Below are 72089 nucleotides of genomic sequence, written 5' to 3'. Positions count from 1 at the left end.
ATGCCAATTACTCTTGATATCATTATGTAAACTTTCCCAGCCACTTAAGTGAATTACAGTGGACAAAATAATCTATTATCAGGTCACCTGAAAATCAGTTTAGCTGTTCCAAAGAAAGTCAGAATCTTACTCCAGTGGACAGTTATAGGGTGATAATGGGCTCTCAGAATCAGGTTTGAGGAATGCTTCCTGAAATTGGCTTTCTTCCATACTCAAGATTAATGCTTGTTCCATAGGCATTCTATCAATAAAATCTTTTCTCCGTGTAGAAAAGGGAATATGAACATGCATTTACAATGGTAAAAGACATAGTTAACAATTAATGTGTCATAATTTTAATTAGTCAAAATTAATTATAATTGTTTTATACTGCTACATTGTAATTCCTTCAAAATCATTGTATACCCTTGCTTTCTGGATGCTCCTGGGATTTGAAATCAAGTTTAGCAGGTTTGTTTCTTGGACTTATTTCTATACTGATTTCATCCATTTTAGTATTGGTATATAACCTCAAGTAAATTTGCATCCTCTTACTTTTTATCATTTCTCAAAGAAATATTCTTACTTAAGCTCTTACAAAGTATGCATTTGCAGATCCTCCTCTCTTACAGAAAGAGCTCTATATTTAAATTTAAAAATATTTGCCTTTAAATACTAGATTGGCTATTTAGTTCTATAAGGACTTTATTTAATTCAAGTATGGTTGAGGGTGATATTTGTAGAATAGAAACATCTTTCTCAGAAATCTACTTAACAATGTAGTGGAAGAGTACTGGTTTCTGGCATAATATTTCAAAAAGTAAAGCACATAAAATTGATGAAATTCTACATTCAAAGTTAACTAGCAGAGTTATTCTTATGAATATGTACTAATCTTACTAAAAATAAAAAGGGTACATTTAAAATATTTATTTTATGTCTATGAGTGTTTTGCTTGAATGAGTGTATGTTAAACACTTGAGTGCCTGGTGCCTGCAGAGGTCAGAAGGAGGTAGTAGATTTCCCTGGAACTGGAGTTATGAATTTTTGCGAGTTACCATATGTTTACCGAAAACCAAAACCTTGTCAGTTCTCTGTAAGAACAAGTATTTATAACCTCTGAATCATAGCTCCAGCCCAAACTGGACCATTTTAAATAAAGTTTACCCAGAGATTTTTTTTCAAATCAAAATAAGAACATTCATTGCCAAGAATTTGACAACTAGAGCTAAGGGGCACAAGTGTTAAAGTACTTGCACAGGATAACATTTTACAGGAAAGAGAAGGCATATGGATGGACTAGGCAAGTGTGATAGAGAACCAGAGTACATTAGCTCACAGTTGGCACATGTTTATTCTTTGAAAGAAAACTACCTAAGAGAACAGATATGAATGATTGTATCAGGATAGAGAAGAGAAAAGATCAGAACTGGAATGGGGATACCCAAGGCAAAGGACTTATTTTGAGTATGAGGAAGAAGGTTCACTTATGGATGAGGAGAGATGGAAGAGCTAACAATTATGCCTTAGACCCCCCCTTTCCTCTCATCTCTATGTTATCCTATACCTTAGTTTGGGAAAACAAGAAGAGGAAGTCCTTGTGACCCATGTCTTAGGTTCTATTTTTCTGTTGCTGAAATAACTTTGCTGACAAAATAAAATAAAAGATCAAAAACTTTTGTTCTACCTCACAGTTCAAAAGCTCAAAGGCATCATGGTTGCAAAGACGATGTGGCCATAAATTGACTCTGTTGGTGATATTACAGAACAATGAGAGAATGCTGCTGCTCTGTTTATCCAATTTTCCATATACTCAGTCCATGGTCCTAGCCAGAGAATGGCTTCAGACACACACACACACACACACACACACACACACACACACACACACACACACACACACACACACACACAGCCACACACATGCTGAGTAGTTCTTCTTATTTCAATTTATGCAGTCACCATAATCCACTAAAGGCCCTGACAGAGGCCAATCCTCCATATGTTTCTTGATTCTAATAAGTTGACACTTAACACTAATCTTCACACCTTGTATTCCTGCTTGGGGCAATTGTCAAAAGAAGCTAATTTTTCTCCTGTGTATTGTTTATTCTTGTCTTTTTTGTATTTTATTTATTTATTTTCTTTATTTCTTTATATATGTTTTAAAAGAGAACAACCTATCTTTTTTCATTATACATACTAATCCAAGTTCTCACTCTCTCCTCTCTTCCCATTCCCTCTACATACCCTCCCAATCCACCCTCATCCAATCCTCAGAGAGGGTAAGGCACATTGCTTCGGGGAAGTCCAAGTCCCTACCTATTATATCTAGGCTGAGCAAGGTAAATAGGTTACCAAAAAGCCAGAATATGTAGTAGGGATAAATCCTGGTAGTACTGCCCCAGCCATGCAACTGTCTACTACATTCAGAGGGAATAGTTTGGTGCTATGCTTATACCTTTCCAGTCTTGCTGGAGTTGGTGAGTTCTCATTAGCTCAGGTAGACTGTTTCAGTGGGTGTACCCATCATGGTCTTGACCTGTTTGCTTATATTCTCATTCTTCTCACTCTTCAGCTATACTTTGGGAGCTAAGTCCAGTGCTCTGATGAGGATCTCTGGCTCTGTTTCCATCAGTTGCTGGACAAAGGTTCTATGGTGATATTTAAGATACTCTTCAGTCTTATTACCGGGCAAGTCATGATCAGGTACCATATCCTCTGTTGCTTAGGGTCATCCTTTTGGATTCTGGGAATTTCTCCAGAGTCAGGTTTCTTGCTAACCCTATAATGGCTTCCTCAATAAAGATATCTCTTTCCTTGCTCTCATCTCTGTCCTTCCTCCATCTTGACTATCTTATCACCTCCAGTTCTCCTCATCGCTTCCTTTCATCCTCCCATCTCCCTCACCCTCATGCTTCCAATTTTGTCAGGCGATCTTGTCTATTTTGACTCTCCAAGTGGATCTCTCTATATTTTTCTTAGGAGTCACCTTATTACTTAGCTTCTCTAGAATCATGAGATGCAGGTTGAATATCCCTTGTTTATAGCTATCCACTTATGAGTGAATACATACCATATTCATCTTTTTGGGTCTAGGTTAACACACTCAGGATAGTGTTTTCTAATTCATCCATTTGTTTGCAAAATTCAAGATGCCATTGTTTTTATCAATGAGTAGTACTCTAATGTGTAAATGTGCCACATCTTCTTTATCCATTCTTCATTTGAAGGGCATTTAGGCTGTTTCCAGGTTCTGACTATTACAAATAATACTGTTATCAACATAGTTGAACAAATGCCTTTGTAGTATAGTTGAACATTTTTGGGTATATGCCCAAGAGTGGTATTGCTAGATTCTGAGTTAGGTTGATTCCCAAGTTTCTGAGAAACCATCATACTGATTTCCAAAGTGGTTGTACAAGTTTGCATCCCCTCCAGCAATGGATAAGTGTTCCCTGTACTACATATCATCTCCAGCATAAACTATCATTGGTAGTTTTGATCTTGGCCATTTTGATAGTTGTAAAATGGTAGCTCAGAGCTGTTTTGATTTGCATTTCCCTAATGGCTAAGGATGTGAAACATTTTCTTAAGTATCTTTTGGCCATTTGAGATTCTTCTGTTGACAATTCTCTGATTAGTTCTGTACCAATTCTCTAATTGGGTTATTTGGAATTTTGATGTCTAATTTCCTGAGTTCTTTATATATTTTGGAGATCAGTATTTTGTCTGATGTGTGGTTGTTGAAGATCTTTTTCCGTTCATGGAGCTGTGTTTTTGTCTTATTGACTGCATTCTTTATGCTTCTCAGTTTCAAGAGGTCTTTAATTCATTTGGTGTTGAGATTTGTGCTTGTGGATAGATATGGATCTATTTTCATCCTTCTACATGTTGACATGCAGTTATGACAGAATCATTTATTAAAGATGCTTTTTTTCCATTGTATAATTTTAGCTTCTTTATCAAAAATCAATTTTTCATAAGTGTGTGTACTAATATCCAGGTCTTTGATTTGATTCGATTGGTTAACCTCTCTGTTTTTAGGCCAATGCCAAGCTGTTTTCACTACTGTAGTTTTGTGATAGAACTTGATGTCAGGGATGGTGACACCTCCAGAAATTCCTTTATTGTACACGATTGTTTTGGGTACTCTGCATTTTTTTTCCATACGAAGTTGAGTATTGTTCTTTCAAGGTTCGTAAAGAAATTGATGGTGATTGCATTGAATTGATAGATTGTTTTGGGTAGGATTTCCATTTTCACTATCCAAGAATATGGGAGATCTTTTCATTTTCTGGTAACTTCCTCAGTTTCTTTCTTCAAAGTCTTAAAGTTTTTGATGAATAGGTCTTTCACTTCTGTGGTTAGTGTTACCCCAAGATATTTTATGTTGTTTATGGCTATTGTGAAACAGGATGTTTCTATGATTTTCCACTCAGCTTCTTTATCATTATTCTTCCACATGTCTCAGTACCTTTTTCAGTGAGGCAGTCACATCTTGTTTCTTTTGTGGCTGGGCCAGGACTGCATCCTATTCCCAGAGTTCTCCTGTTCTCCTTGACCCACCTCTACTTCCTTCCTGGCTACTGGCCAATCAGTATTTATTTAAAATATAATTGACAGAATATAGACCATGGTCCCACACCATATGTTGAAGAGATATGGAAAGAGAGGACAATCTTGTCTTGTTCCTGATTTTAGTGGAATCACTTAGAGGTTATCTCAATTTAATTTTATATTGACTGTTAGCTTGCTGTATATTGCTTTTTATTAATTTTAGATATGTTTCCTGTATCCCTGATCTCTCCAAGATCTTTATTATGAAGAGCTGTTGGATTTTGTCAAATGCTTTTTCAGCAGCTAATGAAATGATCCTATAAATTTTTTCTTTCAGTTTATTTCTACGATGAATTGCATTGATAGATTTTTTTTTTTTTTGGTTTTTCGAGACAGGGTTTCTCTGAAGCTTTTTTAGAGCCTGTCCTGGAACTAGGTCTTGTAGACCAGGCTGGCCTCAAACTCACAGAGATCCGCCTGCCTCTGCCTCACGAGTGCTGGGATTAAAGGCGTGCGCCACCACCGCCCGGCTGCATTGATAGATTTTTATATGTTGAACCAGCCCTGCATCTCTGGTTTGAAGCCAATTTGATCATAATGGATTTTTTTTTATTATTTTATTCTTAATGTGCTCTTGGATTTGGTTTTCTAGTATTTTATTGAGTATTTTTCATCCATGTTCATGAGTGATAATGGTCTATATTCTCTTTCTTGGATGAGTCTTTTTGTGGTTTTAGTATCAGGGTATCTGTAACCTCATCAAAAAAGTTTGGCAATGTCTCTTCTGTTTATTATGTGGAACACTTTGAGGAGTATAGGTATTAGCTCCTCTTGGAAGTTCTGGTAGCATTCTGCAGTAAAACCATCTGGTCTTGGGCTTTCTTGGTTGGGAGGTTTTTGATGACAGCTTCCATTTCCTTGAAGCTTATAGGTCTATTTCAATTGCTCACTTTGTCTTAATTTTGGTATATGGCATCTTTCTAAAATGTTGTCCATTTCATTTACATTTTCCAATTCTGTGAAGTACAGTTTTTAAAGTATGACCTAAGAATTCTCTGAATTCCCTCAGTGTCTATTGTTATGTCCTTCTTTTCATTTTTGATTTTGTTAATTTGGATGTTCTCTCTCTGCCTTTTGGTTAGCTTGGATAAGAGTTTGTCTATCTTGTTGATTTTCTCAAAGAACCATCTCTTTGTTTCATTGATTCTTTGTATTATTTTTTGTTTCTATTTTATTGATTTCAGTCCTCAATTTGATTATTTCCCATCTTCTACTTTGGCTGGGTGAGTATCTCTATATGTTTTCATCCTATGTTTATCATCATAGTAATGGACAAAGCCAACCAAAAATTTATGTGCCCATGATTACTCTATAGCATGGACAGATAGCAAGCTGAACAAATGACAAAATTCTTAATTTAGCTCTCACAAATACATATACAACTACCTTCTATCAAAAAGGATCAAACATCTAGGAGTAATGACCCTTTGAAGATTTTAACTTGCTTAGAATGAAGTTGAAGAATTTAATTCATTTTTTTGGCTATCTGCTTTTGTATTTGTCTATGTGGATTCTCATAATTTTCCAAGAGAAGAGAGAAATGAAATAAGGTCCAATTTTATCTAAAGAAACAAGTGTGTGCTCAAAGAATATTGAGACACTGCTTAATCTCAAGAAGATAAAAATGATACTTATAGAAGTGTATAATCAATATACTTTATGTTGATTTATAGTTATGAACAAATAACCAAATAATACTTTGACCAAAATTAATCAAATCTTTTCTGCTATGTTGTAAATTATCCCCAACTACATTCTAATAAATGAACCATGAATTGATTCTCTTTTCAAACAAAATATTTAAGGAATGACAAGATGGAAACTCTTCTATTTCTCAGCTTGTCAGTAACATCAACAAGCAGACAGTACAGGTGATACAATCACAGCCTATTATAAATGTCACAGACATTTTCCTTTATATTTCATTATTATTTAAAAATTTCTCAGAGATCAATTATATATGTAACAGAAAACAGAAAGAACTTATTCTTTATGTTGAGTGGAAAGACCTCATAATCTTCATGTCTGTAACAATCAGTAACAAATACTATCTTCTTTTTAATTCACTGATAAGAATATTTCCATCTTTCTCAGTAATGGGTAAAAAATAAGAATGACAAATGTAAGGTATAGAGTGCTTTTATTCATACTTCCAGAACACTCATAAAAATGGCAACAATATAGTTAACATGGAAAACGTTTGGTGTGGTTCTCATAATCACTAAAATAAAGCATACATATTTATCCAAAAAAGCAATGTTGAAAAATTCTCATAAGATATTAGCATTTGATCTTCCTCACTTGCTTGATAAATCACTGTAATAGCTAACTTATGGTAATAGATTACCTGGGGATATTCTAAATTTCTCATCCATTGTTTATATGCTACCTTATAAACTATATTCAAAAGTATTCTATTGAATACAGACAAAAATAAAAGAATTACAATATTCAATATTTGAGTTTCTTTTAAAGGTGATGTATGTTCCTATGAACAATGTCAAGCATTAAATGTGTTAGCAGTAATAAATACATGAACACAGTGCCAATCGATCTTCTTGCATAAAAATATTATACAAATGGAACTATTCTGTTAAATAAATTATGTAAAGCCCATATATACAATGAAATTTTGTGATGTTTATGCCATTAATCTTTCTGAATATACAATAGTACATTCTAAGTGATTATTAATCCAGATGACCTAGTATTTATAAAGTAACATGTGTCAAGGTATTGCAAAGAGAAAACAAATACTAAGATTTAAGGTTGGAGTGGTGGTTCAGCACCTAAGGGCAAATGTTGCTGTAGCATAGGACAAAGGCTTTATCCCCAGAACTCACATCAGATATCTCACAATTACTTATTACTTAATTTTCAGGATTCTGAGGCCCTCCATCAGCCTATGTAAGCATCTGCACACTTATGGTCCACATAAAGGCAAACAAGGAAATACAGGCACATAAAAAATAGATAAGTTTTAAAAGCATTAATTTGAAAATTTAAAGACTTAGGTATGCATTCCAGTAATTATATAAACCTAAAGGATATTAGATCATATGATCAAAAATGATCATCTTCCTTCCTCAACATGGAAGTTTTCTTACATGCAAATTGGAGATATTAAATTAAGCACTCTAGATGCCTTCTGATTTATCTTTCTATATCTCTGATTTTCTTCTATATTGAGACTTCAAGGACATGTTGTAAAAGCTATCATGGATATAATACAGTGAAATTTTAATATCATAATTATAAACAAATGCATAGAAACACTTGCAAAATCATGGTTATTGGAGAAAAATATACATACATTGATTTACTAAACCAGCATAATACATTTCTCATGATAGGCACAAGTAATTTTAGTCTCTATCCAGCATTGGTGAAACTTCTCTCTGCAACAAACAAACAAGCATAATCCTTAATGAAAACCTATAAACACCTGGCTTATACTCATAGATGAATGTAGTTTTCATACCTCATCAAGGGAACATGTCTTTTCAACAAATGAAGACTACTTCAGAAAAACATAACAATCAAAATGAAGAGTTGTATAGCCTTATGCAGTGGATACATCACACAAACACATTCATGCCTAAGGCTCAGAAAACATTGCTACAGAAAAAGGGAGAGAAAGATTGTAAGAGGCAGAGGGTCAGAGAATGTGATGTGATATTGTGTCTCATACTAACACCAGAAGCTATACCTGCAATATCTCACAAATATTATTGTCATACTACAACTGAACAAGGATGATGGAAGAAGCATGGCAATTAATAACCGGCCAAAATGGACAGGAAAAGCTCATGATACTTCAGCTATAAATAATTTATTGACGAGATGGTCCTCCCCAGAAAAGAGCATACCAATTGGTTGTCCAATGTCAAAATATCGGTCATACTTGTGTGTGTGTGTGTGTGTGTGTGTGTGTGTGTAAAAGTAACATTATATGGAGCTGTTTATAACTCTTTCATCCTCTTGAAATAAGAAATTTTGTAACTTATTTTGATTTTTTCAGGGTATACAATTAAAATAAGTTGGACTTTTAAAGAGATATTGAACTTTTAAATAAGCATAGTTTTTAAAGACTTTGAGGTATTTAAAGATAAAAGTAAGTGTCTTCAGGAAATGAGTGTAGGATGCTGACCCTGAATGCATTCTCATTCTCTCTACTACCTGCTTGCTATTTGATAATTCCAAGATGATTCAGTACATGAATAATTTGTGCCACAGAGAAGTGCTGTGGATTTTCTCTATTTTTCTAGTCTATTGGTATTCCATCTGCTATTTATTTCATTTACATGAGGCAAAACAGACACTTTTCTCCAGAAAAAAATGACCCAATGGAACTATCCACATAAAGACATTCTACTTCATGCTTACTTTCAGTCTCTTTGTGTATTGATTTGTTTCTCTCTAGCCTCTCATCTCCCCTATAGCATCTATATTCTAGAGAGAAATAGAAATAGACTCCATCAACAAAGAAGCTGCTTAACTTTGGATTAGAAACCCCGGTGTTCCCAACAATTTGAGTTTTTCCCATACCTTCCAAAGAATTTCTGGCCTCATTGAGTTGGATGAAAATCTGTATCTGAAGTAGTAGTTCTTTACAAGTAACTCAATTGCCATTCCTATCATATTGTATATTTGAGCAATCGAACTTATTATTAACCCTCAAGGAACAGTTACTATATTTTATAATTAATCCTTTTGGTATCAACCTTATACTTCTATAAGATAAAAACATCATTGTGATTGCCATAAGTTTTAACCATTATTGGAAAATGAATATTCCATAGCATCTACCTACAGTATTGATTCCATGAGCAACTTGGATGTCTCACTGAGGAGAGCTAGACAACTGTTTCCTGTGATCTTTTGCTATGAGTATGTTAGCTCTTCCTCTGACAAAACTTAAACATAACACTCCGTTAACATAGTTGACTCAAAAGAATTTTCTAAACTGAAATTTACTTCTCATTATAAAACTCAGTAATTGTATAATTATGACAGATTTTTTTCAGCACTTAAAGAAAAGCTCATCTTAGGGGTTGGGAAACATATACAGCAATCACACAGGAATGAAGACTTTCTACAAGCAGAAGAACCCAAGAAGTCAACATTCAGTTTCTTTTGAGAAGTGTTTAAAGTTTTTAAGGATTCTTCCTTCTATGACCTAAAGTTGGTCAATGTAAAAAAAAGGATGGCTGATTAGCCCAGAAATGTTGTATAAGTGTGTCTTTATTGGGCTTTGAACTTGTTGAGCCATTTCATCAGTAGAAAAACCATTGTCAGTAGTAAATAGCCCATAAGAAATGTCGGTTTTAACTGCCTGGTTTTTTTCTTAGGTCAGGAAAGTGAGGAAAAAGTCATATATCTTGGAAGTTTACTATCTTAGTTCCCTAGTCATTGCCCCTCCCTATCCTATCTTTGAGTCCATATAACTCCTACCTCCTTCCCTACTATTAGAGGTCACCCTAACTTATGTTAAGTGTTTGGGGGTGCAGACCATTCTAATTGCTTCACACTGATAGAAATGGTGAAGCAAGGCAGCATGAAAAGTGTCTCAAAGGAGGGTTGATTTAAAGGAACAACATAGCATTTAACTCATAAACTTTAAGGCAAAGACCAAGAATATGTAAGACAGCACAGTGATGACATTATTCTTACAGCATTATAGGTGAGTGAGGCAGCATCATGACAGATTTTTAAATATATGATGTACCTCTTCAAATGTTTGTTCTAAAAACACATAATTGAAAGATCGGTTGAAGAACCGAGTTCTTTGTCACCATACAAAGTGATGTATAAGAGTTTTATATATTTTAATGTCTTCTGAATAGTTTGTTGGAAACCCAATTTTGTTCATCTGGCAGCACAGTGGAACTATCTCTTGGATCATCTCCTTGTCATAGTCAGTATCATTCTAACATGCTGGTGGAAATACAAGGCCCGACTCACAGCAGGAATTCAGAGAAACAATAAGGTGCTGCCTTAAGCCTTCAAATTGGATTCAGTTGGGGAAAAGGACAACACACACACACACACAGAGAGAGAGAGAGAGAGAGAGAGAGAGAGAGAGAGAGAGAGAGAGAGAGAGAGAGAGAGAGAGAGAGAGAGAGAGGGAGAGAGAGGGAGAGAGAGGGAGAGAGAGGGAGAGAGAGAGAGAACAGAGACATGGAGAGAGGTAGACACACAGAGAGTCAGGGCAGATATTTATGTAAAAAGAATATTATCATACTTTAATCTGATTCCTGGTAAGAATGTAAATTCTTGGAGTGTTTGGTACTATATCTAAATTTGTTCTAATCAGGTGATTTCTGGTATGTCACTAGTTAAAGGAATAGGATGACTATGATGATTTTACCAACTAGGTGACAAGAAATTTCTCACCTTTAGGTAGATAAGGGCTTGTAAATTGTCTTTCAGTTAGTCAGTCATATTTAGATGCTAACTAAAAGTAAACCAAGAAAAGCACTGGGTTTTCTCTGCCCCCATATTGCAAAAGGCTTATTCGATTTGTTTTGGGTAGAATTAACTCTGTAGAATGTAAACAGAAAACCAGGACTAGATAGCATTATGAGGAATTTCTTCCAATCTTTAGAAAATTCCCTGTCTAGAATTTCCTAAGGCTTGCATATGTTCATTTGTTAAAATTGAATTCAAAGCTTATAGTAGGGCCTTGATTGAGATCATTTCTATGTCTGCTCATTATCTTAATCTACATGAAGTTCAGAAGTAATCACATACCTGAGAGTTGCTGTTTCGCATGTGACAGCAAGCACAGGGCCTACTCGGGTCTAAGTCATACTGTGTCCCAGCATCGAGATGGGAAGTAGACACAGATTTCCACCCTTAATCCATAAGTATTCACGAATTTGCAACCAATCACACAGAAAGAATAAATTTCTGTAAAGGAGTCTCACTGGGTATAAAAGCCACAATTAAGGTCAAACTCTAAGCTTAGCAGTAGATACCAACATAAAATTAACTCAGTATCTTTTGAGGTATTTTGATTCATAATTTTTTGTCTGGGCTTTTGCTAACCTTATAGATTCTTTGTTTATATATTAATATTTATATTTCATGGTTTATGGAATTTTTATTTTAGCAAATGTGTTTGTCTTTGTGATTGTCTGTATTTCTTGTGTTTTCCCCTCAGGGTCATTTTTTTCTGTTCGTATTGTCTTGCTCTATTTTTTCATTTTATTTTGCTTTGTTCACACATTTGTTTTGTTTCTTTCTATCAAGAGTAGGAAAGAAACGGTGAAGCTGGTAAGTTGGTAGAGATCTGGAAAGAGCTGGAGGGAAAAATATGATCTGAATATATTACATATAAATTTATTTTCAGTTGAAAAACAAAACAAAATGATGGAGCCTACATGAGGGAACTGGTTAATCAAACTGAGGAATCCAAGTTTAGTTTTGCTCTTTACTGAAGCTGTGCTATTGTACAGACTTGTAGGAACACACCCATTATTTCTGGATAAAGATTTGGAATTTGAATTACATGCATGTTTTTATCATGTCCCTGCAGGAGTACACTTAATAATCTAAGAATTTATGATAGTATAAATTGGTCTTATTTTTGAGAAAGAAAAAAAATAAATATGTTGTTTTATAATAAAGATGAGGAGAGAAGAAAGTTGTATATATGCTTCTGTTGTTATAATGTGCTTCTCAGGTTTCAGGTTCAGGAGGAAAAATCTTTAACAATTCATAATTCTGTTGCAACAGAAAAGTACAGAAGCTGGGAGTTGCCACTAATCTTTAGCATCAAAATGTTAAGTAGCTTATTAACCATAGTAATGGGTCAAACAATTCAGAAATACATTTGCAAGGCAAACAGGGAACTGCTCTTCCATGTTGTGCTTTTTCCAAAACTACAGGTTAATAAAGAGGAACACATCTATTATAATCTGAAAGGCCAAGGGCTACACTCGACACAGCTGTCACATTTAGACACTAGGATGATTCTATAAAGAGCATCTTTGCATTAACAAATTATCTTATTAGTAATCTGTTTATATGTGATGCTCCCTGAAATAAGAGAGACAAAGTGGATGAACTCTTAAAAAAGTATTTCAGGTGTCAATGTGAGACCTCTATGATGCACATTCTATTGTCATAGAAATATTCAGACACTTCTAAGAGACAGTTTAAGCAAGCTGTAACATAGTAGGCTAAAATGAAATAAACAGGCTTAGATTTATATTCCAAGTTTATTATTTATCTATGGAAATAGTTGAGATCTGGTTTTGACAATTTAAAAAAGAAATAATAATGATTTTGTTATGCCGGAATATTGTTTTAAAGTACTAATTAGTAGTATCTGTCAAATAATTCTGAAAACTATTGTAATACCAGAGCAATTTTCTTTTTCAAGGATGGTTATTGTTGAGGGTAAAATTATTTCATTCCCTGAGGCTCAGATATGTCTTGACAAATTAGTGGACTAAGATGAGAATAGAAAGAGCTAACAACAAGGGTATGATCATATATATTCTCATTTAAGAAATATATCACATCATACCCCCTGGTTCTTTGTTGTTTTGCATATGTGTAAACATAATGGAACTTAGAATTTAAAAATTATTGAATTTGCTTAGAATTTGTAAGATTGAAAACTATATGTATGTTTTTATAATGTCAATCTGTATTTAGAAAAATAATTTACTAATATAAGTTCATTACTAATAATCTAGAAATAGGTTTACCATTCCTGACCCTACATTCATTACTTTTTATTTGTGAAACACAACATTGTCAATAGTCTCTCTCTCAGGAGGGATGGAAAGCTAGTTTACAAGCAAAGATGTTTCCTTGGGGACTACATAGAGCAATGAATTTTGGTCTCCATATTTTTTCTTCTAAATTAAATGTATTAGATTACATATGATTGCACTTCATTACAAGACCATAAAAAAGCAATATACTCCATAAATTTTGACATGATGAAGGACCTAAATTATATTTGTACTGTGATGAAGGAAACCAGTACAACACAGAAAAAAATTAAATCTTTTAAGGAAACAAAGGTATTTAGAGCCATAGCAGAACTTCCTTATATATAAAATTTCAATAATACCAATGAATTATGAAGCAAAGATTGTGAATTTATTTTTGATGTATGGAGGTAATGTTTGTTGTACTGATAAAGCATGGTATCAATTTCTTGTCAATTCAGTTATGATTATAGAAGACATGTCTACATCCACACAACCTGATATGGTTTTAATTCTCTGGTCTGGTTCCATGAGGCTTGAATGTAAGCTTTATAACAACGAGGTCAGGCTCTGTTCTGCTTTAAATAGTATCCCTTAGTTCTTATCTCTTGTTTCAATATTGATATAATTATAAGAAATTAAGAATTTCAATATGTTGTTTAGCCTTATTAATATTGTCAGAATTCTCATTACTGCTAGAACACTTGTTTTTGGAAAGAAAAAAAATCAAGTTACTGATTTTGCCCAGACAATTTTATTAGCTAAAGTAAAAAAATTAATATGTGTTGTTCAGTTTAGAAAAGGAATACTAAGAATTGAAATATATTTTAAGTGTTGAGAAAACCTCCTGCTATTGTGATAATTTAGTTGATGATTTAATACTTGAAAATCACAAATATTCACAGTATTCAGGATCATAAATTTATAGCAATGCACAATTTAATCAATATCTAAAATTATGAAAAACTGAAAAAACAAAACAATGATAATTAAAAGTCTATGTCTAGATAACAATTTGGCATAACAAATATGATTTATGTTTCTTAATTTTGAAAATAGATTTTTCTCTAATACAATAAGTCTTGACCAATATTTTCCCTCCCTTCACTACTCCCAGGCCACTGCTTCTACCCTCTTGCCTAGATTCATCTCCTCCATTTCCATTCAGAAAAGAGCAGACGTCCAAAAGGCAAAAACCATACATGACAAAAGATGACACTATAATAAAAGGCAAAATTCTGCTGTACAAATTCCTAGTGCTAGTAGCCTTTAAGTTACCCACCCCTTTGGGCATGGCCTCTTATAGTATATATTCTCATGTAAAGTTCATGTGTGGTCTCTCTCTTCTGGCTTTTGGTTGCTTGTAACAGGACGAGCGGGCTGCTTGTTGTTTCAGCTGCCTGTCTATCTTATACCTGAAATAATCACACAGAAACTATATTCATTTAAACACTGCCTGGCCCACTAGCTCTAACTTCTTATTGACTAATTCTTACATCTTAATTTAATCCATTTCTATTAATCTGTGTATCACCACATGACTGTGGCTTACCAGCAAGATTCTAACCAGCATGTATTTCATGCAGGAGATCTATGGCATTTGCCACTCTGCCCTTCTTCCCAGAATTCAGTTCTGTCTACTCTACCTACTTAAGTTCTGTCCTATCAACTATGCCAAAGCAGTTTCTTTAATCAACCAATGAAAGCATCACATAAACAGAAGGTCCTCCTACACCTTGGTGTAATTGGAGGGTAGTGTGGTGGTACACACCTTTAATCTGAACACTTGGTAGACAGAGACAGGCAGACTTCTGTGAGTTCATGGCATGGTGGTACATGTCTTTAATCCCAATGCTTTGGAGGCAGAGGCAAAGAGAACTCTTTGAGTTCAAGGTATGGTGGAACACACATTTAATCCCAAAGCTTGGGAGTCAGGTAGATCTCTGTGAGTTCAAAGACAAACTGGTCTAAAGAGGGAGTTCCAGGACAGTCAAAGATATACAGAGAACATGTCTCAAAAAAGTAAAAGTAAAAATAAAAGAAATAGAGGGTAGAGTAAAGCCACATAAAGATGGAAAATATACAGAGAATCTTGATACTGTATGTTATTGTGCTCTCTTTGAATTGTTTTTTTTTTCTCTTTGAATTGTTTGAATGCTGAGGAAGTAGCAACAGCTGCTAAATGATATTTGTTTATAAATGCTGCTGAATTAATCCAAGATAGGTATTTTGAAAATACATTGACTTCAAAGGTATGTTACTTTGGAGAAGAGGTTTTACTTTTGTTTCCACAGGAAATGAGAAGCTATGGATTTATTCTAAAGTAAGAAAAATCAGATTCCATCAAGGAAGACCAGCTGAGACATCTCAGGTAGGAGCAGATGGCCAAGATGTCAGAGTTCTACATCCAAAACAGATTCAAGACTGTTGCCTGAGATGATCAAGACTCCCGGGGTTCTCAAATCATAATTCTAAATTTTCTTTAGGTCCCCATAAGATTATCAGCACCCACAACCAGCAGGAAGTAGCCTGGAGAACCACGTCCATGTTCCCCAAAGATGGACTATGAATGTTCTTGTTTTTTCTTTATTAGAAAGGGGGGTGCAGTATAATCATCTATATTCTTTCAATTATATTTTAAATGAACACTGATTGGCCAGTAGCCAAGTAGGAAGTATAGGTGGGACAACCAGACAGGAAGTAGGGGGGGGGAGAATTCTGGAAAGGACGAAGCCCATTCTACCACAGTACGTTCCAGACCCCAATGAAGCAGGATATGACTTGCCCTATTGAAAAGGTTCTGAGCCATGTGGCTAACATTTACTAGAATAATGGTTTAATATAATTTATAAGGGTTAATAAGAAGCCTGAGATAATGGGCCAATCAGTTTATAACTAATATATACCTTTGTGTGATTTTTTGGGATTTACCCACTGTGGGAACTGTGCAGGACAGAAACCCCAACAAGCAGGCCCTCATATTACATTTGCTGTTCCCTACTTGAACAAGCATTACGATCTGTGAATCTAACTCTAAATAAATAACCCTTTATTATATTCAGTTCTGTACTAGTGTGGGATTTCTTTTAAGCATGCTTCTTCATCTAGCATCCAACATGGGGCCAGATTCGATACCTACTGGTTGGATAGGCTTGACGGCCTAACGGTCCACAACCCAGAAAGTCTCCCAACCCTGTCTGCTTAGCTTGCTTTTACCTAAGCAGATTCTTGTAGAACTGCCACCACAGCAGAGCAAACTGCATACAATTGGGAAGTTTCCAATGGTGGAACAGAACTTGAAGGATTAGCCAACCAATGTTTGATTTACATAATTTTCACTCTATGAGAAGGAACCCATACCCCACTTTGCTTGGTTAACCAATAATCAGTGACTAGAATGTCCAGATACCTATAGTAAAAGCAACAGCACATTTGATTTTAAATGATTTAAAACAATATTCTGCTATATCTTTAGATCAATGCCTATTCTAGTTATCATCAGAGAGTCTTTCTCTAGCTGCAGATATGAACAGACACAGAGATCTGCAGCCAGACTTTTTACAGAGAAACAGTCTAAACTGTAGGTATCCATCAAATTCTTCATCTCAGAGCTCAGAGAATATTTTGTAAGAGGATTCAAAATGATTGTAAGATCCAGAAGGAATGGAGGGCAAGAAGAAAGCAAAGAACATCTGAATTTATTAAGCAAGGTACATATGAACTCATGAGCTGACAGAGACTGAAGCAGAAAGCACAGGGCCTACATGGCTCTACACCAAGTCCCATGCATATGTTACAATTATTAACTTAAAATTTTTATGGAACTCCTAACTGTGAGAACAAATAGATCTATAATTTCTGTGCCTTTTCTTGGGACTCCTTTCTTGCTGTTGGTTTGCTAGGTTCAACTTCATCATGATAGTTTTTGCTTTATCATTTTGTATTTTATTTTGTCATGTTTGCTTGTTATTTCTTAGAAACCTGAGCTTTTCTAATGAAAGACATAAATGGATTAAATTTGGAGGGAAAAGGGTGGGGAGATACTGGAAAGAATAGAGTGAGCAAAAGTTATAATCAGGATATATTGTTTGGGAAAAGAACATATTTTCAATAAAAGAAAAAGATGCTCGATGTCCTTTATTTATGGTTAGAAACCAATTATGAGTGAGTACATCCCATGTTCATCCTTTTGGGCCTGGACCACCTCACTCAGAATGGTGTTTGCCCCTGGCTAGTTCCTTGGGCAGCTGAGGAGAGGGTGCCAGAAATGTCCAGATCCTATTGCCATACTCATGAATATCTTACATTTCACCATAGAACCTTCACCTGGCATTGGATGGAGAAAATGACAGAGCCCCACATAGGAGCACCGGACTGAGCTCTCAAGGTCCTGATGAGGAGCAAAAGGAGGGAGATCATGAGCAAGGAAGTCAGGACCATGAGGAGTGCGTTTACACATTGAGACGGTGGGACAGATCTAACGGGAGACCACCAAGTCCAGTTGAAATGGGACTGATGGAACAGGGGACCAAACCGGACTCTCTGAATATGGCTGATCGTGGAGGAGGACTGAGAGGCCAAGGACAACGGCGATGAGCATGAACTCTACAGCATGGATGCGCTCACTGTGAGCCTTGTCAGTTTGGTTGCTCACCTTCCTGGACTTAGGGGGCATTGGCAGGACCTTGGACTTAACATAGTGAAGGGAACCCTGATGGCTCTTTGGCTTGGAGAAGGAGGGAGTGGGGGTATGGGTGGAAGCAAGGGGAGGGAAAGGGGAGGAGGAGGGGAGGAGATGGAAATTTTTAATAAAAAATGAGAAAAATAAAAAATATAAAAAAAGAAAACCATAAAAAAGAAAAAGATGCTTTATGAATTTTATACTGAAGATATTGGTAATTTCTCAGCCCAATTTTCAATGCTCTTCAATGACTGTTATTGAACATTACTCAAAATTAGTTCAAAAGGGAAAGTACGGTTCAATGAGTATGTCTATTCCCCACACAGACATTCAGATTATATGATCAAAACATATCACATTTATGCACATAAATGTTGTAACTAATCACATCACTTTGTATAACTAATAATTCTAGCATGAGTATAAGTTTGAAGATGTGCATTCTAGTTAGGGTATTGACACTATGATCTCAGAAAAGTTTACAATGGAAAACACTTAACTGGATGACTTACAGTTTCAGAGGTTTGGTCCATTATCTTCAACACATGACAAAGGGGCATATGGGCAGACATGGAGCTAGAAAAGGAGTTGAGAGTTAGTACATTTGATCTACAAGCAACAGTAAATGGGATGAGACACTGGGCCTGGTTTCCCTATATATGAAACTTCAAAGACCATTTTCACAGTGATATACTTCCTCCAACAGGCCACATATACTTCAACAAAACCACACCTCTTAATAGTACCACTACTCATAAGCTTATGGGGGCCAAGTACATATAAACTACCTCAATGTGCATCTACAATTTCATATTCTAAGTGAACCTTCACAGAATTATTTTCCTTCATTCTGCTTACAATCCTGTTCTTTAATGTTTGCAAATGGGTTACATCAGCCACTGTTCTCTTTGACCCCATGCTATTAGTCATCTTTCTTCATCTTTATCTGGTGTGGGAAGTCTTTCTGTGTATGTGTTGCTTTTGTTGGTTAATAAATAAAGAAGCTGCCTTGGCCTGTGATAGGGCAGAGTAGAACTGTGATGGGGAAAACTAAATTGAATGGTGGGGGAGAAAAAAGACAGAGTTTGAGAGAAACCATGCAGCTGCCAGTGGAGAAAGATGAGAACCACCATCCAAAACTTGCCAGTAAGCCACAGCCACAGCCACATAGTGATACACAGATTAATAAAAAAAAAAAAAAGTTTAACCAAAGATATAAGAGCTAGCTAGCAATACGCTTAAAAAATTGACCAAGCAGTGATTTAAATAATAATGTTTTGTGTAATTATTTTGGGAATCTTGGCATCCAAGAAATAAACAAGCAGCCTCTGCCAATAGATTGGCATGCCAATGTGTGCCAACTAAATCAACATAAAACCTGAGAAGTTTGGAAAGGAATTCTAGACCCAAAAGAACAGAGTTAAGCATGGCTTAACACAGTAGGTCCTTTAAGAGATGTTTTCCTGATTCAGCAGTAGAAAACAAAACAAAACAAAAATGCATGGATTTGAAAGGGCAGATTCCTGGGCCATACTGACAGCATGAACTCTGGATCTTTCAGGATGCTGAGCATTTAAATGGGGTCTGTGAGCAGAGTGCTACAACTTGCTTAATAGAAACATAGACCTGTTGTGTGCCTAAAAATGGGACAATGTACATGGCTCCCAGAGGCAATAAACATGCCTTTCCCATGTTGGACTGGGCAAGCAGGGCCATGTTGACCCTAGCCACACCTGCTTAGCATTTATTTTACACTAGAGATATTGCTCAATGGTAGACTGCTTTACTCACATGCATAAGTTCTTGTATTCAAAACTCAGCACTACAAAAGAACAAATAAATAAGGTATTTCTTTTTTTTTCTCCAGAAAGAATTAATGTTCATCACCATTACAAATTTCTCATGTAATTTCATTTTCTCTAGCATTCTTCTATGTCTGTCTATATAATGGAAGGAGTAGCCTGGGGAAAGCTTGTTAGCCAATTATCTTTAAGAGATGGATCCAGGTGAAGGTTAAGGCTCACAGTGAGCCCATCCATGCTGTAGAGTTCACATTGAATGCCGTTGTCCTCGGTTTCTCAGTCCTCCTCCACCGTCAGCCACATTCAGAGAGCCCGGTTTGGTCCCCTGTTCCATCAGTTCCATTCCAACTGGACTTGGTGGTCTCCCATTAGATCTGTCCCACCGTCTCAATGGGTAAACGCACTCCTCATGGTCCTGACTTCCTTGCTCATGATCTCCCTCCTTTTGCTCCTCATCGGGACCTTGGGAGCTCAGTCCGGTGCTCCTATTGGCGATTGATGGAAATAGAGACAGAGCCCCACATTGGAGCACCGGACTGAGCTCCCAAAGTTCTGATGAGGAGCGGAAGGAGAGAGATCATGAGAAAGAAAGTCAGAACCATGAGGGATGCGTTCACCCACTGAGACGGCAGGACAGAACTAACGGGAGACCACCAAGTCCACTTGGAACGGGACTGATGGAACATGCGACCAAATCGGACTCTCTGAGCGTGGCTGATGGTGGAGGCTGACCGAGAAGCCAAGGACAATGGCAATGGGCTTGGTCTCTAAGACATGGACGGGCTCTGTGTGAGCCTTGTCAGTTTGGTTGCTCCCCTTCCTGGACCTGGGGGGAGTTGGGAGGACCTTGGACTCAACATAGTGTAGAGAACCCTGATGGCTGTTTGGCCTCAAGAGGGAGGGAGTGGGGGTGTGGGTGGAGGGGAGGGGAGGGAAATGGGAGGAGGAGGGGAGGAGATGGCAATTTTTAATAAAAAATAAATAAACTGGAAAAAAAAGAGATGGGTCCAAGTTAAGGTGTGGCTTTATGGAACCAGGAGAAAATGGGTGCCTGGCCCAGTGGCACTCTCTTTGTGTGATTCCCGTGAGGCACAGCTGAGCTTGAACTTCTTGTTCCTGTTTCATGCATTTCCCTTTTCTAATAAATAAAAATATAATTGTTTTATCCTTTAGGTAGCCTGGTTATTTCCTGAACCGAGAAACTAATTTCTACAGTTGGTGCTCAATATGGAGCTAAGGTCCAACAGCTCTACCCAGCCTTGGCCAGGTTCATGCCATACAAGTCCCAGTCATGAGGAACTACTACTGGATGACTTCTGAGTCTGAGGTGGCAGAGGTGAAATAACCTAAATGGCCAGAGACACAGGATCCACCAGCTGAGGAGCTGTCAAAATTGGGGGTATGAGCAATTAAATATCCCTTCCTACCAAATATTAGAAAGCGTTACCTTAACCTCAAACTCTTAGGAAACTGTAAAAATAAATATTCATTATTGTATGCCTAGAACCCACATTACTAATTGGGTTTTGACACTGCTCTATGCTTTCCTTCTGTTTTCAAAGCCATAGTCCAATAATCATTATTTTACTGAAAGGCTACACTTCCTTCATCCTTTTATGCTCACATTATTTCAGTTCTGAAATTTTTGATTATTAGTATGAAGTCATTGGAATTTTGTTTTGCATAAATTATATAGGTCATATAGTTGAAATAAAAAAAATGTTTAATGTCATATTATACTTTTGATCAGAAATGCATAGTCCATGTGTCATGTCAACACTAAGTAATATCAGTGGAAGAGTTCAAAGGCTCATATAGGAGACTAGAGTTCTTTGTGAAGAATTGAGAAAGCTCAAGGTTCTTGCAGTAGGGATTTCTGCTTGTCAATAAACATTATATGATAGAAGATGGTATTGAAAGAATATGATACAGAACCTAACTAAAGCTATGTGGATAAGCCTCTGCAAAGAGCTGAGCAGAAAAATTTTAAAAAATGAATTTTGGGAGTACAGTTTATCAATAGTTCTATGATCAGCATATATACCATGGCTAATACAAAGAACAGGGTAGATAACAGTTGACCAGTTAAGATAACCAGTTTGACAAAACACAGTATGGGTTTGAACTATGTTGCCACAAGGGAAGCAAATTAACTGGTTATATTCTTACCTGAAATATCTTGCTGATGAAATGCTTGTGGTGAGAGATATAGAGATGTGTCTAAGGATACTGCTTTTTGGGTGAAGCAAAAAGCTTAACCTGTGCAATGAGGTCTACTGCTGGACAGGTCTAGAGGGTCTTGATCTTCTGTTGCTACCACAGCTTCTTCCTCCATTCATCTATCCACCTTCCTGAACCAATGTAACAGCCTCCAACTTCTACAACATAAAACTCTCCACCTTTCTGCTTAGAGCCTTTTCTCCAGATAGCAGCCCAAGTGACCTTTTTGAAAACAAAGCATTTCCAAACAAGAGACTAAAATTCAATGTTCTTGCTTTGAATTTCAAAGGCCTACCTGATCAGGCCTTCAGAGACTCTTTGATCTCTTTTGTATCCAGACATCGTCATTTACTGTACGTCAATTGGGATTCAGAGTTTGCACTTTAAACATAACAAATGAATCCTGTCCTACGGTATTTATTCTGTCATTATATATATTATGGGACAATCTTTCTTCTAAACATCTGTAAATATTCTCAGTCACTGTATTAAGATTAATTCAAAATTAACTGTGGATAAAATACATATCTAAATTCTCAGTCTCAGTGTCTAAGTTTATTCTATTTATTTAGTTGACTATGTGCGCTTTTGTTAAAATCTTCTGTTACTAATTCTAAGGATACATTAAGACAGAATATGATTTGATGACCATAGATTTATGCTCGGTAAGCATTCAAGGCATAGTGGTGAGACAGAGAAAAAAGAATGGCTGAAAGATGGGTGGATATGATTTGCATTTTCTAGGGTTGTTCTACTTTTTGAAGCTTAAATGAGTTGAGTAATAGTCTCATAAGTGCCAGAAACTTCATGCTGTCATAATGTTGCTAGTACAATGATTGGAAGAGAAAGATTCAATTACTGATATTTTTAATAGCTTGACAAAAACAATTGAGTTCTGCTGACATTCTGAAACAATTTATGGTGTTCAAATATTGTTGTCTAGAAAATAATATATTAGTAAAGATAAATCCACAGCATACAGCTTAAAGAATATTTGTCTATTTTCTGTATAGAAATGTGTGCTTCGAACATGCTACCAGTTTCTAGAAATAATTATAGAAAGTGAAAATCCTCCAGAACTTTTCCCACAGAGAAGATTTAATGAACATTTTGGGAAGCAAATCTGAAACCAGCAAGACTTATTAATAATAAACAATATTTAAAATGAGATTTCAATCATTTAATGAGAATGGTACTTTAAAATTTGTACATTGAATCAGAATATTGAACATTATGGTCTGACTTGCCTGAAAGTACCCAACAGCTCTGGCACTTATAAACTTACCAAGTATGTACGTATAACAACATGATGAATAAACTGTGGAACCTGGCCTGTCCAATCACTTGTCCAAAGCCAAAGAAAATTTAAAATATTAAATTGCCCAACATAACATATACTAATTATTAAATAGCTATATAATAAAGTGATATAAGACTTCTGTTTTAAAATATATTTTAAATTTATGTGTATTCTAAATTTTACAAATTATATAGATGAAATTGATAAAGTTTGTAGTGACCACTAGGATATTTCAGAAACATCTCTTCCAATATTGATATGTGAAATAATTTCATTTTGACTGAGGTTTCTGTCCCATCCAGTCCTGTAGTTGTTCTGTCCCAAAGAAAACATACAGAGGTCTACATTAACTATAAAATGATTGGCTTAGTAGCTCAGGCTTCTTATTAACTCTTATAGCTTATATTAGCCCATAATTCTTGTTTGTGTTAGCCACGTGGATTGGTACCTTTTTTGGCCAGGCAGTCGCATTTTGCTGGCTCTGTGTCTGGGTGATGACTGGAGACTGATCTTTTCCCAGAATTCTCCTGTTCTCATTGTCCCACCTCTACTTCTACTTCCTACCTGGCTGCCCCAGCTATACATTCTGCCTGGCTACTGGAAAACCAGCATTTTTAAAAAATACAATCCCACAGCACTTCTCCACCCCTTCTCAAAAAAAAAAAAAAAAAAAAAAAAAAAACACACACACACACACACAGGAACTCTGAATCAAGTCTCCTTTGGTTAGCTTTTCTCCTGACCATTATCGATAACAACTTGTAAGCAACATTATAAAAAAAAAAAAAGCAAACATCTGTAACCCACTTTTTGGGAATGTGGGCATAGTTTTCCAGGCAATTTCCTGCTGATTGGGGGTGTGGATATGCTTATGGGGACCTAAAGAAAATTTAGAATTATGATCAAGTCCTTACTGGAGTATCCTGTGAGACTTGATTATCTCAGGTAGCAGTCTTGAAACTGTTCTGGATGTAAAACTCAGAGGAAACTTCAACAGAGGTCCTTTCAAATGTTGGCTCATCTGGGCTATCTGCTCCTATTTGGAATTTTTTTAAGGGGTCTTCCTGGATCAAACCTGATTTTTCTTAACTCAGAATGAATCTGCAGCCTCTCATTTCCCATGGAAACAAAAGCAAAACATCTTCTCCAAAGTATATAAATTTGACTTAAATTTAGAAGTTAGGACATTTTTTAAAAAATATATGTTGGTCCAGCAACATTCATAATCAAATATCTTCTAGCAGCTTTTTCTCCTTCCTCAGCCATCAAACAATTTAAGGACAACACAATAACATAAACTATCCAGACTTTCTGTATATTTTCCATCTTTACGAGGCTTTATTTTAACCTCTATTTCTTTCATTTTTATTTTTGGCTTTTTAAGACAGGGTTTCTTTGTGTATCTTTGGCCATCCTGGAACTCACTCTATAGATCAGGCTGTCCTTGAACTCACAGAGATCTGCCTGCTTCTGCCTCCCTAGTGTTTGGATTAAAGGTATGTGCCACCACACCAAACCACTCTCCTTTTTTCTTTTAAGGACTTTAGACTTTGTTTTTCTCTCCCAAGCCTACATATATTTTTTAAACATACTGCAAACCACTTAGAGGTTTTGTTCATCTGAATCTATCTTTACTGTATATCTTTCCTTTTCTGACCACCTGAGTCTTTAATTTGCTAAGCAATATGGCTAGGTTTAAAACTGTGACTTTGATGGCTGGATCCACCCCATTCCTTAACTTTTTGAGCATACAGCCTCCTGGCAGAGGTATTGGCCTGGACCTTGCTTATTGCTACAACTCTATGGCATTTCAAGGTTTCTGCCACCACCAGGAAGCATGCTGTTGGTTACTCACAAACACCATTTAAGTGTTTGTGGTGAGGACTCTTAAAAGAGCTGCAAAGTTTTTGCTTCTAAAGCTGAGTCAGGAAGTCTCTCTTAAATGAGGTGCACTTGCCTCTAGCCAAAAGAGCAAACCTGAGAAATTGCTGCTATGAAGAATCCATGCTTAATTCTATTCTTCTCGGTATAAAATTACTTCCAAAGCTCTCTCAGGCTTTATGTGGATGTAGCTGCCCCACATTGGTGGAGGTTCCTCCCATCTACTCCATCTCGCAGTCACTCAGTCCCAAAGAAAACACACAGAGATCTACATTAATTATAAACTTATTGGCCTAGTAGTTCAGACTTCTTATTAACTCTTTTACCTTATATTAGTCCATAATTCTTGTATGTGTTTAGGCATGTGGCTTGGTACCTTTTTTGGCGAGGCAGTCACATCTTGCTTGCTCTGTGTCTGGGAGATGACTGCAGATTAACTTTTTCCCAGAATTCTCCTGTTCTCATTGCCCTGCCTCTACTTTCTTCCTGGTTGCCCCACCTATACTTCCTGTCTGCTACTGGAAAATCACCATTTTATTAAAATACAATTGATAAGTATATAATGACCTTGTCTCACAGGAATTTCAGATGATAATTGAACATAGGTATTATAGTAAATAGAAGACCTTTGACATGTGTTGCTGTAAAAAGAGAAATGTGGTCCATTGGCACCATCACTGAGCTTTGTAATCTTCCTAACTTATTAATTTTGTGATGTCAATTATGACAGTAAAATTTCATTTATGAAATAAAGTCTGATTTACCTTTATTTTAAGTTCTAGATTTAAAAGAGTCAAAGTAATAGCAAACAAAACATGTGGTAAATCTCTAGTTAATAACATACTATAAGTGAAAGGGATACATCAATTAAGACAGGATTCAAATTGAACCTTTCTAGCATATAAGCAACTCTGTCTCACCTGGATATAAGTGGTATGTTTCACTCTCATAATGTTGGTTAATTCCAGGAACCTAGGAATGTATTTGATAATATATTTTGTTGTTTAAACAGACATTTGCATTTCAAGAGATATTGTTAGACAGTGGTGCAACCTACCTACATTCAAATATTCTAGCCAATACAGATTGTACAACTAAGAACCCTGGGATTTACAATGCCTGTGGAAGATTGTACCTGTCCTATTTTAAATAGTATCATTTTCTAGCTGGGCATAGTAATACAGAATTAGAATCCTTGCACTTGGGAAGCAGAAATAGGGAGGTCAAGAGTTCAAAGCCTGACTTAACTGTGACTCATATAATGAATCAAGAAGTCTGTGTTATATAAGCTCCTACTCTTAAGAAACATAAGAAAGGGAGAGAGAAAGACAGGAAGGAAAGAAGTAGGAAAGAAAGAAAGAAAGACAGAGTAAGACAGAGAGGGAGAGAGAGAGTGAAAGAGAGAGAGAAAAGTAGGTTTTAGGGATAGAGGGAGAACAGAGGGAGGGAGGGAGGCAATCAAGCTATTTTAAGCACTCTCTCTCTCTCTCTCTCTCTCTCTCTCTCTCTCTCTCTCTCTCTCTCTCCCTCTCTCTCTCTCTCTCTCTCTCTCCCCTGCCTCCCTTCCTCCTTTCCCATTTTGATGTTAACTATTTGAAAAGTTTTCTTGACTCAAATACCTATAGTCTTTCTACTATAAAACCATTCCCTTTTTTTCAAAGCAGAATTAAAATATATTTACCAAGCAATTTGAAAGTACATATAAAGCTGCAGAAGCAGTATTTTTAAGGTTAATCAACTTCTCATCTCTCATTCATTATTCAATTCATCATTTACTTCTTTACAATTCACAGTACACATAAGTGAAGTGTTGTCTTAAGATTTTATCTAATGTCAAGAATTAAAAATTAAAATTTATATTGCTGTTAGTTTCAAGTCATATTACTTAAAATTATCAGTTTGCGTCATTAACCTTTAACATCCTTCAAATATACATTTTTAAAATTTTGTTCTATACATTCTCTTTTGTATTTGGGTCAATGACATTAATACATGACCTTGTAGCAAAATATTAGTCATACCATAGTTCATTCACTTTAAGCCATGATAGACTTCATTTTATTTAATAAGCACTGACAGTATCTTAATGTGCTTGTTCTTCTTGTGTCTCCTGACATTGGAATCAGCTTGTATCACTTGGCATGTGTCTCATTTCAAAATGAGGGCAGCAATTCAGCTGCTATTTATTTGTGCCAAATTCTAGCTAAACTATTTAATTCACACGATCTTGAGGAAATGGTAGCTTCGGGCTTTGTTTGTTCTTGTTCTTGTAAATCACAGGACAGGACAGGTTTTAGGGCACTGTTTGAATCAGTTCCCCAGGCTTCCCTTGACAAATGGGTGTCACTCAGAAATGCTAGCTATGATGACTTCTTGATTTCAGTCGCTCTTTTAGAGAGCTGCTAAAGTGACCTATGGCCTTTTGTGCAGCCAGTCTTAGGAAGATGGGAAATAGTAATTATAGTGTAATAAAGAACAGGAGAACTCTATTTAAATGGCAGAATTTGCATTTAAATGGAAATTTCAAAATGAAAACATGTAAAGGTTTGATAGGTACAATATTTAGTATACGGCTCATTCCGGCAGTTAGAATCATATGTCAGAGTAGGCTTTGTGGGTTTTCCAGCATGTCCAAAGGGCAGAGGAGGTGTTTTGAAGTAAGATCCTAAAGGAAGGGGCAAAATTATCCATGTGGCATATTTCATGAAGCAGAATTAGTAATCATATTTTGCTTTGTTTTTCAATAGCTAGAAATGGATTTCTTGGGGCACTACAATCATATGATCTACAACTAGTGAAATGACTAATTGATTAACACTTAGTGTTTGTAATGGGATTTAACAATCTGAGCAGCTCAAAGCAATTCTCCATTAATCTATTAATTGAAATAGTGTGTTTATTTCCTGGATAAGAAATCAAGGCATAAGTCCAAGGTCCTCCCAACTCCCCCCAGGTCCAGGAAGGTGATCGACCAAGCTGAGAAGGCTCCCACAGAGCCCGTCCATGCAGAAGAATCAGAGCCCAGCGCCATTGTCCTTTGCTTCTCAGTCAGCATAGAGTGGGGAACCCTGATGGCTCCTTGGCCTTGAGAGGGAGGGAGGGGAGGTATGGGTGGAGGGAAGGGGAGGGAATGGGGAGAAGGAGGGGAGGGAAGGGGGAGGAGGAGCGGAGGGAGGGGGGAGGAGGAGGGAAGGAGATGGAAATTTTCAAATATAAAAAAAATAAACCATGAGAAAAAAAAAAGAAATCAAGGCATACACAAGTTTAAATACATCTGACAATTAGGAAGTGCTTTAATGCTGACATGTGAAACTATCATGAAAGTTATTCCCTCATTTAAAATAATGTTTGGATGAAGAAAAACTCTGTAGGGATGAAGAAAGCCAATGAATTCCCACTAGTGCAGCAAATAATTCAACAAGGAAACATTATGCTTAGAAAATGAAAATGTTAGCTCACACTCTCTTTAGCTTAAATACATATATTACAGAATGATGTAACTAGCATAACTTATTTTAAATTGCAACAATGTCTACCAAGATTATCAAATTATGAAGTTTGATTTTCAGAATGGTTGCTATTACACTACTACTTAATCCTTATATATTATTAAACACGAAATACAAGAAAGCGTGTGTTTCTGCTTTGGATAGTGATTCTAAATTTGAGAATAAGACTTAATGTAGTTATTTAGAAATCTACCCATTTCTGGCCTCTATTTTGATCAGATATCATGGTTTTTTTCTGATAGAAAATGGAGAGAGATGGACTAATGTTAAATAATTGAGAAGACAATATTTTTTATTTTATAAATCTATGAGTATATAATAAAGTCAACAATGAATGGAAATTTATGAAAATTGGAGATCAGGGATGGTTAAGTCTTTGGAATATAAAAATGTGGAGAATAGGGATGACAGTTATGACATAGAGAGGTAAGTATGCTCAAAAAGTTTTTAAATATATGAACAATAAGCTTAGTCTAATATCTTCCATTTTAATTTATATGTAGATAAAATACAATATAAATTTATACCTTATATATAACTATAGATAGATCTTTGCTAAATGCAGAAATTAATTACTCCAATCATTTCAGACTTGTTTTACTTTTTGTTATATATACAAAACTAGACAGAAGGAAAATAGAAGAAAAGCTTATTATTAAAATATATGTTACAGTTATTTTATGTGTTCTTGCTCTTTGAATATGAGAAAACCATCAATATGCACCCAACTTCTTATCTTTCTAAACATTGGGCTTAGTTAACAGCATTGTTTTTGAAGGTTTTAGAGCCTTCAGAAAATGGAACCTGGCTGGTAAACACAGGGTCATGGGAGTGGGGTAATACAGACATAGATGAGTTGGTTCTGGTATAAGGCCTCTGCTTTCTGGTTGGCTACTGAAATGTGAATAAGTGGCACTCCAAGCACCTACCTTCATAAACCCTCAAACTATTTGTTGAAATAGATCCTTCCTCCAACAGTTTTGTTCTTGTCAGGCATTTGGTGGTAGAAATGAAACAAGTAACTATTACTGGTTGTCTCTTGTTATGGATTTGGTCACAACAATGACAGATGTAACCACCAAATGCAAGCAGATCTGCAGCTGGATGTAGGACATAATGCCTCCACATCCTCCTATTCCATGACTAGAATATGGTCTACCATGAGGTGGTACAGGTCTTTTGTTTACTCATACAGTTGATTTGAGCCCATATTTCATATTAAACATGACATATATGTATGTGAAGAAAGATAAAATGCTGGGAGAGTCATTCAGGAAGATCACAGGAACCCCTGGGATCCAGGATAGTCTCTTCGTTCAGGTACAACCCTCATCATTTACCTCCATGTCAGTAAAGAAGTGGACAGTAACATGCTTCTATTCTAAAAAATAGAGAAAGACACAGACATATGAAGATCAGACAATTTTTAAATAGCTTAATTCAATCGGAGAAAAATAAAACTTTTTAATGAAGACAAATAATAATTTTTCAATAATCAAAAGTTTTCTAGTAACCAGCCAGGTAAACTTATTAACACTTATCCTTAAATAAGAATTGACCATATGCAAAAATAAGTACAAAATAAAACTATTATAAAATAAATTAATTGAAATTTATTTGAATGGCAAACCACTTAAACTTATACAAAATGACTAAACAAATATAAATATGTTCTTTAGGTTCACCAAGTTTAAAGGAAAAACATAATTCTAATATAATCACAAACAAATTAGAGATTTTGAAATGTAAGTGAACACAAACTACCTTTTAAAATAAAAAATAAGTGATATAAAAATATACTAAAGTTGGCGGTGGTGGTGCATGCCTTTAATCCCAGCACTTGAGAGGCAGAGGCAGGTGGCTCTCTGTGAATTCGAGGCCATCCTGTTCTACAAGAGCTAGCTCCAGTACTGGTTCCAAAGCTACAGAGAAATCCTGTGTGTGTGTGTGTGTGTGTGTGTGTGTGTGTGTATATATATATATATATATATATATATATATATATATATATATATATATATATATATAATTAGGAGACTTTTATTGAAATAGAAAATACTTATTATGGTAATAAAACTGCACAATAGTAAAAACAAATTACAATTAATAATTACAAAAGCACAACAATTACAAGGTATAGATGAGGCTGGGATTCTTGTGCAAGTATTCTGATAAATGTATAGTAGGAATATCTCAAGGTGGGTACTATTAACAAAAATGACTTTCCAAACTCTTCCAATATAGAAGTTCAATATAAACACTCAAATTAGTTGATATTAAAAGACATTCCCTAGAATTACCATCAAAATTAGTGGAGAATAAAAAATTGAAAAAGTAAGCATAGCAAAGGAAAGCTTGTTAGTTGCAGATGGACAAATGGAAAAATGACAGCACTGGGAGTTTTCTTAGAAACTCTCCAAGAAATGAGAGAGTGCGCCACATCTTTACTCTGCAGAAAGAAGAAAAAACCATGCTATTAGTCTATAATTTTCTCCCTGGGGAATATGCCTTTCAAAACAAGGGGATAATAAAGTCTATGTGAAATACACAGAAGCTGAAAAAATTGGGAAGAATCTGTCAGCATCCAGGATGTGCTGAAAGAAATAATGCAGGGGGCCCGTCAAGTACAAGTAAAACAAGGCTAAGCAGAAATTTTATCTACCCAAGAAAGAAAGTAGATGAAATATTGACTTTACTGTGTATTAAAGAGATATTTTTTCTTTAAAGTTAAACTATTGTTTCAATTAAAACCATGAAAAGTATGGTTTTGCTTGTAGTTCCTTTTTTCAGTTTTTGTTATGTGGTACACAATTGTTCCATGTTAAATATTGTTTTGCTAATAACATTTTATAATGGCCTATCATATTATTTTATTTATTGGTCTCTAATATGGAGTCTATAATTATGATAAATTCAATTTCAATTACTTAAAGCATTATTAAAATGGAAAAGAAAAGAGTCCAAAGTGCTCTTGCCTTAAAGCCTAACTAACAAAGCTTTGAAATGGAAATAAGCCAAGGTTAGTAATGATTTTGAAGGATTGAAGAATGAACCCTTACTTACTCCTCCTGAAGGAAGCTAATAGGAAAAAGATACCTATTTTTTTTTTTGTTTGTCTGTTTTCAAGTGTATCTTTTGTTCACAAGGACAGGACATACCACTGTCTTCTACAGTGAATACTTCTGTATCTCCGTCTGCATACTAGCTCACAGAACGGGATCAAGAGTGTTCCTTGAATCAGAAACCAGATGACAAAAGGGAGGCATGGTTTGATCTGCAATTCACACACACACACACACACACACACACACACACACACATACACACACACACACTCACACACACACACTCACACACACACACACATACACACACACAGACACACACACACACTCACACACACACACTCACACACACTCACACACACACACACTCACACACACACATACACACACAGACACATACACAGACACACACACACTCACACACACACACTCACACACACTCACACACACACAGACACACACTCACACACACACACTCACACACACACACTCACACACACACACAGACACACACACACAGACACACACACACAGACACACACAGACACACACACAGACACACACACACACAGACACACACACACTCACACACACACACACTCACACACACACACTCACACACACACACACTCACACACACACACAGACACACACACACAGAGACACACACACACACACACACACACAATGATTTGTTAAATAGAGCACCATTTCATTCCTTTATAGTAAACATTACTAGAATTGCACTTTGGGGGATGTTGCTTACACTATGGATCCCCAGAGGTTACAGGTATCTACAATAATGATTAGAGAGGTAAATAAAAAATAAGAGGAAGAAAAGAACGAGCAAAAGACATGATCATAAATTTTAGGAATATGATTCACAGTCTGCTCTTGCTCAAGCAAACCATTGAGATACCTATAATACGAAAAAGTACAGTTTTCAATTTTGTTTTAAAGAAATAATTTGTGATATCAAAGGAATTACTTTCAGTATTTCAGAAAATATAGAAGCGAGATTATTGGAGACTTAAAGGAAAATTGTCTTTTTATGGCAACGTTAGGTCAAGTTTTATTCAATGCATAGAAAGTATACAGGATTAGAGACTATGGGAGAATTTATTTTATTTTCAGAAAGAAAACATGTCTAAATAATTATGAATATCAGATAGATGTTAATTACTGTAACATGGAACATGCTTGAATAAAGAAGTCAAAATTCATAAGAGAGAAAAGACCGTATTTCCTTTTTTGTAAAAATCATATTTCTTCATCCTTCTATATGTGCTGCCTGGTATCCAGCCCATTCCAATAAGGTGAATCACATATTGAGATATTGGTAAAGTAAATGTCCTATATCTAGGATATTCTTATTCTAAAATCTGAATTGTCATGTAACAACGTTATTCAACCCGTAAAAGATCAATATAACCTTTTTAAAAAAGGAGTGCCTACTCTAAGGTATGCTAAGATATCTGTTCTTTAGGATCAGGGTGAAGCTCACTGGAACTCTGTTTTCCCCCGAAACATGGTGCATTGGATTATTTCTTCTTCAATATACTTTTACCTATTAAATTTGGGGTTGGTTTTTATTATGTGGATTTTGCTTACTTTACCATTAGTATTCATCACATATTATTAAGATATTTTGCATTAATCTTGTAAATTTTATTACAGCCCACAATCAATGTGTTTTCATTAACCATGTAGTGGATATTTATTTTCTAAGAAAATATTCCATTGTCACAATTACCATATTACTCAGAATTATAAGACTTTTCAAAAAGAAATTTACATGCAAAAGTATGTTATGTTTCCAAAATCACAGGTTTTATTAGTTGTTCATACAAAGTGTCAACTTAACAGTTTGAATGTAGCCTTCCTTCAGCTTACTGCAACGTGCCTTGTCGTGGGTTCATCCCACTCCTCTGTTTTCCAAGAATGAATGATTATAAATTACATTTACATATCTGTAGAGTACCTATTCATGAGACCCCTCTATTTTCTTCCCATGAATTTTAAATATGGGCATTTTTATGACATGAAGGAAATAAAATTATATATATATATATATATATATATATATATATATATATATCCTTTTGTTTTTTTCTGGGAAAATGTGTGTGTGTGTGTTTGTGTATATGTGTGTTTATATTCATATATTTTTGCCTGCCAATGTTCCTCAGCACATAATGAACTTAAGCTTAAGCATGTATTCCAGAAATCAAAACCGTACTGTGCTTTAATATTCTCAGGTAACTGATCTATGAACTGTTTGAAAAAGTCAAGATATTACAATAGGATTCATAAAGGACATGCCAGTTAATTTTTCACATGTATGTTAGAGACCTTAGTTCAAGGAATATGGATTTGTGTAGAACTGACTGATATTTTTTTTTCCTGTGGGATGACAAAGAGTGGGGAGAACAGCATATTTGTACAAAGACCTTTAACATCTTTCAAATCTGCATCTTCCTTTCTTAAGGGCAAAACAGAACAAGTTTCTCCTACAGTCAATCTGTCTAATCTCTGGGATGTAGTGAGGAGCTGTGGGCCAGCTTCCCGCCGCCCAGCTCCTAGCCACCGGCTAGCTTTATCCGAAATAATTACACGGAAACTTTATTCTTTTAAATACTGCCTGACCCATTAGTTTCAGCCTCTTACTCACATCTTGATTAACCCATATCTAATAATCTGTGTAGCACCACGAAGTGGTGCCTTACCAGGAAGTTTCTAGCGTACGTCCATCTTGGGCTGGAGCTTCATCGCATCTGGCATCTCTGAGCAGAGGCATGGCAGTCTGTCTAACTTAGGAGAGGCGTAGCATCTGATTGATCCTTTTACCTCACTTCCTCTTCCTGTTCTGTCTACTCCACCCACCTAAGGGGCGGTCTATCAAATGGGCCAGGCAGTTTCTTTATTAGCCACTGAAATCAACTCAAACAGAAGACTCTCCCACATCACTGGGAGGCATCTTTGCTTGTCAGGGAAAGCACTGTTAGCAAAATATACATGAAGACTAGATAAAACAACCAGTCAATAAGGAAAACAAAACAAAACCTGAAATGAGCAACACTGGACAGAATTTATATTTCTAAGTCCCTTCTCTTCTAATTTTAAGACTTAACTCTGGAGTGTTCTGGCTTTGCATATTTTTGCATCAGAACATAGTGTTCTTTCATCATAACCCAGGATAATGTTAATGCTCCATTTTCAATACAATCAAGATGGAATCCCCATCAGCTACTTTTAAAAGGAGTTGTTTCTATTTCTCTCTCACACAAAAGCAATGACTATTATTCAAAAGCTTGTATGAAAACGTTTTGGTGACCTCTCATTTGAGGAAACTGGACTTGGGAGAGAGGCTCTAGGTGCTCTCTCACAGAGTTATAAGAAAAGTTATAAGAGCAGGTATAAGAGAAACAGTTATTAGGGAAAATCAAGGAAATTTCATCACTAACTAGCTACATTTAAAGGGGGAATAAAAGAAAACCTGTATGCTCATGTGCATAATAACAGAGGGTTAAAGTACTCGATATGAAACTATGTGCTCATCATAGTTTTAAAAGCAATCAACATCCATTATGCAGTTGAAAACTAAATAACTAATAAAAGGAAAGTATTCAAAATCAATAGTGCTTTATTTTCTTTCCTTTAAGGTCATAAAATTCAGATTCATGGGCAAATATTATATATAGAAATCTTATAAAAATATCATTAAACTTAGTGTTGTAGAGCATTCCTTGCAACAAATTGGGAAACAGAATTAGAGATTAGCCTGGTCCTCATGGCTAAGGAAACCCAAGCCTTTGTATCAGAGAATGTAAGACAAAAACATCTTAAGTTTCAGGAGACATTATTTTTCAAATTACCTCATAGATTTGGAAATTATATAAGTTTTTAATGAATAAAAATATTCAGTTGTTGTAGAGAAGAATTTTTTGAATATAAAAAAATTATAATAAAGATATCCTTTACAATTCATATTTATTTACAGGCAGTCACCGACTTGCTCCAGGGCCCAAGCTTTCCTTTATTTTAAACTTGTACATATTAAAATATTAAACATACAATAACTCAGAAAGTTTTCTGTGATCTGTGGATATTCTATTTTGTACAACTGTCATTTAAATTTGAATTTTTACTAAAAACGCTTGCGTGGGTAAGCAATTTATTCTGATAATTATCACATGTTATTTGATGCTTATTAATCTTTTAAAATATTAAAGTCCATAATGCAACACAGAGACTTACTATCCAAGTACATCATTGTTTACAATTAGTCACCAATAAGAGCTTCTACAAAGGGCATTCCAAAGTTACTTTTGGGTTTGAAACAGATACTTTAAAATAGCACATGCCTTAAGTTTAAGAATGACTAAAGTAGGCCGGGCGGTGGTGGCGCACGCCTTTAATCCCAGCACTCGGGAGGCAGAGGCAGGCGGATCTCTGTGAGTTCGAGACCAGCCTGGTCTAAAAGAGCTAGTTCCAGGACAGGCTCCAAAGCCACAGAGAAACCCTGTCTCGAAAAACCAAAAAAAAAAAAAAAAAGAAAAAAGAATGACTAAAGTTGATAATGTATGTGTGAGTCAAAGCTATGAACTAATATTACTGATGTGCTCTCTTGCTCCCTCTAGGAACATCAAACATAAGGCACACAAACTATTTGGTGGCCAGTTCTTCTAAAATTCTTGTTTCTTTACTTTCTACAGAATATGTATACAATTCCATTTCTCCTAAGTTACTGTATCTTGTTGTTCATATTTGAAAAATGAAGTATTTAACATATAAATTATTGGAGGTTCATGTAATATATGTCATAATACCATTAATTGTGACTCCTCATAGGTTGAAAGCCTTTTTCATAAGCAGTACGACTATAAGGAAAATCAGGGTGATTGAATAGTTAAGCCAGTAAATGTACATTAATTGGAGCTAAAATGAATATATGACAAAATGCTACACCCTCATCATAGTAAATGTTGTCATTAATTAAAATTATGACATTTGATGTTCTTAGATTAGCAATATGGCTAAAGGTGTCTTACATAAAATAAAGAATAATAAAAACATACAAAAATGGATATTTCACTAAAGTGTTGTAGGCAAAGGACTATAGTTTCATGGAGCTATGGCAGACATTTTCTGCAGCATGAAGACATCCAATAGTCCATAAAGAATAACTAAGGAAGAATTATCTCATATTCAATTCTCTATAGGTAAATATGAACACATTATATAGGTATATAGGTAATGTATGAACACATTAATGTATGAACACAGTAATATATGAACACATTAATGTATGAACACTTAATGTAATCATAAGACCTGTTCAACTACACACCTATACCATCAACCCATGTCACATTTGCTGCTGGAGAATTTGAGTTGTTCATGTTATATAACTTCAGTTTGGAGAATTAAACATGAATGGTATGGAACCAGAGACAAAAATTTCAGCTTATTTTGCGTTCTTTTATCCAGATCATTGTATGTATAATGTCACCTAAAAATTTTCCCAAGCAGTATCCTATGAAATATCCAGATAGTTACCAAGAGCAACTGAGCCAATGTAGCTTTATAAAGTAGCTCAGTTTCTGTCTACCTTTCCCTGAAGGCAAGATGTATCTAGAAATTCACATTGTGTATATAAATCTCCAGATATTACAATATTATGATCTCAGACTTTTATCACTGAAGGATTTCTCACCTTGGCTCAGTTTTATATATTGGACCACTGTGTTCTTCAAAACTGGGCCAACATACTGCATCCCAACTGATCCCCATAATATATACACTATACTTACCTAAAAGGCTTTAGTCCATATAGACTTTAGAAACTGAAATATACCCTACATGCATTTTCACAATGGTTATGACTTATTTACATGGATCCAAGAAGCTCATCACTACATATGAAATATCAGGCATCTTTAGCTCATAAATGGACACCACAGTGAGTCTGCAGCACGGCATCAGACCAATCTCATATCCTGAATCTAATCTATTAGCATACATGAAAACATTATTGGCACTGATTCCACTAAAGAATTTGCTTTGAACATAAAAAGTATGCACATATAGACAAAACATAACTTGTGCACTTTTTAAATTAGAGTTCAGTCAGGGTTTGTAAATACAAAGAGCAAATATTAAAATAACTAAAAGAAAAGAAAGACTTGATTAAAAATAGGTGTGAACACTAATATTCTCTCTTACCATCAATCAACTAATAAACATCAGGGATAATGAATATACTATGAATAAAATGGAAATAAATCACAATTCTAAAACTTTCCATTAAACAACTGCTCAGTAAACATTGATTTCACCAGCCATAAAACCATCTCATAGACAGGTCATATGCAAAACCATAAGCAATCTCAATTCTAAGAAGAAGCAAAGGTGGAATGTACCTTCTCTGACCACAATGGTTTAGAAAATATGCAAAGCAAAATATATTTAACTGATAGTATTGTGGAAGCAATATACCCATGAGAAGACAAATTAAAATTTGAACCTCTCTCCCAGCAGTGCACACATGATCATAGAAGGTATCACACAATTAAGTGTAAAATACAACAACCTGAAACAAACACATAAGGGCAATCACAGTATTGGTTTGGACAATGAAGTTTTCTGGATTTAAACCTTAATTTGATCTCTTAATATTAAAGAACTCAATTCACCTCGAAAAACAAAAAGGCTAATAGAATAGATATGAAAGCAGGATCCATCCTCCTGCTGTATACAAGAAACACACCTTAACCTCAAAGACATAAATTACCTCAGGGTAAAGGGTTGGAAAACATTTTCTAACCAAATGGACCGAAGAAACAAGTGGGAGTCGCTATCCTAATATCTAAGAAAATAGACGTCAAACTAAAATCAATCTGAAGAGATAGAGGACATTTTATACTGATCACAGGAACAATACATCAGCTTAAAAGCTTTCGAATGTTCCTTGGGTTGTTGGGACAGTTCAAGGGTTGCAAAGTGCTTGTGGCCAATATGAGGGAATTAAAATTGTAACAATTTTTAAAGCAAATAAAATAAGTATTTTTAAAGTGGAGTTAATATTTTAGACAGTAAATTTATAACTTTATGGTACCAAATTACCCATTGCATTTCTAGGAGATTAAAAAGATATCCTATGCATATTTCATTTCGGAAACTTCTTCCTTCAGCTTGTTTTTCTCTTTTTTACATTTTAATTTATTTTCAAATTTTATTTTACATTTCATCCATAGTTCTCACCCCATCCTACCTCCTGCCCCTTCTGACTTTCCCTCAGCCCACTCCCACATCCACTTTCCCAAAGAGTACATGAATTTTATTTTTGTTATGAAACTAGATTCAAATAGATTTTCCCCATTATGCAATGTACTTATTAATTTTTAAATATAATACTTTATTAATGCTTTAAAAGTTTCATACATGCATTCAATAGGATTTTGATCATATTTGCCTCTTCAATTCCTTGTCCTCGCACCACCAAAATTCACTTCTACCCTCCTTACTAAATTTATGTTCCCTCTCTGTTATTTTTACTAAGGTAACAAGTTCAATTTATGTTGCCCATATACTAATGGGTAGGGTTTTCTATTGATAATTGTATATCCATGTTGAAGATTAAAAAAAAGACTTGCAATATTTGCAAATGTGCTAATGATTAATTATACTCTAGAAATGTAAACAAATGCAAGAAAAAATGTAACTTAGCTTAATGTAAATTAAATTAAATCTATTATAAAAATTAATAACTTAATTAAAGCACAACATAGAAGAAATGCCATATATTTTCTCAGGAATCACCTGTTGGATATACTTATAACTTTCTTTTTGGTTGCTGTGATAAATAACCATAAATAAAGGTAAGTTGAGAAAAAAAGTTTATTTTGGCTTATGGATCTAGAAGATTTAGTCCATCATAGCAAGGAGGTATGACAGTGAAGAAGCAGTCAGGGAAGAAGAAACAGGAAGTTGCAATATCATATCTTCAACCAAAGCCATGAAGTAGGAGAAAATGGGGAAAGGGTATACACATTAAACACCTGTCTGAGAATATTTTCAAGTTTAACTGAAAATAATTTGTTTTATGGACAATATAAAGATCAAAGACGGGAAATAAAGTAAGACAAAACTTTAGTATTAATTAAATCAAATATAATAACTTCAATGATGCTATAAAGTGCAACACTGATAGTTTCTACCTTCTTCTCCATGCTTCCCATTTCCTTACTTTATTTTTTTACATACACTGCTTGTACTTGTCATTATTTAGCAATAAATCTCTCTTCAAAGGAAGATTACATGATGACAGCATGAATAAATTTGGGTGTGCACGTGTGAATAAAAAACAGTTTTCTGTACCATGCTTAATTTTCTCAACCAATACTTATCCTATGAAGCCTTCAATTAGAAGCCAACTAATCTTGCAGATAATTTTTCTTGAATGTCTTAGCAAATTCCAGAACTTCTTCTAAGTTTGCATGACAAGGGATTTTCATTTCTTAACTTAGGATGATCAGAGTGCATTTTTTCTAAATGTTATGAACCACACATTTTGAAGGTGATAGAAGATAAAGATGATTTGCAAGAATCATACTATTTACTACGTAGCAAAATGTATGTATGCTTAGCTGGTTCCTTGGGCAGCTGAGGAGAGGGAGCCTGATGGCCCGATCCTATAGCCATACTGATGAAAATCTTGCATATCACCATAGAACCTTCATCTGGCAATGAATGGAGATAGAGACAGAGCCACACACTGGAGCACTGGACTGAGCTCCCAAGGTCCAAATGAGGAGCAGAAGGAGGGAGAACATGAGCAAGGAAGTCAGGACCGCGAGGGGTGCGCCCACCCACTGAGATGGTGGGGCTGATCTAATGGGAGCTCGCCAAGGCCAGCTGGACTGGGACTGAAAAAGCTTGGGATAAAACCGGACTCCCTGAATATGGCAGACAATGAGGGCTCCTGAGAAGCCAAGGACAATGGCATTGGGTTTTGATGCTATTGCATGTACTGGCTTTGGGATGAGGGGGGGGGGCTAGCCTGTTTGGATGCTCACCTTCCTAGACCTGGATGGAGAGGGGGAGGGCCTTGGACTTCCCACAGGGCAGGAAACCCTTACTGTTCTTTGGACAGGAGAGGGAGGGGGAATGTAGTAGGGGGAGGAGGAAGGAAATGGAAGGCTGGGAAGAGGCAGACATTTTTAATAATAATAAATAATAATAATAATAAAAGAACCCCCCTAAAAAAGAATGAAAACTGACATCTTATTTCTTTATAGCCTAATAAGAGCTTGGTGATATCACAAGCCATTCATATTTCAGGCTCACTCATTTAAAAGTTGGTGATGTTCTCAACTATAGGTCCCTCTAATTATTTTATAGAAATTATTTTCTGTCTATTATGCTCAATAAAATGTATCTGTACATCTTCTGCTGATTTCTAAAAAAACCCATCATTTTGTATATTATATTGCTTTTATATTCATTAATTTGTTTAATTCACTTTATGTTTAAAGCCATGGGAATCAATCATATTTTCTTTACAGAAATGAAAAAATAATAATAAAATATAAAACATTCGTTATTTTATTCCAGTTTGTTAAGCTCCCAACAAATGGAAATTTCTAAACGTATTTGTGAAGCAGAAGCCTGAAATTAAAAACACTAAAGGAAATATCTTCTTTCTGTAAAACGGAAAAGATTCCTTATATATCTCTACATATAAGTACATGGTAAGATATTTTTTCCACATTATCAATTAATTATAACAAATTTTACATTAAGCTTTGCTTCTACTCATAATTAGTTGAGTCGACTTGGTGCTCATTTAATTATACTCTTCCATATCAATTATGTACTTGATTTTGTATTTTCCATTGTTCAGTCTTTAGGAAGTCCCCATTCATTAAAAGCAGCCATCTTCTGTAGTCTTTCTTATGAATTTACAATATGTTGTGTTGAAAACTTCAGTACAACTTTCTTGTATACTGTCTCAATTCTTCTTTCTCTTGACCTATTATTCCCTTCTTATTAACTCTGATTGATTCATTAATTTAAGAACTAATGGGAGATCACCAACTCCAGTTGGAATGGGACTGATGGATCATGCGACCAAACCCGTCTCTCAGAATGTGGCCAACAGCGGGGGCTGACTGAGAAGCAAAGGACAATGGCTCTGGGCTCTGATTCTTCTGCATGGACGAGCTCTGTGGGAGCCTTCTCAGCTTGGTCGATCACCTTCCTGGACCTGGGGGGAGTTGGGAGGACCTTGGTCTTAGCATAGAGTGGGGAACCCTGATGGCTCCTTGGCCTTGAGAGGGAGGGAGGGGAGGTATGGGTGAAGGGGAGGGGAGGGAAGGGGGAGAAGGAGGGGAGGGAAGGGGGAGGAGGAGGGGAGGGAGGGGGAGGAGGAGGGAAGGAGATGGAAATTTTTAAATATAAAAAAAATAAACCATGAAGAAAAAAAAAAAAAGAAAGTTGAACTGCTAAAATTAAAAAAAAAAAAGAAAGAAAGAACAATATTTAACTTCATATGGAAAAAGCAAAAAACCCAGGATAGGCAAAACAATTCTGTGCAATAAAGGAACTTCTAGTATTTTTCATTAAAAGCTACAACAATAATATTGTTGTACAATAACAACAACAACAACAAAAAAATAAATCTTAACAGGTTAAAATCTTTTACATAATGTTGACAAATGTGAAATATTGTTTTAAAATAGTCTCCATTTTTTACATAGCATTGAAGCTTTAAAGATACAAATTTCTCCCAGAAATCCTGAATTTCGATAGTGGTAATCTACAATTTACAGTTTACATTTGAGTGTAGAATGGAAGTTTAATATCTACTTACACATACTTAAAGGTGAGACCATATAATAAATGCACATTGCCTTATTCCAAGAATCAATTTTCAAGGACTTGACTGGTTAGGGAAGATTGGATAAAGAATTGAATGGCTGTTATGAAGTTGAGTTAAATGAATTTAACTACCTACAATAGAGTAAATCAAGGTATACTCCTTAAATACAAATGCCCTTTTGCCAGAGCATCACCTGTAAGCCACAGTCTCATAGCAATAAAAAGACTAGTAGAAATAGGTTGATTTAATTTTGAGAGCTAGTCAGAATTATAGCTGAGCCATTGTCCAAACAATTGTATTTGACATTAAGCCTCAGAGTATTATTTCATAAGCAGGATGTCCTGTATATTTGTTGCTTTTATTGGTTGTTGAATAAAACTATTTGGGCCAATGGCTTAGCAGACTAAGGCCAGGGAGAAATCATAAATAAATAAATAAATAAATAAATAGATAAATAAATAAATAAATAAATAAATAAATACATAAATAAATAAATAGCCGCGCAGTGGTGGCACACGCCTTTAATCCCAGCACTTGGGAGGAAGAGGCAGGCAGATCTCTGAGTTCGAGGCCAGCCTGGTCTACAAGAGCTAGTTTCACGACAGGCTCTAGAAACTACAGGGAAACCCTGTCTCGAAAAAACAAAATAAATAAATAAATAAATAAATAAATAAATACACACAGACACAGACACACACACACACACACACACACACACACGGAGAGAGAGTAGGAGTACTTGGAGTGAAAAAAATGCCATGTAGTTGCTGATGAAGACTGTTGCCAGAAACTAATCCAGTAGGACACAGCCCCGTGGCAATACACAGAATAAGAGAAATGGATTAATTCAAGATATAAGAGCTAGTTAAAAATATGCTTGAGTTATTGGCTTAACAGTGTTTTAATTAATACAGTTTCTGTATGATTATTCAGGTCAGGGTGGCTAGGAATTGAAAGATTGGCCTCTGTTTATATGCAGAGACCCTTGGGCATGAATGAAACCAGTCGTGAGGGACCAGCTGGAGAGAGAAATCTTTCAATTACCTGTTTAGTCTAAGAGAACTGTGCAGTAGTTTTAGTCAAGATATATAAAGTACCTTGAAGATGAGGAGGTCTACTGGATTCTTTCAGAAAAACAAAACAAACCATCAAAATGAAACAGCTAGAATGTATCTGTTGGAATATGTATTCATAGTAAAAATATGATTATGCTATCCCAATTTGGACATGTAAATTACTTCAACTTGGTAATCATTCAAGAAATTAGGAGAAATCATTATGCCTAGGTCTATATATATCATTTTTCTAGTCCTAGGATATAATAGATATAACATGATGATGGAGCTATTACCAATCTATAATATAAGGAGGTGGGGTAGCATCACAGGACTCTTACCTGTGATTCCAGCTCTTGTAACTTTTGGACCAGAGGGATATTTGGAAATAGTGACATAGATATGCAGTGAAAATTTAGCAGAAATTGCAAGTACATAATACAAGTTCCATATATACATTATTCAGGATTTGATAAAACTTGATCATCATACAGATGTTTGGGAAGGCGTCACCTATAATCTATTAGTAATACTTTTTTATTTTTCTGTATGCAAAGCACAATGAACTTCCTAATGCATCAGGTTGGAATCTATTAGAAACCTGATTTTGTTCTGTCATCAAGTAGTGCTCATCTGGCATTTAATACTTGTCCGTGGATCTATAAAAATGTTAACATAGCAAATTGTCACCCAAATGTGCATCATCGGCAAATAAAAACAAGTTTGGATGATAAAATTTTATGGGAAACAAAGAAGGAACCTGAGACTGAAACATTTAAGGTTAGATTACACACCAGGGCAATATGACAGATGTGCAATGTGGGGGTTTTCCTTCTATGTCAAGGGCCCATGGGTCTTTTGTAACCAATAACATTTGTGAATAAAGCTAAGCCACCTAAATGTGGAATGCTATGAAGGGGACACCAGGGTGTCAGTCTTTCTTTATGTAGTATGTAGTGGTGATCCATTCAATAAGTAGAATGTATCTACACCACTAACAAAGTGATTAACTCATGATAAGTGAAGGAATAAAGAATATATTGCAATTCCTAGGGAATACACACAAGGGATACGATGACCAGAATTCTAGAATGAATTGCTGCTAATGATTACAACAATGGTCAATGTATCATGCCAGAGAAAGCATGCTTATAATAATGGTAGAATATCAGTGAGAAGGTAGCAAGTGCTTACCACTCTTTTTTATTAGACCCAGAGTTAATTGTAAAATTTGATAAAAGAAAGGATGAAAGAAAAGAATCGGTTCACCATTCTGTACAGATATTGAAGTGAGAGGGCAAAGATAAGAATGAAAAGTAATTATCTAAGTTAACAAGCATTGGTATCTAAAATTTCAGAACTCAAGAAAGAAGAGTTCAATGGAAAGGAGGAGAAGTTACTTAAAAGGGGTAGTGATTGTCCCACAGGTGAACCTTTAAACAGTAAGGAAGGAGATATTTATTCCAGCATGCCCATGGAGTCCAGAGTGATGGTCTGGAACATGAAACTGGAAAAAATAAAATATTTGGCCTTCTAGCTGCTTGACATGAAAAGGAATTTTAGACATGCAATGAGAATGATGGAGTCGGGAGTACAGGAGAGTATGAGGAGGAGATACTGGGAGTTAAAGGTTTAAGCGTTGATGGGTGTCAGAGTAAAGGAGAAAAAAAAAGGATGTTTAACCAACACTTTAAGGGATATGACAAAGCAGTAAGGAGATTCATGACTTTTTCAGCTAAGTTTAAAATAGTGTTTTACCAAATAGAAGCAAACTGAATAAGATACCCTGAATGAATGGACAATGCTTTTCCAAGAAGAAATGTGGTATTGAACGAAAATCTTCATATCAGGAATGAGGTTGCTCTCTGTGTACTCATCAAAGAAGATCCAGAGGACACCAAAACAACATGGGCTATTGCTGTTGTATTTGGTTGCCCACCACAACTAGATGGTCAGCCCCTAATACAACATTTTGTTTTCCTGAAAATGAGAAATCTATATAGAATGGACCTAAAACCTTCTTCCCTCTTGAATAACTTTAATAGTATCTGACGGTTTTATGCAGGCTGATGATGGAAAAAATGTAACAAAGCATCTTCCTACTGCTGGCTCTGACAGCTACAATTTCTGTTCTCTGTTGCAATGATAAGGGTGGGATTCTAAGAATCATGTCAGTGCCAATAGTCATATTTCCACGTGCAGTATGCTTATGAAAAATTTATAATGGTAGGCATAAATTTCTAATAAGAATTTTATTCCCTAAAGATACATTAACTATTGTTTTACTCCCTGTTTACTAAAGGAGTCTCTATCAAGTCCTAATTTGTTTCTTTACCTGATTTTAAATGAAATAGAATAATCATTTAATAATGGAATATGCATAACTGATGTGGGAGTCCCCTCTGTGTGCTGTCATTGCCATTAATAAATAAAAAAACTGCCTTGGCCAGTTGATAGGGCAAAACTTAGGTAAGCAGGGAAGTCAGAACTGAATACTGAGAGAAAGAAAGGCAGAGTTGGGGAGATGCCATGGATCCATGGCCAGAGGTAGACATGCTGGTAGGCTACAAACTTGTGGTGACATATAGATTAATAGAAATGGGTTAAATTAATATATAAGACTGAGCAAATAAGAAGTTAGAGCTAATGGGCCAAGCAGTTATTTATTTAATACAGTTTCTGTGTTGTTATTTCGGGGCTAAGATAGCTGGGTGGTCAGGATGACCACTTGGGCTCTCCTCCAGTACATAACCAACCCAGTCCTATACTTTCACAGACACTATAATATGATTGTAAATAAAAAGTAGAAAAATATTAGTCTATAATATTATATAATATTCTATAATATTATATAATATTAGACTACTAATAAAGGTTGATTAAATATTTTTCTGTGAACATTTCAAAATTTATTACAAAACAAAATATTAAAGTGGTGTTTTGTCATTTTTTGTGTTTGTTTTTGTTTTTTGAGACAGGGTTTCTTCGTAGCTTAGGAACCTGGCCTGGTACTAGCTCTTGTACAAGAAACTGGCATCAAACTCACAGAGATCCACCTGACTCTGCCTCCCAAGTGCTGGGATTAGAGGCATGTACCACCACTGCCTGGCATTTGCTTTTCCATGTTTATGAAAATGTATTGGTCTTATATGAACCTACTCTGTAATTCTAATATATGTATGTATATATGTATACATATATATATATATGTATATATTTATATATCACATCTTGAACTGTAGAATGCTAATATTAGTATTAAACATCTAAAGTGTTTAATATCTAGATGACTAGATGACTACATGAAATATCAAGGTATCAAGGTTAACAAACATTTCTATACATACTGATTTTAGAAATCTCAAATTCTCAAATTGCCATGCTTACTAGCTTTCCATATAGTTTACTGAAGGGATATTTTTCAAAGTCTCTTAAGATACAAACTCATTGCCTGTAAATTGTTTGTATGCGTGTATCTGTGTTCCTGTGTGTGTATGATCACTACATAATTTTTGACCCTGTACCTCTTCCTTTCATCTCTTTCAGCTACTTTTATGTATTGTACAATATCCCAGTCCTTTTTCCCTTAATGTGTGCTGCAAATCAATAGCATTGTTTTATTTCCTTTCTTCTATGTTCTGTTTGTTGCTGGAGTTCTCTTAACAGTCCTAATAAGTCACACTAAAAGTAATGGATTGTATGTGATGAAACCAATCCCTGTTTCTAAAACAATTCGGCAAGAAAATCATCACATACACTCAATATAGTGAAACTCCTTGAAAATTATATTTATAAGAAGTCTTGTTCAATTGTTATCTTTATTTCTGTGGTAACAGCGTGAGATTGGAGGGAAAGTGTGTTCTAAGGTGTATCAGTGTTAAATAAATAATATATCTACCCCTATAAAACTCATTACTACTAATGAAGTAGAAACAGCAAGAAGGTTAGTGTTAGATAGTAATGGATAATATCAATGCAAAATAATATTTTAACCAAAGATTTAATCTGAGAAGGCAGACTTCCATTTGACCTTTTCTTTCTGTTTTAGTTCCTAAGCAAGCAGAAGGGATAAGAGCAAAACAGAAAAAAGAGTGGTTAAGGATAATTTGGTAGTTGAAAGGGAATGGGTATTACAATTAAAAAATCAAATGCATTAAATACCAGAAAACCTGAGAATGAACCAAAAGAAAAAGTAAACACTGATAGGGAAGACAGGTCTTATTAATTCATTGAAGAGTGTGCCTTCAACATGGTGGAAACTTGAGGATGCAATGCTCAATAAATGTGGTCACCATTTCCTGGCAAAATCCCAAGCACCAATTTGTAATTCATTTCAGCAGTGACATTACTGGAGATACAGACAGATACATTAACACCTTTTAGGAGGGTGTCCAGTGAGCAAGTAAGGAATATAAAATATATTAATATTTAACAAACAACAGCAACAAACCCACAATTCCCATATACCAGATTCTACTTAATAATTCTATAATCCTTAAAAAACGATCACTATTAATCATTGTAAAACAAGAGCAACATTGTTTAAAACATACTCACTTTCCAAATCAATTTATCCAATAGACATCATTGTATGCTTTAATAAGTATTAATTCTAATAGTGAGTCATTACCCATTAACATTTTCCTTAGTTTTTTCTCTAGTAATGAGCAAACATTTAAATAATCATACATTATTTTGTATGTTCTGTTATTAATATTTTTTCTTATCTAGATTTAAAAAAATGGGTGTTTTTTGGTGTGTGTGTGTGTGTGTGTGTGTGTGTGTGTGTATGTGAGTGTTCTATCCCCCCTCTTTTTTTACCCAGAATTTTTTCCTTTTTATTTTTAAAAGAAAATAAACTATCTTTTCTTCATTATATCTACCGATCCAAGTTCCAACTCCCTTCCCTACTCCCATTCCCTCCACTTAACTCTCCACCCCTCCCCCCATCCACTATTCAGAGAGGGTAAGACCCATTGCTTTGGGGAAAGTCCCCTACGTTATCTAGGCTGAGCAAGGTATCCATCCAAAGAGAATAGGTTTCCAAAAGCCAGTACAAGCAGAAGGGATAAGTTCTGGTACCACTGCCAGTGGCCCCAGTCATGCAACTGTCAACCACATTCAGAGGGACTAATTTAGTCCTATGCTTGTTCCTTCCCAGTCAGGCAGGTGTTGGTGAGCTCCCATTATCTCAGGTAAACTGTTTCAGTAAGTGTGTCCATCATGGTCTTGACCTCTTTGTTTATAATCTCACTCTCAACTGTACTTTGGGAGCTCAGTCCAGTGCTCCTATTTGGGTTTCTGCCTCTGTTTTATTAGTTGCTGGATGAAGGTTCTATGGTGATATTTAAGATATTCATCAGTCTGACTACAAGGCAAAGCCAGTTTGGGCACCCTCTCCTCTATGACTTAGGGTCTTAGCTGGGGTCATGGAATCTATTTCCCCCTTTAATCATCTCATGGTTTCAGTGTCCAAACAAAGAATATAATGTTAAATTTATCACTAAATGATATTTTGCTCTTTATTTTTTATGCAATATTTGAGAATGAGTTATTTTATTTAGATTCTTGGCATATTTTGATATACTATACAAGCAAGGGATGGAAGGGAAGATATAGTTTGAACGCTTATCTCCTTGAACTCAAGTATTGGAAACTAAATATCCAAAGTCATCTGCTCAGGACATATATTTAAGTGATTGTAGTGTGAAGCCTATCAGATAATAGACTAATTGGATAATAGATTGCCATAGAAATGGTTTTCTTGCATTAGGAAATGTTCCATGTTTAATATTCTCAGGACTGCCATGCCAAGTCCTCTACTATGTCATAAGGACAAGAATGTACTAATTAGGAGTTGTTATAATATCAGTGCTAGGCTCTTTATCTCCATGGCCTCTAAAATAATAAGCTAAAAGAAAAAGAAAACAGTGGTTATCACTTCCTCAGGCATTAACACTTACAGTAAAGGCACATAAATTACAACATAGAATGAAGAATGAAGTGCAGCTCCAATGTCATTTCTTCTCAATGTAACTAAACATTGCTTCAGCCCCATTTGTCATACCATTTGTTGAAAAGTCATAATTTTATAATAAATATGCTTAATAAATATGCTTTTGTATTATATGGTTATTTAAAATAATTAGAAAAAGTGATTTATAGTGTATAATTATAATATTTTGATTTGGCAGTTTATTTGCTATTGGCATGAACTATGTCCTTGCTGGATAATTTTGAATGGAAAAAATATAATAAAAATAATTTCATCCTCCAAATATTCCTTCAAGTACCACACAGCAATTCAAGTCTATGTTCTGCTATTAATTATTTTGCAAAATATTTCTCTTTTAATAACATTCCATTTTAAATTATATATAGCTTTAATGAAGCATTTTTCTCTTTTAAGACTTATTTCTATGGGTAATGGATTATTATATTATTTCCCCTCTGGTGTCTTCCAGATTTATAGTGTAGTGTCTATTTGTAGCAAGGAGTCAATTGCACATAATAGTATAAAAGCATTTGTAGTGTATTTAATTTTCATCTTTACTTCAGTTTACTTTCAATCAGAAAAGCTTAATTTTATTTATTTTTTGACTCTATTCTTTATTTTACTCTCCTCATTTGTGCCTCCATGGGAACTGAACACAGAAATGAGTAAACTTTCACTAAGATTATTAACTATTTTATTGTGTATTATACTTCAACAAGGCAAACATGTAGCTGTACTCCATACTTGTTCTATACATCACCTGTATCACCTCCTTCTTCTACAATGTCATGATTGGGACATATTAAATGCACTGAGTGTCTTTTAACTTTCAGGTATTAGAATTTATCCCTGATATCAAAAAATAAAAAGATTTTATTATAATACAAACTTGGTTATTTCTACTGTAAAACAGACTCTTTAACTGCTCTTTAAGGTTTTACATTTTGCTTTTTATAAAATAAAAATACCACTGGGTTAAGAGAATAACAAATTTCTTGTGCTTTTTCAAATTTTTATTGAGGTCTACATTTTTCTCTGCTTGCCTTCTTACCTCTCCCCTCCCCTTCAACCCTCTCCCAAGAATAACATATTTTGATTTAATATAAAATTACTAAAACACATAATAGTAGTGAACAGAAAAATAGATCAGCATCCAAGAGATACCCACAAAATCTCAGAGAGATCAAACTTTCATGTAGTTTTCATGTTGAATTTACTTGCAAAGCATTTTGTGTTTTTCTTTATTTAGCATAAGTAGCCTCTGCCATTCATATTTTGACTACTAAATAAGTTCCTTTTGGATATATGCTCTAGATAAACTTCAGAATTCACCATTTACTGTATATGTTCTCTGTATTATGTGTGTAATCACAGTTGAAGATTTCTTATCAAATATTCTATAGTATTTCTGTAAATATTGTAGGTGATACATACATCCTGATTACAGGATAATTATGTCCATGTAAAATTTCACTCAGAGTGGAAGAAAAAGGAAATTATAGATAAAGACCACAAGTTTAGAGGAGAAGTATTTGGAATTGTTCATGTGTGATAGTGACCTCATGGTCCATCCTTTGATTTTATTTCTCTCCTTTTGCATGATCATATCTATTCTAAAGAAAAAATTGTATAAATTAATACAGCATTTATCACTAAATGTTCTTCTTTTCATGCATAAACTGAGAATGCCTGGTGATATTCAGATAATACATAACAGCCCAGTGTGCTATCTTCCTGTGCATCAACATAAGGCATGCCATTTGTCAAATTTAAATTGTTAGAAAAGTTACATAGTTATCTAAAGATTTGCGGGGGCATTTCTCAGAAAGTCAACTCAATTGCTATATTACAGTCAGAGAGGAGATTAAAAATACAAGACACATCCTAGAAAATGAGTACTTTTTATCAACAGATAACATTGTATTCATTGCCTACCTTTATCTTTCTCTCCCTGTAAAATTCTTCATAATTCCCTACAGCTGACAGTTCTGGATGGCGTGGAGCAACAGATACTTGGTCTTCTCACTGTGTCAGACGATTGGAGAACTTGATTTTCTTAATACCGAACATTTTCCCCCGAATACTGGCTTTTAAGGGAAGAGTAGATAGAGTTGAAACTAGAAAAAGTAGGATTTCAAACTTACTTGACTATAAAGAAGTGACTTTAAAAAGGGCTATATTTTGCCTTATGATTGCATCAAAAAAGCCCATAATAATAATTAATAAATTATTATTAATGATAATTTAGGCATGGAAGTTAGTTTTCAGAGCAGGAAACTGAGCAGTCACATCTCGGCCACAGAAAACAAACAGAGAGCAAACTGAAATTGGAGAGAGGCTATGAACTATTAAAGCCCACACACAGTGATGCATTTCTCTCAGCAATCTCCATCTTCTAACATCCTTGAAGACCTCCAAACAGCACCACCAAGTGGGGAACAATTGTTCAAATATACAGGTCTATGGGGACCATTTCTTATTTAAACCTCTACAGCCAGAAATTGTTTTAACACTTAAAACCTCAGGGAAAACTCCAGTGTGTCTTGTGAGTTTTATAAGCTGCATGAATTTTCCACCTTCATCCACAATACAACTGTCAGGACAGGGATACATAGCACTCCCCACAGTTCTCACACACAAGCATTATATTTGGTTTAAGCTTCCACTTCCTCAATCCCTCAAAGTGGAAATGTCACTCTAATTTATGGAACTTTGAGAAACACAAACCACATTTAAACCCTAGAATGTGAAATATATATATATATTTTATATATTTATATATATAAAAAAAGGCAAAGACAGTAATATATATATATATATATATCTTTACTGTCTTTGCCTTTTTTTCTTTTTTCAGATAGTCTGTGGAAATATGTTTCCTATAGTTCCTTATAACGTTGAAATTGCACAGCAAGAGAAGTGGCTGTTATATAAACTGAGGTTATTATGCATGTAGAGGCAGCATAGTGCCCTACCCAGGAGTGTGGTTTCTTCTTTTGATAGATCTAGTCCTTTTTATCCAGCCCCTGACAACACCACTATTGGCAGTAATGTCCTCACTTGATTTTCCCAAACTTTTATGAATGTCATTTGGCCGTACGCTTTTTGTAGCCAACAGGAGTGTATGCTCTGTGCATTTTCTGGTGTCATATCTGGCAGTCTTCCTGTGAAATTACTCCAGGGCACTCATCTCATGTCAGCGAAACTAGAAGGAAATGGACAAGTGCTTCAGAGATTTCAGAAGACTCATTCTGACTTTTGTTGTTTTATTTATTTTTTAAATAAAACCTCTACAGAAGATGGATGAAGAAAATGCAAACCCATAAACATAGCAATTGCTTCTCAAGTCTGTTCCTTCACGGGTTTAAAATATATAAATATGGAAAAATAAAAACTATCATCTAAGAAGAATTTAGAGATATGTATGAATATAACAGAAGTGAGATGAAGTGAGAAAAGGATGTTGAATATAAAGAAAACTTTGAAGATAATAACAAAAGCAGGAATCTATGGGGCAGGGGGAGAAACTGTGTGAATTGTGAGTGGGTAAACATGAGTTTTGAAATCAGAAAGGCTGCTGAGATTTTGAACAATCCTTTAGCTAGTGTAATTTATTTTTATTTCATGTGAATATACATGTGTATTAATTAGATCAATTACTATGAGATAGAGTAGAAATGAGCTGTACACTTATGAGCATATCAAAATCAATTTTCAATGATACAGGGAAACATAGGTCCTTGAGGCAATAAGTGTGTTCCTTACATTTATAAAACTGTACAAAAATTTATAAGCCTACATATTTTAGCTAAAGACCTTCAGTATTGATATAGACAAGGAATATTGGTACAATCTATATGGATAAATTGAGGTCTAGGACATTGTACACACACACAAAGGAAAATAGAGAAAGACTACTTTCCCATCTTTCCTTCTCCAGCTGTTTGCAGTTGTCAAACTCCAAATCCAATTATATCAGAAGTAAGTTTGTAAAAAAAAAAAAAAAAAGAAATAGAGAGAAAGGTACTAAATAATTATAAAGCAGTAAACAAACAAAACTAAAATGTGTGAAGTATAATATAATAAGATCACTCATCTGTGCTCTCTCGGTGTCTGCAGCACATCTACCCAGGACCTTCTGACTTTCATGGTTTCCATTGAGAAGTAGGGTATAATTCTCATAGGTTTACCTTTATATGTTACTTGACTTTTTTTCCTTTGCTGCTCTTAATATTCTTTCTTTATTCTGTATATTTTGTGTTTTAATTATTATATGGCAAGGAGATGGGTTTTTTAGATCCAGTTCTTAAATATAACCCCAGTAGCACAGACACTGAGAGCAACAATAAATAAATTGGACCTCCTGAAACTGAGAAGTTTCTGCAAAGCAAAGGATATAGTCAATAAGACAAAAAGGCAGCCTACTGAATGGGAAAAGATCTTCACCAACCCCACATCAGATAAAAGACTGATGTCCAAAATATATAAAGAACTCGAGAAAGTAGACATTAAAAAATTGGGTACAGAACTAAACAGAGAATTTTCAACAAAGAATCTCAAATGTCCAAAAGATAGTTAAGGAAATGTTTGACATCCTTAGCCATTAAGGAAATGCAAATCAAAACAATGCTGAGATACCATCTTACACCTGTCAGAATGGCTAAGTTCAAAAACACCAATGATAGCTTATGCTGGAGAGGATATGGAGTAAGGGCAACACTCATCCATTGTTTGTGGGCATGTGAACTTGTACAATCACTTTGAAAATCAGTAGGGTGGTTTCTCAGAAAATAGTGAATCAACTTACCTCAGGACCTAGCATTTCCAATTTTGGGAATATACCCCAAAGGTGTTAACTCATACTACAAAATCATTTGTTTAACTATGTTTGTGTAATAGCCAGAACCTGGAAACATCCTAGATGATGGCCCTCAACCAAAGAATGGGTAAAGAAAATGTGGCACAATTACAAAATAGAATACTACTCTGGAAAAAAAGCAAAAACAACAACAACAACAACCCCCCCCCCCCAAAAAAAAAACCCAACGACATCTTGAGTTTTGCAACCAAATGGATGGAATTAGAAAACACTACCCTGCATGAGGTAACACAGACCTAAAAAGACAAATATGGTATTCACTCACTCATAAGGGGATAGTAGCTATAAATAAGGATATTGAACCTTTAGTTTATGATCCTACAGAAGATAAAAAATAAAGTGAACCCAAATAAAAGCATATATAGATTCACCTGCAAATTGGAAACAGACATGATCACCTGATAATATTGGGAGCATAGGGTTGAGGGGGAAAGGGAGGGTGGAAGGAAAAGAGGAGGAGAGAAGGAAAGGGAAGGAGAGAATTTGAGGGAATGGGATAGTTGAAATGGAGGAAGAATAGAGATGGGAACAAGGAAAGAAATATCGTGATTGAGTGAGCCATTATAGGGTTAGCAGAAACCTGACTCTAGAGAAATTCCCAGGAATCCACAAGGATGGCCCCAGCTAAGACCCTAAACAATAGAGGAGATGGGGCCCGATCTTGACTTGTACTATAGTCAGACTGATAAATATCTTTAAATATCACCATCGAAACTTCATCCAGCAACTGATCGAAACAGAGGCAGAAACCCACATCAGAACACTGTACTGAGCTCCCAAAGTCCAGTTGAAGAGTGGGGGGAATGAGAATATGAGCTAAGAGGTCAAGACCATGATGGGTTCATCCATTAAAACAGTGCACCTGAGCTAATGTGAGCTCACCAACTCCAGCTGGACTGGGAAGGAACAAGCATAGGACCAAACTAGTCCCTCTGAATGTGGTTGACAGTTATATGGTTGGGGCAGACTGAGGGGCTACTAGGAGTGGCACCAGGATTTATCCCTACTGCATGCACTGCCTTTTTGGGATCCTAATCTCTTTGGGTGTATACCTTTCTCAGGCTAGATATAGTAGGGAGTGCCTTGGATCTTCCACAAAGCAATGTGCCTTACCCTTTCTGAAGATTGGATGGGGGTGTTGTGGGAAGGTGTGTTGAGGGAATGGGAGGAGGAAGAAAGTAGGAACTTGGATTGCTATTTTTTTAAAAATGTATAAAAAACAACAAAAAGATCACTCATACGTTTCAAAGTCATTCTTTCATCTGTGCCATAATTATGTAAATGATGGGACAAGGGAAACTGGGTGCAAAGATAGGATAGTATTGCTCATTTTTTGTTATAAATTTATTGTGATAAAGTAAAAAGTACTTGCTGAGCCTACTCTGGTGCTTTGAAAGTAGCATGTTGAGAGAATAGCAATGAATATATATATATATTATATATATATACATATATACATATATATACATATATTCTTTTTCCTGACACATGCATGTATATATAATGTACATGAATTATATATACATTACATATGTGTGCATAGATATAGAAAGATTAATAGGAAGAGTAATAAGAACACCGACATGAAGAGAGAGCTATTATACATATGAGAACTTTTACTCACAATTCTTTCAGGCTATTTGCTTAGTTTTATTTTGTGACTTCTGTGACACAGTGGGAAAACTTATAGTCATGATTCTCACCCATGAGGCTTTGATGTAGACACATTCTCTACTGCTTGATTCTGAGAAAATTACGGACACTAGAGCTACTTGTATTGTATAATACAACAACTTCTGACCAGAAGTATATAAAGACCTTGCCCCTTGATTAATTTTCTGCAATTATCAGTAATATATGTGCATTAGGAGTTGCTAACAAGTGGTAGGATGCAGCAATAATTAGAGCATAGACCTGGACATCTAATAAGAGAGAGAATAAATTATTTTAAAAGTTTTCTAAAACTTTTGCAAACTGTATTGAAATAATTTTTTCCAAGAGACCTTGAAAAGCAATATAATTTCTCTGAAGTGCTACCTACACAAAATCTTTGACAGCATTTTATGAGGCTTTTAAGGGAAAATAAGGTATACATATGCACACACATTGAATAGTTAACAAATGAATAGATGTGGGTTAAATGCTGGGTTAATGGATTGTCTCACAGAAAAACATTGTCTTTTAGTAGTTAGTAGGATCTTAGGAGTTTGATCTTTGGAGCATGCTCTTGACAGAGATGATGGGGTCCAAGGCACTTTTGCATCTTTTTTGATTCATGGATATGAAAAGTAACTATCTTTACTCTGCAATGTGAGTCTTCTTCAATACGCTACCTTTAAACTTTGTGGGTCAATGGATCATTCACGGGAATAAGTGGAACCTTGAGTATAAGGAAGGCTTCCTCAAGGGCTGTGTTTCAGTGGGGTTGCTGCAGAATACTTCAGAGAGCTTTGCTGCTGCAGAGTTGCAACACTGTTCTGTTTCCCTATATTTCTTCTGAGTGCTGTGTTGTTGCAATAATATTTCCAGATATTTTATCATAGTGATACAAATCTTATACATGCACAATTTTGCCCAAAGAAGAAAAAGCATTTGCTATAAATGGGAAACTTTAGTTTGATTACTTTGTAGATATTGGAACATGTGAAATAATTTCTCAATAATTAATTTAATATGCAACCAATGTCCTAGAGTTGAAAGTACATTTTAGAACACTAATTTAATTATAATAATAATGTTTATTCTTGTTGTAACTGTAACAATTATCTAAAACAAAGTGGTTTATAAAAATATAATTCTGAACAACAAAAGATCTATCACAATAGTATTGATCGAAAATAACCTAATAAGGACAGCATGACTTCTTTCAGAACATTTAAAGAACTTTCAGTGGAATCTATTGCCTGCTTTGACTTCTCTTGTTAGACATTTTCTTGGCATAGTGACTACATCTTTCCAATCTTCAAATTTTCTGCTCCATTTTGGTGTTAGTTTCTCAGTGCTTCATAAGTAAACCTCCTGATATTCTTTTACCAAACGATTTCCAATTTCAGTTTGATGCCTCCAGAATAGTATCTGCTTCTTAAGGTCCTTCAGTTTTTTCTTCTGAGATTTTTTTGCCATTGTAAAATAAAATCTTTAGGTGCTAGGATATAGGATCTGAAATGTTTAAGAGGAAGAAAGTTAGGGTAGAACTTATACACTTCTTGAGTTCTTGTAATAGAATATTTGCTTTAATATGCACAGATATGTCAGTCAAGATAACTTAGATTATGGAATATCAAATAGCCCTCACATATTGATGGCTTAATATAGCAAATGTTTCTTTTTCCTCAAATTAAAATATCTTTTGTATTATCTGTGGTGGTTTGAATAAGAATGACCCACTTATAGATTTGGAAGCTTGTCCACTACAGGGAAACTATTTGAAAGAATAATGGGTTGTGACTTTGTTGGAGGAAGTGTGTCATTGTGGATGGAAGTTGAGATTTCAAAAGCTCTTGTCAAACCCAGATTCTCTTCTCTCTCTCTCTCTCTCTCCCTCTCTCTCTCTCTCTCTCTCTCTCTCTCTCTCTTTCTGCCTGTGAAAAAGAATGTAGCTCTCAGCAACTGCTCTAATGCTCTATGAGCTGCCATGTTCCCTGCCTGAGGAAAATGGGCTAAACCTCTAAAACTAAACAAATCTCCCATTAAATTCTTTCTTTTGTAAGAGTTGCTATGGTTGTGTTGTCTCTTCACAGAAGTATTACAGTAACTAAGAAAATATCCTCAACCAAAAACTAAGACTAAGTATGAGCTTTCAGTAGCTCCCTTCAAAGCATGGTGGTAAGATGATGCATCCTAACAGTTCCTTTCTTTCTAGCCTAGCTACCGAAAGCACAAATGTGGATGCTCATATTTTACTGCCCGTACTTAACTCCTTAAGAGCCTGTGTTGTACTGACTAACCAGAGAATAATGGTGAGTAGCCATACTTATTCACACAATGTGTATGGATATCACAATGCAAACTGCACTATGATATAAAGAAAATGGACTTGATACTATGGAATAATCCATACTTTTTATACTGTGAAGATGCTGTGATTGGTTTAATAATTAAACTGTCTATCCAATAGCTGAACAGAATATGTTTAGGTGGGAGAGCAGAGCTGATAATTCTGGGAGGAGGAGGAGGAGAAGGGCAGAGTCAGAGGAGTAACCAGCAGATATAGGGAGAAGTAAGACTAGCATGCCATACTGAGTAAAGGTACCAAGACACATGACAGATCATAGACAAGAAATATTGGCTAGTTTAAATGTAAGAGTTAGCTAGTAACAATCCTGAGATATTAGCTGAGCATTTATAATTAATATAAACCTCCATGTTTTTTTATGTGGGAGCTGCTGTCAGGACAGATACTTCTGCCAACAAATTGGAGTTAATATTGAAAATATATCAGCCTCCCTTAGCATTGTCTTGTTGGAGTTATTTTGTCTTTTTGTTTTGTTTTATTTTCTAGTGTGAAGATATTAGTATGAAAATTATATTGAAGACTCTGAATAACAATTTAGAAGAAACATGTTATTTAACACATTATCTACGTATTAACCATCTCATGAATTATATTAATAAATACTAGAGTACCATATTTTAATGTATACTAGCTCAACTTTCAATCTGCAATTTGCCCATCTACTGCTGTTTCTATGAGGTTAAACATTTCTGTAGGGTGATGATGAAGATGTGAAATTATATAGTAAAATATTATTAACAACAAGCACTTTGTATAGGTTGGGTTTTTTGGCGTTGTTGTTTTCACGTGATTTTTCATTCACTTTCATTTATTCTTTTTTTTCCAGTAGAGGGTCAAACAAAGAACAGTGGCCAATGGAAATTATCATTTTTCATTGAAGAAAATTTAAACACAGAAGAACTTAAAATAGGCTTTAGGTATTTGCAGCAAGGCAAGGTTCCTAAGGAAAAGCTTGAAAGCCACCTTGGCTGTATCAGATTTATTTAGAACATTCCTTTCCTGACTATAAGAAAAACAGACTCATTTGCTCCCTTTGAGAAAGTCAAAATTGAAGTATTTTTATATGAATATATGGTATAACATGATTTACATGAAAACATCTTACAAAGAAGAGTAAATTACAGAAGTAGTTGGCTTCTTTATGCAAGAAGAGGCATGTCGGTTAATTTGAGATTCTGAGAGTTGATAAAGCTGCAGACATACTTACTCATCTAAAGTTTTTCAAACCCCGGAACCTGGAGTTACAAAACATTTACTATCTCTGCCCCGTGGCTTCCAGAGTTAGATGCTTTCCTGTAAAGTCTCTCTGTCACAAGAACAATGGAACTCGCTGACTGTGAATTGAAATCTCTGAAAAAAATGAGCTGGAGAGAACCCTCCTGAAATTTGTCTTCTAAGCTATTTTATAATAATAATAAAATGATTGAAAATATTTTTTTAAAAAATGATAGAAAATAATACATTTTGAAATTGTCCTGAAGTGTTTCAACATATTATTTACTGGTGTCATTATGGAGAGTGTTAACTTAATGAAAAAAACCTTAAAAATCTAAAAATGAATTATAAAGCTAAATTTAAAACTTTACACAATAAAAACCTTTGTATATAATTTGGGAAAAAATTACATGACTTATGCTCAGTTTAAGACATGAAATCAAGTGTACAACATATTTTAAAACTACACTCTATTAAAAGTGTTGTATATTGGTTGCATATTTTTAGATTGTTTGAATAGATGTTGAGAAACATGATGCTGTGTCTTAAGTTAAGAGCTTTCTTAGTTATATAATATACATCTAACTGCTTTTGAAAATAGCCCAGCAGGTGCCGGGCAGTTGTGGCGAACGCCTTTAATCCCAGCACTCGGGAGGCAGAGGCGGGCAGATCTCTGTGAGTTCGAGGCCAGCCTGGTCTACAAGAGCTAGTTCCAGGACAGGCTCCAAAGCCACAGAGAAACTCTGTCTCGAAAAACCAAAAAAAAAAAATATATTAAAAAAAGAAAATAGCCCAGCAGTTAGAGTGACAGAGAGACAGAGAGATGGCGATAGACAGAGATTACTAGACGAAGAGATAGTGACAGATACATGGACACACAGAGAGAGTTTTTTCTATTTGTCACAAAATTGACTTATCCTCTGGATAACATGATGTCAAGAGAAGAGAAAAGAAACTTCTGAGTGGGGACAATTATGCAAAAGCATATCTGATTAAGTGTTAACATTCAATACACAAAGATTTCTTAAAATTCAAGACTGGGAAAGCAAAAATTACTGAACTATGGGCATAATATCTTACAAACAAGACACATAGATGGCAAATAAACATAGGGAAGATGCTCCACATGAGATGTCCTAAGAGAGGCAGCAGTGAGAAACCACTATGTACCTAATGGTGTTGCCCAATTACAAAATTTAAAACATCAATTTTGTGACAAATAGAAAAAACTCTCTCTGTGTGTCCATGTATCTGTCACTATCTCTTCGTCTAGTAATCTCTGTCTATCGCCATCTCTCTGTCTCTCTGTCACTCTAACTGCTGGGCTATTTTCTTTTTTTAATATATTTTTTTTTTTTTGGTTTTTCGAGACAGAGTTTCTCTGTGGCTTTGGAGCCTGTCCTGGAACTAGCTCTTGTAGACCAGGCTGGCCTCGAACTCACAGAGATCTGCCCGCCTCTGCCTCCCGAGTGCTGGGATTAAAGGCGTTCGCCACAACTGCCCGGCACCTGCTGGGCTATTTTCAAAAGCAGTTAGATGTATATTATATAACTAAGAAAGCTCTTAACTTAAGACACAGCATCATGTTTCTCAACATCTATTCAAACAATCTAAAAATATGCAACCAATATACAACACACACCTACAAGCACACATAAACAGATAGATAAACTGTATATATAAGTGTCAATCAGTTTCATCACCATATCTAAGATGTCTGTCATTAGTAAATGGCACTATTATTATACTCTAAAAGAAAGTTCAATTTTGGGCTTTCTAAACTGGACGTTTTAAAACCATAGTGTCCAATAAACTAAAGATACTAAGAATTTGTTTTTATTGTGATGCTTAAATATGTAAAATTCTAGAACACATAAAAATATTCCAATGAGGATTTGGGGGTATTGCAGAAATACAACGAATGAATAAGGTGGAAATGATATTTATAATAGTTCATCAACCCTTTTAAAGAACTATCTTATTGGTTATATTTTACTTTATTATTTCAAGTATAATAATTCCAACAACAAAAATGGGTTTGAACTTAATTTCTGTAATTCTACAGAGAGTAATATGCCTATTCAGACTTACAAGTTGTATTCAACATGCTTCTTTTCAGAAATAATGTATGTATGTAAAGCAGGAACATATTAGCACTTGCAGGGTTTGTTATTCAAAGTCATGTGAATTTACATAATTCCACATATTTTACAGAAATAATGGAAAGCTTGCGTTTACAAATAAAAAATTCAAACACGTTTTCTAGAAAAAAATTAGCGGAAAAAAGAGCTAACATGTGATTGCGAAGTATCATTGATTTCAAATATTGAAAGGTTAGTATGACCAAGTAAAATATTTAGCAATTCAAATTCTGTAAATCATCTAAAATATTGTCATGGCTTACTAAAATAATGTGGTTTTACTGTAGAAAACTATAATCATATTTCTTCAGAGGATAAGCGGTTAAAGGTATTCGACTTGTGTGGAGAAGCACCCACTCATTTTCTCTTTGCGGGTGGCACTAGCTTATTTCTATTTTCATTGATGGAATGTCATTCTTTGTCTCAGTTTTGTGGGAAGGTCTATCAAAACATTTGATTTTGTCTATTCAATTTTAAGAAGTTTCACTTCAAAGTCAAAAGCACAATGCACAATATGGATCTTATCACTGATAATTATTTCAGTCTAAATACAAGATAGACTAAAAAAGTATCTACCTAGCAGGCCCAAAGGCAATATGTCAGTTATGACACACAATTTAGTCAGTATGTTGTTTATTACTTTTCTTCTCAAAGTTTCCCTACATATTAAATAGTCCTCAGAGATTTTGGTTTGCGGAATTCTGTATTTTTTCATCTTTAATCATCTATATCACTTAAGATCTAAAAGTACAATAGCTCTTTTTATTGTACCTTCTATGAATTTACATAATTCAAATCACTATATACTTTCTGCAGGTATTACCTTACCTTGACATAGCTTTCTTAATGTGTTTGAGGTCTCTTATCAATTTGATATATGGAACAATGAAGAAACATTTGCTTTTAGTTGGGTAAATGGCCTCAGTTTGTGGCAGAAGTTTGTACAAATAAATTCAGTCTGGATGAACTCAATAAAGTTATTTTTCATAGATCAACAGTGAGAATATGAAACATAGTTATTGGTTAACTAGGAATAAATAGACTACATATACTACATTGTAGATAAGGAATATGAGGTTAGGTGGTAGTTTGACTTCTCTTTGATATGAAAACGATTTTCATTGGCTAATGGAATCCCAAATACTCTGTCTTTAAATTATCAATGCTTTCTGCCTTTATTAACTGTTCTTCACTTTGTTATAAGCGTTAGTATCAATACGGAGGTTGAGACTGTGGGCTAAAAGGGAAATTATAACAGGTCAATATTTTTTCACATGCAATAAAAGGAAAGAAGTAACACTGTCTAGAATAAAACATGTTTTTGAGGAAATGGATAATAATTTGAAATTAAGGACACTCTAAATGACGAAAGGAGGACACTGACCGAGTTTACATAAAAATCCAAAGATTTAGAAAAGACAAGACAGCTGTTTTATGTATTACACTGTCTGCAAGATTGCAATGAGTACTGCAATGATCAGTAAACTTTCAAGAAATCTTCAAGAACTGGTAATTCTCTAAATACCTTCATAGCAATAAAAGCCTTTTAAGTGGAAGCAAATACCTATGAAATTAATTTCCAGCTTACTAAAACAGTTTGAATCTATAGAGAAAAGCCATGGAATAGATGGTAAAACATCTGTATATGTATTTGCTTTTGTAATCTGAAACTTTTATATTACTTTATTTTCTCGTATTTTGGGAATTATAAAGTGCTTTATAAACGGATAACTTATAGTTTTTAATTTTTAATCATTACATGTAATAGCACAGACTTCAAGTATCCATTATTTATTTGAAACCATATCGCCACCTTTATTTAAATATGTATGAAATTTTCAATGTAAATCATCAGCTAGAGATGGGAGATATGGCTAAGTATTGGAGATCTCTCCTTGCTCTTCCAGCAGACCTGAGTTTAGTTGCCAGCACCCACATCAGGATACTCATGACATTGTCACTCTGACTACAGGGGCCCCAGTGCATCTCCAATCCACAAATATCGATATAAAATTTAAAAATAAGTTTTTAAATCATAGGCTGCACTACATTTATTTATAAGTACACATAAATTATTAATTAAAATAATGAATTATAATTTATATTTGTGTCATGTTAAGATACATTACTTCCTTTAATTTTTCAAAACACATCCATAAATAGAAAACACATGTGTTATTGCATACAATTTATAATTAAGGAAGAAGAAATGGGCTGGGAGGACAGTTGCTAAGATATCTAGATAAGCAACGGGACTGGACTGAAAAGGACTTGGGTGCTTTCAGTGCAGATTTTTTTCGCCACTGTGTTTGCACTTACATAATTCCTTTTTTGCAATATTTTGAAAATGAAAAGTGGCTTTTGGATGTTAAATGTGGCAGTTTAAGCCTGTTAACCTACTACCTGGGAACTGAGACAGGATGATTGCCTAGAGTCTGAAGCCAGTCCTAAGTCACAGAGACCCTGCTTAAAGAAACAAACAAATGATAAAATGACTTTCTGGTCATCCTGACATTTATATAGTCACTATAAATAGCTGTAAATCAGTTACTATTTATTGAGTTGAAATACTGAGTCACTTGTTCTAAAGCACTCAAAAGAGCCACTGTTATCAGTGAGGTTATAGAAACTTCTTTGAGAGTCAGATTTCCTAGATTAAATCAAGGTCTATCTCTATGTCTCATAACTGTGTGAACATGATCATATTTCTTAAGTTCTCTAAATCTAAATTACTTCATCTGTCAGTCTAAAGGAGTATTACAACTTGCTTTACAGAATAATAATTATATTAATATGCTTAAACTGAAGGAGTATTTCCAAGCAATTTTATGATCCCTGCAAACTTTAATTGACTGTGTTTTTGATTCTGCCATAATTTCATGCAAAAATTTTGAGGGATGTGGAAGTGTGAAGTACTTTACTTCTTTCAAACAAATGAAAACATTTAACATGCATGTATGTAGGTATAGTCTTGTGCCTGTGGATATGTTTATGCACATTTGTACATGTGGAAGTCAAAGGATAACCTCAGGGGTTAGCCTCAGGAATGCCATTGACATGGAGCACAGCATTTATTCTAGTCTGAGTAGCTATTAAACCCCTGGAATCCTCTTATTTCTACCCCAAAAAATCTGCAAATACATGTGTTCCTGGGATCTCTCTGTTGGGTCTAGGGATACCGCTCAGGCCCAGTGCTTGCAGGATAAGCACTTTACTAAACATACTCTTTCCCTAGCCCATCTGCAGGCTTTAATCTGCCTTAGATATCACTCTCAGTGCTACAGTCATGTTTTTTTGTTTGTTTGTTTTGGTTTTTTGTTTGTTTTTGTTTTGTTTTGTTTTGTTTTTTAGATGGAGGAATATATACAGAAGTTGTTAGAATTTTTTCATGAGAATACTAATACCAAAGCACTTATTGGCTTTACTAAAGGTCATGCTGCTTGGTGAATATACATAGTCTAATCACCACTTAGTCACCACTACTCAAGAGTTAACCTCAGAGTATTTTGGTGGTTTGACTCAGAATGGGCAAGGAAGGTCAAGGTGATGATGGGGAAAAACCATAGACAGCTGATCTGAGGTAGTGGGAGTTCACTGACTTTGGACTGACATCTAGGGAACTTGCATGGGACTGAATTAGGCACTCTGAATGTAGGTGGCTCTGGAAGTGAGGCAAGGAATTATCTTGGGTGCATGAATTGGTGTTTTGGAACCCATTCCCTATGATGAGACACATTGCTCAGCCTTAATACTGGGAGAAGAGCTTGGTCCTGCCTTTGCTTGGTATGTCAGATTTGTTGATACCCCAAGGGAGGAATTAATCCCTCTGAGGAATTGCAGGGAAAGGGGTGAGAAGGGGGGAGATGTGGAAGTGAGAAGGGGAGGGAGGAGAGACTGGTGTTGTTATGTAAAATGAAAAAAGTAAAAAACAAGAAAGAGAGAGAGAGGAAAGAAACAAGGAAAGGGAGGAAGGGAGGAAAGAAAAAGAAAGAAAGAAAGAAAGAAAGAAAGAAAGAAAGAAAGAAAGAAAGAAAGAAAGAAAGAAAGAAAGAAAGAAAGAAAAGAAAGTGGCCCCATAGGTTCACAGAATTTTTGGTGTGACTTTGTTGAAGTAGATAAGAACTTGCTGGTGAGAATGTGTCACTGGGTGTGGACAACAAAGTTTCATATTTTCAGGGCACACCTATTGTCTCTCTGTCCTCCTGTTTTCTGCTGATCCAGATGACATAGAACTCTAGGTCCCTCTTCAGAACCACATCTGTTTAAGAGTTGCCCTGCTTCCCACCATGACTATAATTGAATCTACCTCTGAACCTATAAAACATATCCTGTTAAGTGTTTTCCTTTGTAAGGGTCTCTGTGGTCAGGGAGTCTCTGCAGAGCTATAGAAACTCTAAGAGAAAGACCAAATTACACGATTAAAGAAAGTTTTTTTTTTCAAGTACTCATGTTTTCCAAAAGTAATTGACTCACAATGTAGGGTTTTTAATTTTTAGAAGTTTCCCAAATATTTTTTTAATAAATGGAAAGCAAAAGAATTTTCACTTTAAAATATAATTGCAAGTAAGTGTCTGAATTCAATAAACACCAATTACATAAGCCACAGAAATAAACGTATAATATTTAATTGAGTTTTCTGAGCACTTTAAGAATTCTTTGTTAACTAATATTAAGTGCACCAAAATGCCGTCACTCCTGTATCAGGAAGATGATAATTAGCCATGATCTAAGTACTGTTGAAGAAAAGGAACCATTATTGTATTTATAGTCAGTTTAATAATTGAAGTGAAGTTCATAGATTTAAGTGTTCCTTTTAAAGTCCAATCCTTTGATTTGGAATGAAATTCGATTAGGTCAATCAGGGTAAAAATGTCTTTGTGATTGAATGCTGATTCTTCAAGTAAGAGTAAAGTGAATATCTGTACTGGTATGACCTCTGAGTATATATCCTCAGCTGTAGCCACTAAGAGCACCTCCTGTGCACATTCACTGTTCCCCCTTAAAAGAGCCCTGCCTACCTCACATCTCTCTCTTTTTCTCTCTGTCTCTGTCTCTCCCTCTCCCCATCTCCTCTCTATCTCCTCCCTCTCTTCTCTTCTCTCTTGAGGCCAGTTTCCCCTCTCCCTTTCTCCCTTTTCCCATTCACTTTCCCCTAATTAAAAACCCATCCAACTGAGCTCTGTTGCAAGGAATTTGCAATCACATGCCACTTTTATTCAAATTATAACATAAAACTACTTTCTTATTTGCCACTTAAAGATTTTCTGCAGCTCTTAAAATTAAACCAATAAAATTAATGGAGGTACTAATGTGGTCCTTTCATATTTTTTGCCATATTAGGCAAATAAGAATGCACATATTGTTCATTATTATCACTTTGGGGGGATAAGTGACGAAATGAGAATCTCGGGGTGCAATGGTGAGATTTCAGATACAAGAAAGTACCACACTGACTTATATTTCAGATGTTAATCTATTTACCCTGGATTTAAAAATATACACTTGGCTTTTCTTATATTAAATATCCCTCATTAGATTACAGCTATTTCATTGAATAAAATTTAGGAATTGTGGTTCAAATGCATTATGTTTAAACAGAATTCATAGCTAACTAGCTTCCAATTCTTTTCTATTTTTGTTTTTGACAAAGAAAACTGCCTTAAGAAAGTAGTGCTTAATACAAATGATGCCTTCCAGGACTGTTGTATCAGAATTCTCTAGTGCTTCTGCTAGTTGAAGTATTAGAAAAGCTAATGGATGTTGTGATTACTGACAAGTATTTTTAAAAAACATATTTCAGCAAATAAAGGACCAGATTTTGGTTCATTAACAAAAAGGTGGACATGGTAGGGTAAGAAGAAAATTAATTAATTAAAGTAAAAAAATAATTAAAACGAAGACTGAAAGACAAAAAGAAAGAAAGTAAAAAAGAAAGAATCCCTGACATGATAATTCTGAGACAAGGAACCTCTAAAGATGTTTGTTTCTGTTTCCTTACATAATATTTTATTTTATTACTGTCCCTTATAATACTAATTGTTTTCTAATGAGAGAGAAAGAAAGTGGTTGATCTGGATGGGAAAGAAGGTGGGGAAGAACTTGTTGCAGTAAAGAGACAGAGGAAATATTAACTAGGTATATTATATGTAAAATATTTATTTTCAATAAATATAACAAGAGGTGGATACTGCCTTGGCCCTCATATTTCTGAATGGTGCCCCGGTCTCCAAATTATCCTTAGTGGATTGCTCTTTGGAATGGTGGGAAATGTTTCCCACAGGAAGAAGTTAGATATGAAAACTCACTCTCTCTATTTCTTTCTCTCTCTCTTCCTCCTCTTCTCTCTCAGGGGAGAGAGAGATATGGTGGATTACATTTATTAATTATGGATGTGGAACCATTCTTGCTGATGTCACTGAGATAATGCCTAATCCGTCATGGTGGGTGATCTATCCACTGTGTTCTTATATTGTTTGCAAGTAATTTGTTGGGAATTTTTGTATCACCGTTCATTACAAAAATTGCTCTGTAATTCTCTTTGTTAGATTTTTATGAATGAGGATAATTGTGGTCTTATAAAAAGAATTGGACAGTCTTGTTGCTGGTTCTTTTTTGTGCAATAATTTGAAGATTAATGGTGTTAATTCTTTGAAAATCTGTTGGAATTCCATGCTATAAATCATCTGTCCTCTCCCCCATTTTTTGAAGGGGGTTGATCTTAGTTATAGTTTCTATTCTATTAGAGGCTGCAGGAATGTTTGGATTGCTTCTGTGATCTTGGTTTAAATTTGTTAAGTGGTACATACTATAAAAACTATCCATTTCTTTATAAGGCTTTTCAATTTGATGGAGTACAGGTTTTTAAAGCACGCTCTTTCAATTCTCTGGATTTCTTATCTGTCATTATGTGAATCTTTTCTTATGTAATTTTAATAACTTAGATATTTTCACTCATACATTAATTTAATTTGATTAAGGGTTTGGGCCTTTGGTGTATATTGTGACTTCCAATGTTTGAATTTTTATGAGATTCCTGTGAATGTGTGAGGGTTTGTGTGCAATTGTTTCCTGTGCTTTGTCTTGTTTGTTTGTTTTGTCCAATTCTTCTTTGTTTATTTTTGTCATATCTTATTTTATTATTTTTATGTTTGGAGGATAATATTAATATGATTTAAAAATACTTTTCTCATGCAATATATCTGAAAGACAGTTTCTCCTTCTTATAATTCCTCCATTTCCTCCCCCACATCCTCTCACATCTGGGTTCATTTCCTTTATGCCTCTTTATTGAACAGAGTACTATGGTTTTATGTTGGACAGGCTGACTTTTCCTAAGCAATGTACTCCCCACAGCACTATTTCATTGCCAGACTTTTATACTCAGGATCTAGCTCTGAATGTTTATATATAATAGACACTAGGAAGCTTCATCATGGTTTTTTTTTTTTTTTTTTTTTTTTGGTCTGTTGTGATGCCAGCAATAATAACCATTTTCGTTAGTGGCATTTTCCTTAAAGTTGTTTATAGTTGATTGCTGTCCAAATGTTCATGTCAGGAATTTCAGCTAACTTTTATAACAATACATTGCTGACATTAATCCACATCATCTTTAGTTACAGTTGTTAATATCTTGTACTTGGCTTTAAAATTGAACTTTAAGATATGAGTGTTTTCATGGGAATAAATAATGCAAAGCAGCTAATTCGTATTCTTGATTTCAGGCAGCCACTTGTAGAATGATATCTTCTAAAACAATGGCTTGCAAGAATCCTAAAATACCTGACAAGAATTTCACTATAATAATCATATGTTCTTGAGGGATATTCTCACAACTATATTTAAGTTTTAATGCATGAACTTCCTCTCACATATACACATTCAAACAAAATATTCCCTTTTTCCTATTTTTTTAACATTTTCATACGAGATACTTGAGAGACTAATGAAGCTTGTCTTATTAATTTATATTTAACTTCAATGCTATATTTTATTTTCTTATGTGTGTATGTGTGCATGTGGTGTGTGTGTGTGTGTGTGTGTGTGCATTATGGTGGCATGCATAGCAAGGTCAGACAACACCTTCTAAGAAGAAGCCATCATTTTCTGCTATGTGAGTTCCAGAGACCTAACCAGCGCTATCAAGTTTGTCAGCTACTATGTTTACATCTTCCTTGTCTCACGTACCTTTCCAGGTTAATCTTGGAATCAGTAAATGTGATGATGCCTAGCTCATTCTCCTCATGCTGGATTTCCACGTATCTATGAATTTATGTTCAACATTAATTGGACCTGGTTTGGGAGAGGGAAAAAAAAAACAAAAAAGCTAAAACACAACTTTAGGTGAGTAAGGAAGAGGAGTGTTTGTCTGAGAGGAAGAAGAACTGGATGAACCACACTGTAAGGAATTCTCCAAATACTAATAACAAGTAAACTAAGAGCCTCCTGTGGTCACCTGATTCTTTTCAATATGGGACTCATAATGATTTAATAAGAAATGAAGCTGGATGATTAATGTTTGATGGTAATGGAAGAAACCATTCTACATTCACAGATTACCAAATAATTTAGGAGCTATAAATAGATTGCATCAAAATATCATCCAATTTCTGAAAGTTATCAAGTTTCATTGCATTTTCTTAATCAATCTACATGTGACTAAGAAAAAAGTTTTATTTTTAGATTAGGAATTGAGTTCTCTGTGCTTTAATTTCAAAATCAGCATCTCAGTATGGGAATGAACTAGAAGAATTATTTTAATCAGTGCTTCCAAGATAGCACTATCAAGTTTTTAAACATTGAGTCCGGACAAAATATCAAAAAGGTATCAGATCACAGCATTCTCACTTTGAACTTTCAATATAAACTTTATCTCAGTTCTGCTTTTATTTAAATTCAGTTTGGGATAATTATCCTAGAAATTAAGCCAATGAACCAACAAAACAAACAAAAGAAATAAATAAAAATACACATGAATTTTAAAGGGACTAATAGTCTAAGACAGTCCAGAGAATGTAGTCTTTGGTTTAGAAGATGCTTTCCCAGTTACATTGATACACCATTAATATCATATGCCTCTGTTAATTTAACACTGTGAGCATTTCTTAAGATTTTTTTCTTGCCTACTTTGTACCCCATTGCTTTGAACTCTACCTGCTTTACGCTTTTGTGGTGAAGATTAAAGAATGAAATTACCCCAAGCAATACAGCTAGAGCTCTAAGTGCCCTGACCCTTTTCCAGTGATTGATACATAGAGAATGCATTCATTGCCTCACCCTTTGCTACAAGTGGTCTCGTAAGAACTCCCTTTCAACTCCTGAGTTAATAGCCCTAGTACAATACATCAAAGAAGTCATATAATGTGTGTAAAACCTAAGCAAATATTAAATCATGAGTCTCTGAAGGAAGCAGAGCATTATGACCTTTGCGGTACCCCCAATTTATTTTAAATACCTTATATTTTAAAAAGTTAAATGCTTAATATAATTAAATGTTCCAAACAGCAAGTGCCTAAAAGTTTCAAAAATACTCTATGTTTTTCTGAGGGCTGGACCCGATATCTGAGAAAGTATCTGAGCAGAGAACTCTCAGCATTTAATTAGGGAATAAAGGGACAATTTACTTCAAAAATTCTTCACCTCAACTAAACCATCATAGTTTAGTAAAGTTAGATAGCAAACTGAAAATATAAAAGGCATATAGTATTTTTGTACCAAACTTCTCTCTCTCTCTCTCTCATATATATATATATATATATATATATATATATATATATATATATATAAAATGTGTGTGTGTGTATGTGTCTGTGTGTATGTGTGTGTATGTATGTGTGTGTAAATTTATTATATGTATTTTGTGAAAGTAGTATTAAAATATGAACAGAGGTAGATTGATTCCCAGTTTTTTTAGAAATTGCCATACTGATTTTCAAATCAAGTGTACAAGTTTGAACTCCCACCAGCAGTAGGGGAGTGTTTCCCTTACTCCATGTCATCTTCATTTGATTTTCTCAAAAAAACAACTCTTTGTCTCAAAAGGAGATTAAGGGGATACAAATTGGAAAAGAAGAATTCAAACTCTCACTGTTTGCTGATGATATGATAGTTTACATAAGCAATCT

This window comes from Arvicola amphibius, chromosome 1 (assembly GCF_903992535.2).
Source record: "Arvicola amphibius chromosome 1, mArvAmp1.2, whole genome shotgun sequence".
NCBI lineage: Eukaryota > Metazoa > Chordata > Mammalia > Rodentia > Cricetidae > Arvicola > Arvicola amphibius.
Note: the sequence above shows the minus strand (reverse complement) of the source record.